General features: G+C 39.7%; 3 protein-coding genes across 4 annotated transcripts in view; 1 reads left to right on the top strand and 2 right to left on the bottom strand.

Moving 5' to 3' along the window:
* Positions 1-9679, top strand: part of kcnj5 (potassium inwardly rectifying channel subfamily J member 5) — an 11222-nt gene extending 1543 nt beyond the window's left edge. The window contains exons 2-3 of the mRNA XM_054625113.1: positions 821-1694; positions 9291-9679. Coding sequence (XP_054481088.1) covers positions 821-1694; positions 9291-9679 — 1263 coding nt within the window. The remainder of the gene's footprint in view (positions 1-820; positions 1695-9290) is intronic.
* A 26200-nt stretch (positions 9680-35879) lies between these two features.
* st3gal4 (ST3 beta-galactoside alpha-2,3-sialyltransferase 4) lies at positions 35880-58993 on the bottom strand. 2 transcript variants are annotated; one of them, XM_054624256.1, is made up of 12 exons: positions 58688-58993; positions 51195-51262; positions 49703-49774; positions 48212-48293; positions 47827-47916; positions 46380-46477; positions 46044-46107; positions 45524-45619; positions 43604-43793; positions 42959-43096; positions 36926-37078; positions 35880-36848 (listed from the first exon to the last, which is right to left on the bottom strand). In XM_054624256.1, exons 3-12 carry the CDS (start codon positions 49722-49724, stop codon positions 36759-36761), a joined length of 1023 nt encoding a protein of 340 aa, XP_054480231.1. In that variant the 5' UTR covers positions 49725-49774; positions 51195-51262; positions 58688-58993; the 3' UTR covers positions 35880-36758. The 2 variants fall into 2 exon arrangements, with proteins under 2 accessions (XP_054480231.1, XP_054480317.1); XM_054624342.1 differs by lacking the exon at positions 51195-51262.
* Positions 58994-64044: 5051 nt separating this feature from the next.
* On the bottom strand, positions 64045-65652 carry tirap (toll-interleukin 1 receptor (TIR) domain containing adaptor protein). Its single transcript, XM_054603652.1, has 3 exons — positions 65454-65652; positions 64647-65267; positions 64045-64333 (listed from the first exon to the last, which is right to left on the bottom strand). The coding sequence occupies exons 1-3, from the start codon at positions 65458-65460 to the stop codon at positions 64305-64307; spliced, it is 657 nt and encodes a 218-aa protein (XP_054459627.1). The 5' UTR covers positions 65461-65652; the 3' UTR covers positions 64045-64304.
* Between the last annotated feature and the right edge of the window lie 4380 nt (positions 65653-70032).

The following is a 70032-nucleotide window of genomic DNA, read 5'->3' as shown; positions in this document are numbered from 1 at the left end:
TGTGACGCCCTGTCTGTATGTTTGAATGTCTCCAAATAGAAAGACAAGCAACTGCCCCCTGCAGGACTACAATGCCAGCCTGCGTGGTGGTCTTGGTTTTTCATAACCCTAAATGTTCTAAAACATACAATATTAGAGACCTACATCTATGTGCATGAAAGCCGGTTTCCAGATAAGCACAATATGTGTGCCAAGGCATATGCCAATCTTTTTGAGGATGCCATAAGGGTGTATTGGGGGGGGGGGGGGGATCTATTCCTATCCAGGCCTGCCAATGTCCCATGGGGTGCTAGGGGGAGGGAACACAGGGGACGGGGAGGGAGGCAGGGCACAGCTGTGGAGCCAGATCGCCTCGCTGGAGCTGGGCCAACATAGACAAAGACCTGGGCGTCCTTGTGTTCTCGTTGTGTCCTTACTCTCTCTCTCTCTACCTCTATATGTGTGCATACACCGACACCTACAATGTCATTGTGGAGTAGCACAGAGCAGTGACTTTATAACGGTTAGTAATTTTATTTGCCGCCATGCCAGAAGCACAGAGCAGTGTGCTTTTGCAAAGGCTGAAAGAAAATCTCATTAAAAAGGGTTAACACCTACATCCCCTAGTACAAACTCAATATAGCTTTAGAGAAAATATTAATGAAAAGAAATCGGGAGAAACAATAAAGTAGGCTACAATAAAGTAAACCCATGTGGAAAAAACATAAATTGCTACTGTTCTCTCTCCCTCTTTCTTTCTGTCCCTATTTCTGCTTGCCTTCTTTTCCTCTCCTCCTTTCCCTTGCATCTCTCTCTCTCTCTCTCTCTATCGTTTCTCTAGGTGAAGAAGCTTCCTAAACACTTGCGGGAGGCTCAGATCTCGACTGAGCGAACCCACCTGATTTCCGACCCGGCCAAGAAGCCACGTCAACGATACGTGCAGAAGGACGGCAAGTGCAACGTTCATCATGGAAACGTGCAAGAGACCTACCGATACCTCAGTGACTTGTTCACTACGCTGGTGGACCTACGCTGGCGTCTTAGTCTCTTTATTTTCACCTTGGTCTATGTAGTAAACTGGCTTTTCTTTGGCTTTCTGTGGTGGCTGATAGCGCTCATCCGTGGGGATCTGGTGCATGCTGATGAGGAGGGCTGGACCCCCTGTGTGGAGAACCTCAACAGTTTTGTCTCAGCCTTCCTCTTCTCCATTGAAACAGAGACCACCATTGGGTACGGTTATCGTGTAATCACAGAGAAATGCCCTGAGGGTATCATTCTGCTTTTGGTGCAGGCCATCTTGGGTTCCATTGTTAACGCCATGATGGTGGGCTGCATGTTTGTCAAGATCTCACAGCCAAAGAACCGCGCCGAGACCCTCATGTTCTCGCACAAAGCTGTCATATCGGTGCGAGACAACAAGATGTGCCTGATGTTTCGGGTGGGAGACCTGAGGAACTCTCACATCGTGGAGGCGTCGATCCGAGCAAAGCTGATCCGCTCGCAGCAGACCAAGGAGGGGGAGTTCATCCCGCTCAACCAGACTGACATCAACATCGGCTTTGACACGGGAGACGACCGTCTTTTCCTGGTGTCGCCCCTGATCATCTCTCACGAGATCAACGAGAAGAGCCCCTTCTGGGAGATGACGCTGACGCAAATGGAGAAGGAGGAGTTCGAGATTGTGGTCATCCTTGAAGGCATGGTCGAGGCCACAGGTATGAAGCAGCGGGGGGTTGATAAGGGGAAGCGGGAAAGGTGGAATGGAAGGACACATGGATGATGTGTGGATTGATCGTGAGAGACAGAGATTGATGAAATGTTGGATGCAGGAAGTGCGCTGAGTGGGAGGGATGGGAAGATGGATAAATGGATGGAAAGAGAGAAGAGGTTTACATGGAAAAATGAATTGCTTTTCAGAGAGGAAGGGCAGTATCAAGTACCTGTAAATGCTGCAGATTGCAAAAGACAAAATGTAATGGGTGGAAAGACAGAGAGACTAACTCAAAAGATAATAAACTCTTTAAGTGAGACATAAATAATATTAATGAAGTCTTAATGGAGATCCTATTATTCCAACAATTTCTTAAAAGCTGACAAATGTTTCCTTCATTACTCATTCAACTGCAGTTGTTGTCTTCATCACCATACAATTTCTACATTTTTTTTATTATTTGTTTGTATCCTGCATTTCCACTTTTGCTACTTCAAGGTTATGTCTTTGATATTGTGTATTTCAAAATGAGTGAAGTGTAGCTACCCACACTGCTGGTTTGTGTTTTGGGTAAAGGCCAAGCAGCCCTGAAAAGTGCTCCAGGCTGGTTACATTTAGGAGGCAGACGTGACCCGGTATTTCTGTAAGTTCCACAAAGCTCCTATTTCCCAGACTGAGACAGTGTTCAAGGCCGCAAGAGAAAATGTAGTATCTTTAACTCAACAATGGTTTTCCTACAAAGACACAAAGTACGATTTTCAAAGCTAGTGTTTATCTTTTTTTTTATTTTACAACATGACGGACCACATAGCTTGCTGTGTATAACCTCTTCTAATGTGTTTACTATGGCGTATTAGCTAAATCAAGTATTGTTTATATGCCATAGTTACAATGTTATTTGCCTTTTTACAAAGACTTATAACAATAGACCCATTTTAAAAACAATGCATTATACATGTTACTAACCTACTTAATTGATAATCATCATAACTTGCATCAGTAAATGAGACAAACTGGTTGATTAGGAGCATTTTGTCTTGTGTACACAACAGTATTTTTTAAAAACATACAATGAACAAACCACTGAGCTCCCTAATGCGATCAGGCACCGCTTTGCATGCATCTAAACATTTCTGCTCTATTTCATTTTTGATATTTTTTATTTATTTCATTTTCTTTTTTCATCCTCCAAAGCACCAGTAGTCATCATGCTTCCTGTTCACGCTGCTGGGTACTTGACTCAGGCATTAGATCACCTTTCGCTTCACCGGCAGAGACCGTGGCATCATGCGAGGGGCTATGTCGTCACCGTCCTATGTCGTCACCGTCCTTGACCGCTAGACAACAGACCAATCCGACCATCCAGTAGTCCTCCCCCTACTTCCTTTCCCCTGTTAACCTTAAAGAGACTTGTTAAACAGGTCACAGAGTGTAAGCCGGGGTATTCTAGGATAGCTCAATGGACAGTATTTCTTTACCCTTTTTATTGCTTTTGCCATCTTAACATTAATGTTCTAATTTTGTCTTCAGCTTTAAGAAGCACATGTATAATAGATTGCACTTGACACACATGTTGAAGTCAGGATGGTACTAACAAAAAAGACAACACCCTAAACCAGTGGGGTTTAATTAAAGCATGTAATAAGTACTTTTCATTGATGATAATCGTTTCTTTTCAAAAATGTCCTCAGGTTACAAACATTAAAAAGCATGCCTGAGTTAACACCCCCACATCTTGTTTTAAAAGTGATGAGTCTGCTGTCAGTGTAGTTATGTATCAAAGAATAAGTGGCCAATGCTGTGATATACAAAACATATTTATCTTAATCTAATTCAACATGAAAGAATATTAATATTCTTAAATCTCCAGGAATAATGCCAGGGGACAGATCCAGTACAAACATCATGTAATATTTTTTTTCAAATTGGTGAATAAACATTTATTGCTCATATGAAGCAATAATTAATATCTCATAAACTCAATGAAATGGAGATTAAAATCAGCATCTTATGATGTTCATGAATGTATCATGCTTTATTTACCCTGGAGTAAAAACTCACTATTAATCAAAAAATATTTACCAAAACATGAGTAACCGAGTTTGGAAGTGACAGATGAGTGGGTGGTGAAATGGCATCATTTTCTCTATAATGGCCAGCCATCGCTTGCTTTCTCCGTTGAGACACATCTGTGGTTTTAAGCATAACTGTGAGTCAGGCTCTGTTAAACACTAACAGCATTGTTTCCCAGCAACTCCCACAGCATTTTGGAATAAAAAGTAAAACTAAATGATGACTTGCTAAAGAACTTTCTGCCATCATACTTGATAACACAGCTCAACTGCTCTAATGGAAATGCATAAATGGAGACAATATATTTAATAACATTCCCTCAGTTAATGAATGCAGAACAGATGTCATGGACAAATGTCACAACACTATAAAAGTATGCAGTCAAATCTCATATTCATATAAGTTTGATATATCATAATTATCCTCTTTATCATTAAACTATATGTATTAGAATGTGTATTTTTCTGAATATCAAAAGCCACCTAGTCTCTCATAGCCAGATTTATCTTCACAGCAATGTGTTAGCACTAAAGACAGGTCTGGCTCCACACATTATCATTCCGCAATTTGGAAAAAACGCTGTGGCTTGTTTGTATTTCTTTAAAGCTGTAGTCTGGAGGCTCTACCACCAGGGTGTGACAAGGTGTTCTACATAAAGTGATTAGAATGTGATTCGTGGGTTTCTACACCTGCCATTACAGTTGAAACCTGTATGCTCTGATGTAGGTCCTTTATACCGAAGCTATAACAAAAAGTGTCATCTGCATAGAACAAATACACCAAATTGTGCAGTAAAAAAATATTTGGGTGTAGATAAAAAGTGATTTTAAAAAGTAACATGCAAATTTTACAGAATGCAAAATATGTTTTTATTTTTTATTTTAAATGGATTCAATTTACCAACCCATCTGAACATTTTATTTTATAGGACAAATACAAGAATATCAAATAATGGAAAGCTTCAATCTATTAATAAAGTGCAGTTTGGTGCCCAGTGGTTTTGTATATGCTATTATAAGAAATACATTTTTGTCATCAGCAACCATCCCTTTTTTAAACATTTTAGTGTTTAAACAAATAGATTAAATAGTAAGGCATTTATTAGATGGGAACTAAATTGCATTCTGTGTTATTATAGCTGTCTACAAATAGCCGAAGGATCCCTAGACCCCTTGATGTTTATTCCCCCTGCCAATTTATTTTCCATATCTAATCTTTGTTGTAGACTTCTTCTATATAGTTAGTTAACTTACTTTTAAACACGTGATTATGCTGCAGTTTATTGTAACGTTTCTTGCACATGTTCTTTTGTGCCAGAGGCCCAGTCATATGCGTCAGTGTTGCCGACAACAAACCTTGTTTTCATTATTGAAGTGTCTCTGAAGATAGCAGATTTATGCCGCTTTGTCCCCTGTTCCCTTGCAAATTATTTATATAATAAATAATGCCTGCTCTATGCCATCATGTAAGTATGAAAATATTTAGCTTCAACAAAAGCAGTCGGGATGAAATTTCAGATACACTGTAGCTGCTGATTATCTGTTACCAATATATATTTATATACCAGGCCCAGCCAATGTCATACAGTTAGAGAGCCACATTTCCATAAGTTTAAATCCCCCAGTTCTGGAACTGCAGTTCAAGCATAGACTGTACTTGTACTTGGTAGCTGCTGTTTGCATGTTTGTGTAAGGTTTCATACTTTACAAATTAAACCTGCATGCGTACAGGCTTGGTCCAGATTTGCATTTTCAACAAAATACTGACAATAGTCCAGACTTTAATGTCATTTTGTGCCCTCTGGTCTTCCACATTGTCCTTGGAGTTTTAACCAGATTGAATCTTTTTCACATTTAGAAGAGCACATGCAAAAGACCTTGCCATATTAAAAATCATTAGCTTTATGTAACTGAGGTTCTTATTTTTTTTATTTTGGCCTAAACCACACTTCTAACAATTGAATGATGATATGTTACAGGCTAGATGTGTTCTAACACAAAATTGTCAACGACAAAATGTTTTGTATTTACACGGCAGACATAAATTATATTTGACATTTAGGCTCTGACCTTGTCACAGCCTGGATAAGTCAAGCTAAACTCAGCAGAGACTGGAGAGTGGCGATAAAGCCTTTTCCTCTAGGGGGAGGTCTAAAGGTGGATGCTGGTGGGATTTCAGAAGCCCATATCAAGTGCTTAATAGGAGGCAGCAGCAGTTACACCTGCAATGACATTCTGACATTCAAGCAAAGGTGTGACTAATAACATGAATGATGGCCATTTTCCATTTTGGTGTGCCAGTAAGCCAGTGTAACACCACAACCCAAAAACTGACACACCTAAATGGAAAGCCACCAGTATGGAGTTATTAAATACACCTCAATGTCTGTTGTGAGAAAGTCGTGCTGGTAACAGAGCGTGGACTTCATTGTTTCCTCTTCGCCACGCACACATTTATATTCAAAGATCATGTTTATTCTGTTTGCTAATTTGAGTGGAAAAGTGTTCTGCTCGCTCTGATTGCTAAGGTGACTGTCATGCTTAGCTCTGGCCTGGGTGATGCAAATATTTATATCAACAAAAGAGGAGCCCTGCAGAAAAGGTTCGGAATCCACTCTGCTAAGCTGTGTGTGTGTTCACATGATTTGGAAAGATAGTTTTTGCAATGCAAGAAGCTACTAAACTAGTACCCTTGTTTGCTTAATGTTTTTTGCCGAAGTTCTGGTGGAAAACCACGGTTGTTAGTTTAGTAATGAAAAAAAATAAAATAATGAAAATGTAAAATAAATACAGGACAAAACAGGCGTTTCTGTGTCTGCATGGCAGGATGTTTTGTTCATGTGCTGGTGTTCAGATGTGTAGTAAAATCGGTTGTCGTGAAAAGAATAATGTGAATTCTGTTAGATTTTTTATTTAAATGGCTGCTGCTCATCTGCGAACTCTCATGTCTTGAAGCACATGAACACATCACAGCACAAGTGTCTCCTACGCACAGTGCAGCCTGCAGCACACTTTTTCAACCAACTTTTTAACATAAAGCAGGTATTTTTTTTATAAGAGATGCAAGAGGGAAGGGCCAATTCACTTCTTTGGAGCCAAGCGCTTAGCAACACAGGAAAGCGGGACACATTACCATACATCCTTTGCTTCTGTTGGTAATGAAAAAAGGAAAGTCTGCAGTATTTTAATAGCTGTATACGAAAAATGTATGTGTTCATGTGGAGTTGTACATTTTGTTTTTGTATTTGGGATTTTCTGTCTCAGTCCTCCTTAATATGACATCCAGGAATAGTAAGTAAAAGCAACTAAATTGTGACAAAACCTTAATGTAATGAAATACTAATCGGACAAGATACTAATAGATCTCCACACCACAACTTTATGTATTTGGACTCCAAAGTAATAGCTAAACTAAGAATTTAAACACATCAAACATTATTCTGTCACCGTTAACAGACACTATAGAAAATCCTTCTCATACTGACTGAAAGACATTTTATTGTCTTTGATGATCCAGTCACAGAAATAACAAACATTTCACAAGTTAAATGTGGAAACTGGGCCACTCATATCCAGAGGGAATGCTGATGAAAAGGTGCATAAGCCCCACCTTCCACCGTGTCATTGTGACAACATGTCAGTTTGGCATCTACATCTATTTTAGAGCACATGCTTGATGTTATTGGTGATGTTATGCATTTACAGATAGACAGAACATTATGTAACTCAACAGCTGGTTGATCAAAGCATCTATGGGGAGACAGATGTTTCCTGTTTAAAGTGATACTCCACCCAAAATATGTCCTTCTCACCTCCCATAGGCCTGAAGGGTAGCTGTCCAAAATGTGTTGCAGGGTTAACTTAGGATCACTGTAAGAGCTATTAGCCTAAAAAGTCAAACAAGAGCATGGAAAATAACAATCATATGTCTCCTTAAGAAGCTGAAAGTTTCAAAGTTTTAATGAAGTTACTAGGTGAGAGTGGGAAGGACAGTGCCAGCTTGTGATTAGCTTAGCATGACATTGCCTAAATAAAATGCAATTTTGTAGTGTTTAGGAAAAATTCGCAATTTGCATGTTATCATTTATTTTCCTATTTGCTACCGTATGAATTAGCCTATTGTAATACTGCCAGTTTATCACACTTGCGTGCATACAGTGGTTGAGAATTAAGAAGAAATTTGGAAATTATCATTGGACCAAGGCAATGTCAATATATAGCCTCTTTCTCATTCCATACTCGTCACATATGAAAGCTTGGTCAGGACCAATTGGCGTCAGGATTAAAATTACGTAACCAGTAAATCACGTAGCCTACGTTACATAACATAAATTAAGAACATTACGAAAGGATTCCGATCAGAATCACAAAAGAAAGAATGAAAAGATATTTAGTATATGATAATAAAATTTAGTAATGGTTTATTGCAACCAATTACTCTTTTTTTGTATTTTCCCCCTCAAAAATAGGAGTACCAAGCTCCCCTGTCTGGCTCAGACTCCTCTGGTATAGGACTAGTTAGTTAGGTAGTATGTCGCACATGTAGCGTTGTCTGTCTACCTTTCTTCGGTACCTTTCACCTTTCTTCACATTTCAGGCAGGCAATTGTTAGCCCTTAAATAGCTGTGTGCACATGTTTCTCAAATATTTATTTTACATCTTGTTTATGCTAATGTGGAAACGTGAATCCACAAGAGAGAAGATAGTGGCTAGCTTGTTTGACGCTAATAAGGGTGCATATTGTTAAATCCTCCACTAAATCCTAAGATTCATACTTTACAGTAACAATGGGCCATTACGTCTGTGATTTATTGTGTGTTATGTAATTCTTGTTCAGTATTTATTTCTTAATGTTTGTTCCACAATAAGCCATTAGCTGCATGCAGGTCAGCTTTTCTTGCTAAATATTTTTCATTGTAGGAAAAGACAGATGTAATTAATAACAGTAATGATGACTGGGTTCGGATATTGTGCATGCTGCCCAACTACAAAGGGTTAGTCATACTTAATGGAACAGGGCCATCATCAATATTGATAACACATTTGACACCTACAAACCAACTTGTTTCCAAAAAAAGATATGTGCAATGTGTGGGAATTCATATCTGACACTACCAACACAGTTTATCAATAGGTTTAGTAAAAATGTACAGTGAAGTTGTGCCTTTAGCAAATGCATTACTAAAAGCCAAGTCTTTCCCTCTTTCAGTAACTGGAATACAAATGTGAAAATGTGTTTTACTGACTTGAAAGACACCTCTGAAAATAAATATTGACATTTAATTTACCACCCAACAGCTCATACCTTTTACTATTAGATATTTGGTGTTTCACACATTATTGCTTTCACAGCCATGATGGAAACACTGTGCAGGTCTTGACCCTTTCACAGTTGTTTACAGTTCTTGTATAACCATGAATCATTTGCAGACTCTCTCTATTTCTCCCTTCACCTCTTTCCATCTGTGTTTGTGTGTGTCTGTCTGTGTGTGCATGTGGACACATACATCTATTCACACCTGTGACAGGGATGACGTGTCAGGCCCGAAGTTCCTACCTGGACACGGAGGTGCTTTGGGGCTACCGCTTCACACCGGTTCTCTCCCTGGAAAAGGGCTTCTACGAGGTCGACTACAACAACTTCCACGAAGTCTATGAGACCAACACCCCCACCTGCAGCGCCAAGGAGCTAGCTGCTAAGCTGCGGGATGCGCCACTATTGCCTCAGCTTTCACTCCTCAGCCCTGACCCCAAATCCCATAGTACTTTTGACGCCCTAAACCGCCTGTCCGAACGGGACCCACTCAGCCCAGATGAGGACAAGGAGGAGAGAGATTCAGGGGGTGACAGAGGAGAGACCAATGGTTCAGCTGCTGCTCTGGAGGATCCGCCCCTTGCTGATGGACTGCCTGACTGATGTGACTGACGGACACATCAGCTAAAAACCCCTGGAGAGACTGGACATGAGGACAGGACAATATAATGCTTCATTTAGTCAACGGCCAGCTTGTTCCTTTGCAACGCTCGGAGATACAAGACATCCGTCTCCAGCCCCCGACTCATGCAATACTCCTCTACTAGAGTGTCAATCTATAGTATAGATTGGTTTTGTAGACACGTAAGTACGCATACACAGACACACACGTACAGTATCTATATCTACACTAAAAGGTCGGTGGTCGGATTGTCTTTTTATAATCGTAACGACCACTTACTGCTCTAACAGCTGTAAGTTGTATTATGTAAACTTGAGCTGAAACTGGTAGCCATGACAGAGTACCGTGGGCTTATTATGGATACCCCAGTATTTTCATTTAAGAGTGTGTTGATTCAGCTTCATTTGAACAGAATCACTCTCATAACACAGCTAACGTGTCTGACAGCAGCTTCTGAGTGATAATGGAACCTTGTTATTGACGTTTTGGGTTTTTTATGTGGGAGATTAATATTTCCTTTTTCTGTCAGTGTTATTATTCTATGTCAGAAACCCAATTCACCAAGGGGGAAATGCATAAGGCTTCTAGTTTGCATTGGCAAGAGAAAACAATCGAACATTTTCTTTGAAAGGCAATGTGTAATAGCAACTACTATCCAATTTTCCGTTATTTGGTCACACTTTCTTCATTCGTAAATACACTTATTGTGTGTCTGATAGTCTCCCCAAACCTACTGGGTGCTTTGACCCAAAATAAACCAGCTAGTACCTCATTTCATACTCATTTTCAGGGTTTTGAAATAAACAATAAGAACCAGGAAAATGCCGGTAAAAAGCTGTTTATCTTACTGAATGATTATTTTGAAACTGATTAAACATTTAATTCCCCTTTCCGCTGCATCAACTAAAACATTAATTCCATGCCCTTTTCTTGGGATGTAAAGCACAATTTCCCATGAGGTGACACACTGATCTGGTTGCCCACCTAGCAACCTGCTATAGGCTGATGCATGTCAGTCCTACTTAAAAGTGACTTTCAAATGTAGGTTCAAATATTTATATGAATGATTTATGTGAAATGTTGTTGATTTCTATACACATGAATATTTCAAATGTTCCACAGGCGAAATGAAATGTCCATTGTATCCTATGTTTGTTTTGTTTTTGTTTTAAATATTTAAAAGTTATCCAACCATGATGTTTTTCAGCAACATAAAAGTTGACTCTACTGAAGATAGAAGCAGGTTTTCTGTCTTATCTTACAAGTTGAATATCTGGCCAGCTCATCTCCTGCAATATTTATCCTCCGCGTTATTTTTTTATTTTCCTCTGAACTTCATCTATTGTGTTCACCTTATGATTTGAAGTCTTCTTTGTCTGCTTACACACTCTTGGTTCAGTTCGCTCTTTGGCCCTGTTCCACAAACCACCATTGGGTCTTTTGCTTTGTCGCTATAATAACTACTGTTTTGGAAGATGACACATGTGCTGTGAGGGCCATAGCGTACAGTGGTTCTTAACTTTTCTTTAAAAGGACACCTGTCAGAGCTTGCATGCATGAATCAACTCCTATGCGTCCCATTGCTGAGTAAGTTTAATTCAGTAAGAAACACAGGGTATTTTCTAGGCATGCAAATAATGAGATTTCTACAATATATTATTAGATAATGTATTAATATTCAATTATCATTTGTCAAAAGATAAATTCCTGATACTTTAAAATCTCCCACTCCCCAATTCAATGTTATTCTGTTTCTTTTCTCTTTTGTTTTAACAGATGCTTGTCCAATCAATGTATTTATTTTCACTGTGACATTTCAGCATCTTACTATGTATTCCATTTAAACGATATGTTTGCCATTAGCAAGAGATCATCTTTCATTGCTGGAATGTCATCTGTTGTCTGTGTGTTCTCATGGGAATAAACATAATATGGTCGAAAGAACAACATGTTCCTGTTAGATAATGTGCGCATGCATGAGCGATTGTGTCAGAGTGTGTGACTGTGTGATCATTTTGTACATTACTTTGCAACTGATGATTGGAGAGTTTAATTCACCACGTGTGACGCTGCACTGTATCAGCTGTACTGTGACAAAAAGACAGATTTATGGCCATGGCTCTGGGTAAAACAACTGAGAACGACGCACAAGCTACCTGAAAACTGGATTAGTTGCGTATCAAATCATGAAAGGGGGACTTAAGCGACCTTTAATTATCGGCACATAAAAATCTTGTCTTGAACTAAAGCTGGAGGCATAAACTGCTTCATGCATGCTGGAGAACAAATATAATGGATAACATCAAGAACTTTTGTCTTATCTGAATTAATTAATTAAAATGATACAGCAGCAAAGTGTGGATACATCTTAGTAGTAACATCAACCCTGTGTTGAACCCTGAAATAGTTCCTAAAGCCTACCAATAGTTGTCCCAGTCTATAAAGACAAATAACCAACAATTTCTCATGGATTGGATGATTGCGGCTGCTGGAGTCCTCAGGACCTTAACACCATCCCTGATTTTAGCTTTGTGTGTTGGAAGACTGCAATTACACACCAAGGCACACACCCGGGAAGACACAATCACGGAAAACAGCCGGCAGACTGATTAAGAAGGCTGACACAGCTATTAACTAGTGACAGAGAAAACGCTGCAGAAGTCACCGGGGTAATCTAATTTATCCAGCATCTACAGAGTACAACCAGTCATGAAATGAAACAAGTTGTTACATTTGGTGGGCAGAGTGACATAGAAATTCACTGAATCACAGCAATGTGCTGTCAAGGCTATTCTTGTCCGAGCTATTACATTTTGGGGCTCGATCGTCAGCAAGATGACAGTCCCTGATTCAAATCTGAATAATGTACGATGATGAATATAATGCGCCATTGAATGGTGCATTGAAATAGGTACCCATGGCAGGTGCATGTGGGTGAGAACGGGTGTGGGGGAGAGAGAAAGAGAGGGGGAGAGACATAATCAGTGATCAAAACCAACAGCAGCACACATGAACACACAATAACAGCAAAAAACAAACAACAAATTGCAAAATGATCCATTAAAGCTTTTGTTAAGTTAGACGTGCCCTTTTCATAATTAAAAGATTATGAATGGAGAAGAACAAAGGAAGATAAAAATGCTAAAGCTGATAAATGGCTCCACACCATTAGAGCTATTAGCTATTGTTATTTCTCTTTCCATGGCTAGCTAATAATCTTCCCTTCTCCTTTAAATAATGCATGCTTGTGACAAGGAAGGAAGCACATAGGCCATTAACAACTGTGTAGTCAGAATAAAACATCCTGCACAAGAAAGAGAATTACAGTCACAGTGAGTAGGAATTTTACTCTGGTGCAACAAGCTGGTGTAAGCTCTAACAAACTCCCACACAGAGGGAACAGAAACACACACAGACACATGCAACAGGGCATGGGTTATTTTCCAGTATTATCCACATTTTCCATGGATAGCCTGGTTATTTTTCTTTTTCCACCATCCAGAGTAAGAAAAATCTAGCTACCAAACCCCATTGTCCCTGCTTAAGCTCCTGTGACTCCCTGCTGCAATTATATCTTATTAGGCAGTCAAATATCCTCGTATAAACTCTAATGGTTCCCCTGTCTTCATTCCCTTACAGCTCCCACTGGCAAACGAAGGCTTTATGTGTGTGCTTTATGTCATTTGTTTCTTTTCTCTTTTTCAAAAGTTGCAAATGAACTCTCCGTGTGTAGGGTACATAAGCTGAAACCTCCTTTGCACACGTTTCTCCCAATAACACCGGGTGGGTTTCGTGGGAATCTTCCTCTGCGCAGTTAATCAGCACAAAGGCTGTAAGCCTCCAGGATCCAGCAGTGAACATGTTACAAAACCTTATGTAATACAGATTCACGCAGAGCAAGTGAACCAATCACAAGAAGGTGACGTAGTTGCGCCTGCTGTCTGTTCATGGTGAAAATTTGTTTGGGGCAGGTCAGTGAAACTGTGTGAAGCGGTTAATTTAGGGGACAATTTTTTTCTCAGAAATGGCAGACATTCGGCTAAAATAATGCTCCCCAAAAGAGCTACTCATCCATACACATTTTTTCCTAGAAAAGAAACATTGCATGCTGCCATATGTTAAACACAACATACATTTCTTAGACTGTCTTGTCATGACTGAATGCAGAAATTCCACAAATTGTGGCTAGAGGTATGAAATGAGAACACCATTAGCACTGCCAGTGGAGTCTGTTTGGTTCTGTATAAAAGGAGCTAGATAAAGATTTTTTTTTTTTTCAGTTTTTTGAATGGAGCAAGCAGACAGTTGTACAGACACTGAGGGAAAAGCCTTTGCCTTTTCCCAGCCAGGAGACAGAGGTCTGTCCTTTGATGTGTGTGGACCATGGCAGCCTTTGATGAGGATTTCTATGGGCCCAGAGTGGCTGTGGCTTCAAATTAAGCTGGCTGAGCTTCTCCTGCTGAGAAGCACGGGCAGGCAACACTGAGAGAACAAGAATATCGTCACAACTCCTACCTCTGTTTATTCATTTTTTGCACACTTTTGCTTCCCTATTTTTTTCCCCAGTCATTAACGTCTCCTGTCACATCAGCTGCCTGCCATTCCCCACATGCCCTGTAGCTGCCCTCAGTGTGTTCCCACCATTACCAGTCACCTGATCACCTCACTCCCCAGCACACCTGTTCCCCATTCCCTCATTAGCTCCCCTGCATATGTACCGGCCTTCTTTTCCCCCCAGTCATGAGCCAGATCGTTGAATGTGTGCAATCTAATGTTTCCGCCTTCGTTCCTGAGCGGTTCTTCTCACCTGTCTCTTTCCTGCGTTGTTTAATCTTGCTGACTGATTATCTGTTGCCAAACTCTGCCTTGGTCTTCAAGTAAAAGATTGATATCTTCTAAGTGCCTCCGAGTCCTGCTTTTGAGTCCACATCACTGTGTGCAGATCCATTACAATGGAGGAGAACTCTTAATTCAGTGCCCATGTTAAAACATAGGTTCAACATTTTTGGGAAATATTTCTATTTGCTTTAAGGGCCATCTAGCTGTGTTATGCTAAGCTACTTTTCCAAATGAAGAACTATTGAATTAACGGTGGTGAAAAGGTCACTCAAGACTGATTAATAAGGAAAAAATGATTCCCTTCATGTCAGAAAAAAAGTTTAATGCTCTGTGAAACCAGTAGAGCAAACGTGGTTTGATTAATTACCACTAACCGTTTAGCATCATAGTGAGCCATAACTTCTACATCAATACTGCAGTGAAACATGAACTGAATTTAGAGCTTCTGCATGTAAATAGCCGACTGTACTGTACTGGAGAGAGGTGTGTGTAATACACAGACACTTCAGAAGCTTACTGACTCATCATCATGGCACAGCAAAGACCAATGCAGCAAACACTGGATGCTGTGATAGACAAAATTGAAAGATGATGGAGGTTTGTTTGCCTTTTAGTGTTTTCTTTGCTTCTCATTTGCTTTATTAGACAAACATTGGGTGTTATGATCAATATCAAGGAGGAAGAAAGGTAGTAGGTCATCAAGTAGGTAATTGGGAAGAAGACATTTTCCCATTCTATAGCCTGACTAGATTTCTTTCAAATGTATGGAGTGGTATGGATTCAAATAAGTGACCCTTTGTTACCAGCTGCTTTTTTTTTTGTCACAAGAAATGCACCATCTTGGGACAATTGTTTCACTACTTCCCACTACTGGAATATTTTTACAGCCATTTGAAACATTTTCTCTGGCTCTTATCTAAATATTGCACTGTTAAATGTGGGGTAAAATAGTCTGGAACTGAAGGGTGCATTTGAACTCATTGTGGATTTAAGCCTTCTTGAGAACCTCTTGAATGCGTAGGAGAACGGGATTGAAGTCTGGGAGATGTAAGAGATCCCACATCAATGTTAGAGATAAATCAATAGTTCCACACAATGGCTCCAAATGAAGGCATCGGTTAGCTTTGTCTGGGAGCTCTGTTACCAAGAAGCACTTTGATTTTTAAGCCTCTGCAAAACCTGCTTTGTGTGCTGGCAGTAAGGTTTTATAGTAATATTTAAACTGCCTGCCATTAAGGAAAGATTCAACCTTGTTCTGTGTATTGTGTGGAATGCAAACAAAGAACAGACAATAAGGACAAATAAATGCCTTTAGACGCTTTAAGGGTTTATTGATTTGTTACCACCATGAGCCATCTGAATCAATACCCAAGTCAATGAAGCAGCCCTTCTTTTTCATGTGAAAATCATACAAATGAAATTATGGAGGGGTTATTTATGTTTTCATTACTCCCTGCAGTGAGGGTATAGTGTATCATTTTGTAGTTGCAGCAAAACAAACTAGGTTTATTGGCAGAAATCATCAAATCACATGGGATACAGTATAAGTGGTATCATCTGCATTTAATAGAGAAGATGTTGTGACAATTACATGAAATTATTTATTTTGCTGCATACTGCGCAGTTTACCAGTTTGTCTGTAAAAGGCAATTGTGGGAAAGCAAATTACCTCATGCAGAGATGAGTTTGTACTCTCTCTATATTTAAGCTTTCATTTCTCTCCCTCTCTCTCGATCCATCTCTCTTGCTCATTGAGTTGGTAACCCTCGTGACTCTTCCCCCTCCTACGCACTAAAACGATACTAGAACAGGAAAGAGCGCTGTCCAGTTCTCACCTACCTGTGTGTGATTACCGCAACACACACACACACACACACACACAAGCACGGATGTAACTTAAAAGCCAGCACCCACATCGTTGAAGTCGATAGTATCAATGTGAAATGTATCTGCCTTTGAGAGACATTGAACATACCAAAAGTATCAAAAGAGTATCTGTCACAGGGTCTAAAACAATGGATCAGAAGAAAGATACCTTCAATTCTTTGTCACACAGATAAAATTGCGGCTAAAAGTCTTCTCCTGTTCCTCTGATGATGGAGAAGATTGCGACAAAATCTTTACTTTCCCCACAAGCTCTAAAATATCACCTACTAGAGGCTTTTTCCTAAAGTCTTTGTTACAAAATACAGCACTCTACCAGCTGACAGAGTCTACCTCCAGCCAAATCCTTCTCTCTTGAAAGACATGCTCAGTTATTACTCACACCGCTAAATCACATGGCTCGTAGAGTACGAACGCTGCCTCGCTTCGACTTCTGTGGGCTGTTTGGGTTTTGAGAGAAATAATAAAAATATATATAGATGTGACTAAACTATTCTGTGTTGAATTGTTTCTGAATTGAAATATTTTCAACCTGGGCTATTTCTCTCCTGTGGGTCCTGCCATTTACATGCATCTGTGCGTGGCTTTGTGCTATAACTCCTCATGCATACGGCAGCCATCCTTTATGAGTCATCACATCAAGCATATACAGCACTACACATACATTTCTGCTGTTTTGTAAGCGTTCACAGCAGGCCATTCAGAGTGTGCCGCTGAGGAAAATTGCTCCCTACACATCGCTTCCTTTATGCAAACTAAGCCAATGAGTCTCAAAGACTCTTGAAGTCCCAGAAGCTTTATGCGTCTTCAACACATGCTTCCTTGTCACTGCTTGTCCTCCCTCCAGCCAAGCTAGCTGTTTTGCCTGTGACCTTTTAACAGATTCCCCTGGCGTCACCGCAGCCTGCAGTCATTTGCAGTGTGCTCCGTCACGAGCAGCATAGCAAACGTTTCCAAAAGGGTCATAAACTGTATGTCAAGCATCGGAGATAGTCCGTTTGATGGTTTTTATAAAGATTGTGCATGTTGTTGTCGTGATAAAAAAAAAACTCAAGGGTGAAGAATCAGTAATATCTTTCCCACATGCGCTGTGATTTGTTTGTTTGCCCTTCAGCATTGGATTAGGACTATATTTAGACAAATGAAGTATGCTAATGAGCACCTAGCTTCTGGAAGGCATATCTGACATCCTCCAACACACGCTCTGCCAAGTCCATAATCTTTACGCCAAATCCCTTTTTCTCCCAAGCTTCTATTTTTTTCTCCACTCTATTGTGATCCTGTTGTTAATGCCTACGGAGTTACATAACATAAGGTTTGTTCACATGGGTATTGGTGTAGAGGGTGAGGGGAGTTCTCATTTAGTTTATTATTTGCTGAAGTGTATCTTAATTTGACACGTAGCCCCCAGAGAAAGTAAACTCTTGCATAACTGTGATCTCTTAGATGAAGATAAGACATTTCACCCCTGTCTGAACGGTGCTGACCTGTCCTAATGAATCATACTCACGCTCACGTACCATTTATGCTGATTCGTTGTTTCAGATTAGGCGATTAAGTCATGTCCATTACATGTAAACCTCTCGTGGTTCACTGTTCACTCGGGAAGTTTCATCTCAGCAGCAGGGTTTTCTTGGTTCATCTAAAAATAATTAGCCTTATTTTCAGGGCAGTGTTCCATCGGAGAGTTGCTACTTAGCTATCTAGGCTAAGCGGTAAGTGCGAACAAGCCTTAAAAATATATATATATATATCTTCAGAATCATCCCTTAAAGCTTGAAATGATGAGGTGTTAGTTGAGGGAGGAAAGAAGAGAGAAGAGCTGTTCACTGTTTCTAATTAAAAGGAGCTTAGACTATACCTAAAATCAATGGAAGTTATTTTCAGTAGTAAGCTTTTAAACCTCTGACATCAATACTCTGTAAGCATTTGGATTAGACTGAAAAAAGGTGACATCTTTTCTGTTTAAAAGAGTATCTAAACGATTTAGTGATGCACTTTTCAGAAAAAAAGGATCAACACATTCCTTGAATTGAGCCCGATGGAGGTCCGAGGATTGTATTAATAAAGTGATGGAAAGTGTTCAGGATTCTTTTTTTTTTTTTTTTTTAAATATAACTTTTATGTGTAAATACAAAGTAGTTCTCCTTTAACTACCAAGCAGATAACACTGTTTAGCACAACTGAATAATGGTATTAATAATGGTATAATAATGTGTCCATACAAAACTGTAGTAGCATTAGAGGCAGGTTGAAATTATGTAAATGGTACCAGCAGCTTACATGCTACTTACAAGAGGGAAGTGCATTTATCCAGTTGCATCAAAGCTAATCACAATTTACGTGTTCCTTCTTTTTGAAACCTCCGGAATTCTTTAAAGCTCAATTACAAATCCATCAGCACTTCTTAAAAAGGGTGGTAAAAGGTCATCTCGTTGCACTTTGTTGTTGATCTGGATTGAGTGAAAAGAATAGCCTTGAAGTTACATTACATTACATTACAGTCATTTAGCAGACGCTTTTATCCAAAGCGACTTACAGGAAGTGTATTCAACATAGGTATTCAAGAGAACTACTAGTCACCAGAGTTGAATGCAAAGGTGTCAAGCCTTATCCAGCAAACGTCCTTTAGCCAAAGGCTTTTGATAAAAAAAAAGGTTATACTTGAGACACCTGAAGTCATGTGAAACAAATGGACATGTGAAAGAAAATAAAAAGACATTCTCACAATGACAGCTTGTCAAACATTTTGCATAAGTCCCCATGGTGCAGTTAACTATTTCCAAACTTCATGTTAGTTTGTCCACATGATGCTGAAAAATGCATGCACCTGTTGCACAATGGTATCTGCAAGACAATTTCTGGCTATCTATTCCTCACTGTGTTTCTCAGTTTTAGAACACAAAAAATACTGTTTCCCAGCTACACATTATGCTAAACTATAAGTGTCTGGTGCCTTTTGTTGCTGCACAAATGAGTGATCAGAGTTTTAGGATATTTTTGGATCCGGTAGTGATATCCCTGGTATTGATTCTTACTTTCCAATATAATCATACGGCAGTGCTTTGAAATGTATAATCCTGAACGTCAAATGAAATGGATGAAAAATGTAAAACGTCCTCATGAATCCTCAAGGGTCACTTCCTGGTGGCTCAGCAGATTAGGGCGTATGTGGGCCCATAAAGTCATGTAGGTCCAAGTTTTCACGTTTGCTGCATTTTGAAACCTCATCCTTCACATCTAACGTGCCCACACTTTACACCACCTAATCAAGCAAAAATCCCACAGTAGCAATCTCATGATGGCTCTCAAGAGATGATGAATAATGTTTAGTGAATCCTTCAGTCCACTGGTTTGCCATATATTAACGTGCGACTAACATTGTGCTGGTCTGTGAAATCAGCTTTTGGCTCTTAGGAAACCATGATAGTTCCCATCTTGATTGACAGCTTAACAATTGATGAGGCAAGGCGCAGTCTGAATCAAAGAATGTCTTCTAATGAATAGCAATGAATTTGGAGGTCTTGCTGTTGCGTATTAATGTCATTGCCTAACTGTTCTCATGATCACGATGGAGACTTTTATCTCAGATTTTGTGGGTTATGGAGCCTTTATGTACAGGCTTACTGAAGCTGAAGAAGAGAAAATGTTGTTTTTGAAAAGCTAAACGCTAACAAATATGGATGGAAGCTGGATATTTCCTTAGATAATTACATGCTGAACTATTTTCAACAAATTTTGACTCAAATTTGAATGTTGACGATATTAATGTGTGTGTCACATGGGTTTGCGTATGTGTAAGCACTTAGCTATGATTGTGATATGTGTGCGTCCACAATTATATGTTGATTTGTATATGAATTATCGTATGTTTACATCTTTCTAAAGTGGATTATTGGAAGATTAGCCAACAACCTTAAAGAGATCCAAATGAAAATTGAATGAATGAAGCTTTAAATTATTTGGTACAGCCCTAGAATTGTGTAACATTCACTCGGTTTACTATTTGTGGCTGACCATTGATCTGGGTTCTAAATGAATGTTGCTGTGGTATATTGTGATCACCTAGCTTTGTCTTGATTTATATTGTCTTATATTGATGGGTTTCATTTTGTGCTTACTGATAAGTCGGGCACTGCTTTTACTATTCGTCGCTGTCCATCGTCGGGGGGTTCTGAATTAATATTGCAGTGGTATATTGCAAAGGGAGGGAAGGGCTTTCAAAATGTCAGTAGCCCCAGGGCCTAAAGTAATAATAGGACACGTCTGACTATATTGCAGCCTATTATTTAGCTGACTGTTGTTGTCAGGCCTGTTTGCTGGTCTTTTAAATGTTTGTGGTAGGCTAATCAGGTGGTGTTATATTGGTAACTGTAGAGCAAAGAAACTACTGTGAAGTAAAATCCTGCTTGGGGCCTCTGAAAATATTGATACTATTTTCAAGCCGTTTAGCTGAGTTTAGCATAGCATAATGACTGGTAACAGCTACAAAATGTATCATATTTGACACTTATTGTATGGTTTGAACAAATTAGATATAACATGGTAATAAGAGGAGCTGGTATGCAGGTTTTGGTACCAAACTTCCAGTCTGTATGCAGAGCTATGCTATGCTAAGCTAAGCTAAGCTAACCGACTGCTGGTGATAGCTTCATATTTAGCGCACGGACAATGAGAGTGGTCTCATTCTTCTCATCCAACTCTCGGCAAGAAAGCTAAGAAGCGCTTTTCTCAAATAATTAAACTATTCTTTTAATTTAAGAAAGTCTATTGAAAACAAGTAGAGAAAACGGGATTGTAGCACAAATTACATTGTGATTTGTTTTTTATTGACTTGTCGCTCATCCTGATTCTGAGAGCGGCTCATTACTTTATCATTTTATTATTTTCTTTTTTAAAGTTAAATTTGAGACAGAAAACTTGTGTTTTTGGTGACTTCACATTTTTTGTTGTTGTAAGTGTGCGTCAGGGCAGTCAACCTTGGCTTTTTCTGAATTTGGGTTTGAGCCTGTCTGTGCATGGCTGCCTGTGTATGTGTGTCTGTGCTTGTATTTATGTGAGGACTCAGCTGTAAAAGGTCTTTAATTAGGATTGGATGGCTCCTTGTATTCTGGGTATTCTCAGCTATTACACAGGCAGACCTCCTGTGGGACAAGCTCTCCCTAAATTAAAAATTGAACACTGCTTTTCACTAGGATTTATTCAACCAATCCATTTTTTCATCAAAGAGCAGGGGGGGTCATATTTGCCTCTATATGTAGTGCATATGGGACCATATTGCGGTCACTCAACCAGAATTGTTTTTAATTAATCTCCAATAAAACACTATGTCTTGCAGTTAATTGTTTTAAGCCTCTACTCTCCATCAAGGTGGCATTTGGAATGATGACAAAGCAACAATGGCATCACACGACTTTTCAATTTGCAAAACACTATTGCGCCATCTGACAAATGCCCCTTGATGGCTCTTGTTAATGTCATTCTTAATCTGCTCATATCCCCGCTGGGTAGATGTCACGGGTGAAGGGGCTGTCAGCCATCTGCGCTATGACAGCATCATCAGGAAAATGTCATGTGACTTGATGAGCTAATGTGAGACCTGGGTGACAGTGTGTGACACTTTTTGTGTGACACTGTCAAAAGGATTTGAAAGGGATAATTAACACTTGCAGGAAACAAACAGTTTTTATTTACCGCTCCTGTTGTTCCTTTTATCTGTTGGTGGTTTCTCCTAATAGCAAGATTAAAGCATATTGTGGCAAAATTGTGAAAAGCATAATCCACAGTTAAAGCTTTAAACTTGCAATCCACATAAAATACATTCACAAACTACTTTGAGCAAATATATGATATCATAATAAAAAGCTTGTTCATATGTTTTTTGTTTTTTTCAAACTGTTTGATGCTGTAAGCGAGTAAATCTCGTTTCAAGCTGATCAGAGACCAGACCAGACACTTTCCTGCTGGCACAGACAGAATCATCACATAACTGTCTCGGCTCCTTCCAGTTAAAAAGGTAATACTCTCTATCAGCGCAGTCTGCTTCGCTCAGTGTGCCAGCTCTAAATGGTGAAACGCATGCCCACTCATAGCACTGGTGTGATCCGCCTTGCGAAGGCTTCATGGCCCAAGAAATACAATTTCTCTACCGATTCATTCAGATGCTTACTGCTTATCTATAAATGGTTCCATATTTTTAAAACGTGAGAGCTCCACGAACAAAAGATTTATATCCCAGAGTGACGCTAGTTTATATTATTGACTGCAATTTTTCTTCTGTTATCAGCATGACACTGTGCTCTTTAATATGCATCTTTTGGCAGCCAATTATCTTTGCAACCCTTTAAAAATATTCATACTCTAGGTATTAAACGGAAGAAAGTCTGATTTACTAACAAAACTAGAAATTATATAAGTACAGTAACATCAATCCAGCAAACATACAGTTTTGCCTGCATCTGGCATCTGTTTATCGCCCTGCGTTATGGTACAGTACATACAGTACAGTCAGCTTCTTCAGCATCATCCTAGATACTGCATCAAGATGGAGAGCATATCAAGCAAGACGGGCACTCTGCTACTTCTGGGTTTAGCTCTTCCCAACAAACACTTTATGTTCAGGGTTGACGATGCATTTGGTGTCTATGCGCTATATCATCTTAATTTATGTTCTCAAATGGATATACAGTGCAGAAATGAATCATGAAAACTTTTCTGTAAACGAGGGAGTATTATACTCCGTCCTTCTCATGGAAAATCCAGAAGTGAATGGAGAAAGTGATAGACATACTGTAAATAGTGTCTACTGACAGTCACAGGCAGTCTTGTGTGGTCCGCTCTGCACAGCATGTCACTGCCACTCCACCACTCTTTCTTTAGACCAGAGTAACTGTCTGTCTCCTCTATTCAACATGCTTTAATAATGGTAAATAATTGGTATATAAGGTAAAAAAAAGCTGCAGATTTTTCTTTAAATAGATAATTGAATGCTTGGTTCCCATCCAACCAGCCTACTACTGTAAGTGCTTGCTGAGTTGAATTGTAGCACAGAAAAGTCAAACCCCCAAATGACACTGTCATTATCTGAGCGGGAGCCCAAGAGCTTCAGCTCATTCACATTTTTAATTCTGTGATTCTTTTGACACCAGCATTCCCCTAACAAAGTCAACTGGCCAAAGAAAATGACAGCCTATCTATATTTTTCTAATAGCGGTCCTCCCATTCTAACTCTAATTAATGGATAAAGCAGCTACAGTTGACAGCAGCCCTTTGATGTCGGGCTATCAGAATGTAATGTGCCCCTGCGGCTGAGTTTTTATTAGCCAGTGTTTTGATCTATTGAGCTGAGCTGAGGTTAAGGGGCTACTTTGGCCCTCCGTCGCTGCAGGGACTCCGTCTAATGACGCTGATTTCACCCTCCACTCCATCCTAATCTCACACACATCAACTGTTGATGATCAACATATACAGTAGTTCTTAAATTTGATCCACCTCTTTAGTCTTTCCTGTTACATCCAGAGTCGGCCTCTCTCTCTCTCTGTAGTTCTGCTTCTCTCTAACAGCTGTCAATCACATTCATGGTAGCTTATATTGAGGACAAATATAATTATGGGACTGAAATTCTCCACCAATGCCATTTCTTCCCACAAGTTACAGTTTGCTTCCTCTGAGGATTTACTGTGCCTATATAAGACTGAAAAGTAATTGCAGGTTAGGAGCAGTGGACGTGCATTTTTTCGTCCTTAGAAGGAACAACAAAACCTTATTTTGAAATGTTTTGATTGTCTTACATACACAAGTATTCAATAATGTTGTCTGAATATTATGCACCAGACAAAATAAATAATGTCCTCTAGTCATTTACTGCTAAAGCATGAGATGTTCAAACATCCTGTCTCGAGATAATGGAATTTAAATACCTTTCTCATCCAAAAACCGTCTGCAATATTTCGTTTTACCCAAGTGTAAAATTGAAATTCATTTTTGCCTTCTGCAGTTACAGGCCCATTTCTCTCTGCCAAGTAAAGCTTGGTCAGGTGTACCTGTCGGAAAACTGTCTAAGAAAATACCTCATTGATCCTCTCAGCTCTATATATCTATTTTTTTTACAGCACTGAGTTTGGCAAGGTTGCTGTGAGAAACAGAACTAACGACAATGCTATAACACAGACTGTCAGACACCTGAGGCAGCTGCCAGGAGAAAAAGCAAAGGGATATGGTACCAAATCAACGGCGGAGGAAAAGGAAAGGCTTATTCGATGCAGCTAGAATGGGACAACATGGTCATTACTGCAAGCAATGCTCCTTTAATGAGCCAGATTCTGGGGCTGGTGCTGGGTTAGTATTAATGACTAAATGGAAGCTGGTGTGGACTGTGGGGGAGGTTTTTCATTATTTTGAAAAATGAGAATCTGTGTAACACATCCCGACTACAGCATTGTTATTCAGCATTGTTATTTTTGGAGGAGTTTATGGTGCTTGGATGAAATTTACAATTTTCACATTCACCATAATGTCGGATACCAGTGGCAATTACCACATCAGATGACCGTGTGATTTATGCATCACCAACACATGTGGTTGCACCATACAAATTAGCTCTTGCACAGAGCTTTGTTACATGCAACAGCTGCAATGGGGCACATTTTTACAGACACACCTTTTTCTAGCTTACCCTTTAAGGTCTTGGTTTTGTGTTTGGGTTATATTTGGGATCTGCTGCTGTGTATTGCTAGCAAAAAATATAATAAATAAATATTTTGTGTTGTGTCTATTTTTACCTTTGGTATGTACCAGAACTGCACAAGTAAGCCAGCATACTGGTTGAGAAATAGCCCAATGAAGATTAGGACTGTCACGTAAAAGAATAGAGATATGGGATAACATGCAATTGTTTGGAATTCATTCAAATGCAACCCACCTAGTCTAATCCTACAACATATTTCAAAATTGATTTAGTTGAGTTAATTCACTTTGCATCTGCTGATCTCAGTCAGTCATAGAACAAACAACTATAGATGTGCTGAAAGCACCGTGAGCTCACAGAAATATGTGAAATGACCACAAACTCTTAATAGCGCATCGCATGAGTGGCACGTAAGGTTTTCAATTTATGTGTGGCCAACAAAAAGTCATTTTAATGTTAGGTTTAGGCAACAAAAGCATGTAGGTTCACCATCATGGTTGGGCGTACAATAGGTAAACATATTCCACAAAATCTTGTCCAATTGCCTACATGCTCTTCATATGAATGCAGAATCTCTAAACACGAGCAACGCCTTTCACTTGAAACATTGTTATTGTAAAATTATTATTATTATAATTATAGATTAAAGGCCATTATTGTCATTCAGTAATTCTTTTTTTTTTATGTGCTACTCTTATTACACAACATGCATAACAATGATCAGATTTTTGTTCATTAACAGGAAAATAAAACACCAGGTGATTCAAGAGATGGGAAGGCTCACAGGAGAGTGATTTAGAAAATAGGCAGCCAGAGAGGGGTAAAAGAAACATTAAGAGTGGTTTGAAAAGATTTGATTTTTACATCTTATAGCCTTACCATGTTTTATGAATTTCACACAGAACTCAGTTCGGATCTCAGTTCTACTGATATGTATCCAGTAATCTTTGTATCATAATACACTACATAGCTTGGGAAAAAAAGTGCTTTCTTACAGCTTTAGGTTGTAATCTGTCCCCACCATCCTCCCATAGGAATGAGTCGCCTGGGTTATATAGCTCGTGGCTGGGCCTAGTTTTGCCAGAAGGTTATCAATATTTAAAAAATGGTTCTAAAATTAATCAGTTGCCGGTGAAAGTAGGCCAAGATAGAAGTGATGTAATGTTTCCTTGAAATGGTGAAGCCTTCAGGCAGCGTTTTGGACCAATTGAGGCTCTGGTTTAGGCAGGAACTAATAAGATAAAAACATGGATAACATTTTTTAAGGGCAGCAGAGCATACAAAGAGACACTTTTTCAGAGATATATTTTGATTAAGAGAGCAAGGCTGTACAACCATTATAATTTGAGCCGCAAAACAAAGTTCTGTTTCAACTAGGTTGAAAGCTTTCCAAGCTTTCCATTGACTTACACTCAAACAAATGGAACCAAGAAATGTCCTAATGCATTAAACTTCCCTTATCTGGTGTTATAAAGCAGGAAAAAAAACAACTCTGTCTGTTGCCTAAATGATCAACTATACAGCTGCATGTCAAGCTTTTTTTTACTCTATACGTTGCAAGGTTTGGGACTTCTGCATCCCAAGAGTCACACCATAGTCTATGTATACTATATGTGTCTTAGTGTGTGTGTGTGTGTGTGTGTGTGTGTGTGTGTGTGTGTGTGTGTGTGTGTGTGTGTGTGTGTGTGTGTGTGTGTGTGTGTGTGTGTGTGTGTGTGTGTGTGTGTGTGTGTGTGTGTGTGTGTGAGTGTGTTTGTGTGTGCATACGTCTTTGTCCAGGCTAATTAATTGGGACAGGAACCAAGGGAGAGAAGATCTCCAGCTGCTCTTCCCCGCCTCTGTACCCCTGGGTTAACTCACTCCTCAGAGACCAATACGCATATGCACACACACACACACACACACACACACACACACACACACACACACACACACACACACACACACACACAAACACACACACACACACACAGAAAGACACATACTCACACAAGAAATAGAGAAAAAGAAAGAGAGACAGAGTGTCACTGGGAGGGAAAGGGAACAAGAGGTTAAGACTGATGGAGTTTAGAAGAGGCAGAAGAGGCAAAAAACTCTGAATAGACCACTGAACTTGGTGTCAGAATCATATTAAGAAAATAGTCCCCAGGAGACTACAATAGCTTGGTACGGAATACAAAACTGCACCGACTGCCACTCCACACTTTAGACAGTGATCAATGACACTTTGGTTTTGGGGCTTTTTGCTGGCCAAGACAATCAACTGAAAGTAGTTGTAGCTCAATGGAGTGTCCCATTTTCCTGTACTGGTGGTGTGTGAGCTCAGCAACGTATTTGGGGAACTAAGTTTTTTACATTTTTAACAAATTCAAGTTAGATATTACATTTATTGACTGATCCTCTCAGTTGAGACAAACGATGTGTAGAAATGGACCAAATTTTGCTGCTCTTTATCTTTTATTTTACTTTTCTTGAAATTAGGTCGCACTCCCAGATGTTGCGCAGTGACATGCCTGATAGATGCTTCTTTCGGTTATGCTTTGGGAAACGTGGATCGAACAGTTGCTTAGTGTAAGAGAGTTATATATCTTAACAACTGACTGTAAAACTGACAGTGAGAAGAATGACACACCAGTGAAGAGGGTTGTAAACTAAAAGAGACTGAGACTGGTGACAAATGAACAGTAAAACTGACAGCTCTCACACAGACACCAGCTCCATCAGCTAACTGACAGCTGGTGCATTGACGAAATGGCTTCCAATCCAGGTAAAGAAACATTCCCTCTATGTGTAAAAAAACACATAGAGGGAATGTTTTTTTAGAAAAACTAATTGAGGTTTCCATTTGGGGATGTTTTTCCTTGCCCGTCTAACTTAGAGTCTGGGTACAACAGTGGATAGAATGTGGCACAGCACTTCGTTATTGAATTTAATAACCTGATAATAACAGAACCATCATTCTTAATACTATATTCTAGATCAGACGTAGAGATATTATCTGGCAAATTAATTTAAAAAATGTATCCTGTGTCTGTGTGGTGTCATTGAAGAATCCATCCTTGTCTGTCTGCACTACTTGGAGTCTTTTCCTTCTCTCTCTTCAAACTCACTTTTCTCCCTTTTCCTCTTCCCCGTGGAAAGGTGTAATCTTAAGTGTTGTTTGAACATCTTTAAATTCAATTTTCACTTCAGAAAAAGTGATAGAAAACTACTTTTGCCGCCCTCTGAAGCTCACCGCAGCCCACTTCCTGAACAGAGCTTGGTAGAGATTGTGGAAAAAAGTAGCAGGCAAGTTTTTATCACAGTCAAATGGTTAATTTGACTACCATTACCATGATAAAGGATGAAGTAGTATTTTTTACTTTAGATGAAACCAAGGCATCATTGATATAGTTGATTGGCATTTTCCTCTTCATTTCCGGGTATAATCTGTCTTGGCTTCAGCTTTAATCAAATGTTGTTTGGGTGGGTGACCCTTAAAAGGTTTAGGTGTCCCAGGATTTGAAGGCATCCCACCAGATGGGTCACAAAGATGCTTGGTGATGTCATACTCTGTCTTGGCTTCCCCCTACCACTGCTATGCTGATGATACCCAGCTATTCTTGTCATTTCAAACCATCCAACATGCATCACTGTTTGTGTGACCCATGTCTTGGAATGGATGTCAAGGCACCACCAAAACCATTGTCAACTCTGAGGTGATACCAACTGTCATTCTCAGCAAACGTCGAGGCAGTAGAGTAGAATGACCTGGCCCAGATACGCACTCAGGCATGTACACACTCAACTGCAGATAATGTAATAAGTGTGCATGATGTAATGAAGAAATGTGATATAAAATGATATTGTAGAACTCTGCCTGTAATAAAACTGGTGAGCTAAATTATGTTATAACTTCTAGCGGATCATTTTGGAAGATATTACATTTTATGCAAGAAGGACAGATGGATTTTTTTACTGTGATTGACTTGTAATTCTTTAATAACCAAGACACCAACACTAACTTAAAACTATTTTGAAGAAATCCGAAAATGTTTGTAGATGTGCAAAATTCAATTTCAGGAATTCATATCCATCAGGACAGTTTAGCTATAGACTAGTAGATCACATTGTAGTATTTTATTAATTCCCTGAATTGAGAAATATGTTTCTATACAAGAAACAAACTACAACACTGGTCCATAAATGAAAACACAAGTCCTCAGGATTCACTTGGGAAAGTCACCCTTCCGTCATGACCCAGAATCAAACCATAAGCAAAAGCTGTTTTGTAAACACGCAAAACATGATTTTTTATTGCTCTGTTTCTGATCATGGTTACACCGGGCAAAACACGTTGCATTACATTAGATATCTTTTAGATCGTATTAAACGTATTGAGGCCCAAGATTGAAGCCACCACGATATATAAAGCAATGCTAGCTTAAGGTTTTAATCAATTTAGTATATGCATCCCCCAGCTGTTTCTCACACAAATAAATACGTGAAGCGGAGACTATCTTACCCAGTTATTTTTCATCCCCACAAGGCAGCTTTAGCATAGGGCCCCCTTATCAAGGTCCTGTCCTTCATCTGCTTACTGCAGCACTTTTCCTCCCTCTTGAACAGGAAGAAATTAATTCAGGTGTCTCAGATTCTGTCTACTTTTAAATAATCTGTAGGGAGGTCGGATAAAGCAGGAGACTGAATTACTAAGTATGTGTATCCCTGACTCTCCTGAGCATATTGATGTTACCGGCTGGACCCCAACAGTTATTTAATTATGTTTGGCTCAAACTAGTTTCTGTCTACCATTCCTCTGATTCCTGTCTAAACATATTGGGGAATACTATATATGATCTACTTAAACTCAGATTATGGCTGTCAATTTAAAACAAAAGACCACATAGCTGCATTGACTTTGAGGGAGCGCTATAATTTCTTTATAACTGCCTCTGCCTTTTGTGGAGCGGCTAAATAAAAGGGGTTTAGGTTGACAGAAATCAGCATATAGGGCCAGTAGATGAGCTCCACTGCTTCTAATGACAGCATCATCCATCACTGTCATTTCAGTTCTCAGGGAGAAGAAGGCTAGAAGCACTCGCAAGTTATTCCCAGAGGGTAGAACCTGAGCATACACTATAGTGAGAGTCTTGATCAGCATGTGAATGTGGCAAAACTGAGACAGAAACATGGGAAACAAATACATAGAGGCAGTGGTTGTAATAAGAGCATTAAAAAGCGAATAACCTACAGAAATCTTTGTTGCTTAGCTGTTGGCACAGTAACTAAAAATAAAATAAGAAAAACAACTGTCAAACACCAAAAACAAGATAAAAGCTGTATACAAAATAGAAACTCCCATTATCGCAGCAGGGCTGACAAGTGGATTGTGCAGAGGAGCTCTTTTGCCCCACACAGAGTGTTCACTCATGAATATCATTTAGACAGGGAAGAAATCATTTTGAGGCATTATGAAACCATCCACTTCTGGCGTTATTTTTAACATTGTTTTTGTATGGTCATTACTGAAGCCTCTGTATTACAAGCAGACAGAGAGAGGGAGAAAGAGAGGATTGACCTCTTGGTGACGTGGGTGGGCATTACCACATCGAGAGGTGTTTGACAGGTACGAAAGGCTTCAGCTTACTCCAAAAAGTCGATTGGATATTGAAAAAGCGACGACATATTATTATGTAAGTGCACATTACAAGCAAAAAATATATATATCCCATAAGAGTGCTTAATTATACAAAACATCTCTGAGTCTTTTTCAGACAGAGAGACAGAGGGAGAAAAAAGATGCAGAATTATTTATTTTTTTTAACTCGAGTTTACAATATCAGCACGCATGCAGCCTTTTATTTATCTGTGTATAACAATAACAGTGGGATCCAACGCAACACGCAACCATCACTCTTCTCCGACCATTCGTCCGGATTTACAGTCAACAAGACCTGATGAGTGAAGTGCTCCCATGTGTCAGCAAACAATTTTATTGAAGAACAAATACTGTGTGAGTGCCAGAAACGAACAGGAAACATAAGGGGCTGTCTCTGTGGTGCCCGGCTAGTGTCACCACATCAGTCACATGTTAATGCTTAATACGTTTGAAATAGAAAACTAGAAACTAGTAAAAGAAAACATGAAGGAATGAGATGAATAAGGTTCAACTTCTTTGCTTATGGTGAGATCCTTTATGACAGCTTGTCTGATATCTGTGATGAGCTGTAATCAGCAGAAGCTTGATTGATACTAATGAGTGCAAATTACACAAAACCCACACACTGTGCAGTTGGAATGCACTACATACTCAATTGTATTTCATGGCATGAATATTATGTTAGTATGCATCTTGTAACTTGCGCACTACCTTATATTGTCAATCAAATCTGGTCAAAGTACCTACACCGTACTGATGAAGCAGATTAGAGTTTTGGAGTATCAAAATTAATTAGATAAATCATATCTTAAATGCTCTCTTTCTCCTGAATTGTTAGTTAATTTGTCATGAATATTTATGGTTATAGAGATATGGAGTTAAAACAATTTTTTTGTGGCTTTAAGAATAAAGTCTGATCATGTCATGAGTTGGATATTTGTTTGTTTTTTGTCTTTTATTGCTGTTCAGCGTTGGAGGAGTCATGAACCCCTTGCCTCCACCCAACACAAACACAAACACACTCTCTGTACAACCACAGTGTGAAGTTACCTGGTGCAGTGTTCAGGTCATGCACAATGTGTGAGGTCCTTTGCCATCTCCAGTGACACAAAACAAAATAAAATACTGGATCATATGTTGTAGAAGAACAGTAAACACGGGCCGCCTCGAGACATCCAGACCTCGAGGACAAGCAGACAGATGTACCAACAGACTCACTGATAGAGCGGTGCCAGGATTAAAAAACTCCATCGTCTTTTGTACAACAGAAGGAGAACATGATCTGCTCGTCCAAAAAATGGAGTGTCCATGTGTAGAGCGGGATAACCGCCTTATGTGGCTTAGCGATACGAAAAACCTGGAAATCCGCACATGGAGCCAGAACAAATCAGTGCATCCAAACACACACAAAACATACACGGCGTGATTTGTATTCTGTGCTGCATCTGGAGGTAATTCGGAAAGCGTTGCTCTGTTCTCTGACCTCCAACACCTATTCTACACATGACTGGTGCTCAGAAAATGTCATCTGTCGGTGTCCCATGCATGGTATATGTATCTTAATTGTTTCTTTTCTTTGAGAGACTATAAACATGGCTCAAACTATAACTTGTGGCTCAATTTGCACTCCAAATAGGTCCTGTTTACTCTACAGTGACATTTTGTTTCGTAATAGCATTTATTAAAAGAAATAGGAACAAAATCACCATAAAATCCGGTAAACCCAAATTTAAACCTCAGAAGCCCATCTTACTGAAACCAGTTCACAGCAAAACAGAAAAATACTGAGCTAACAGAAAACGCTCCTTTGGCTGCCTGTGAGGAAACAATAATGCCATGTTAGCCTTTAAATCAGCTGAGTTGGCTGACCTTTCGGGCTGTTCAACAGATACATGCAACTACTTAGCATAAAGTGGTGCGAATTAGACTTTTTCTATTTCTTTTTTTACCCCATTTTTCTTTTTTTACAGTCTGTTGCCATTTTTGACAGTTGTCACTTTCAATCACGGATGAAAATATGTGCATTACATGCTGCATTTTTCAGCCTCAAGGCTCTCCATATGGAGGAATGGATGTAAATCATATTTAACGTCACATCGAGGCAGTTCCCACATGACAGTCAGGGAAAAAGGGTTTATGAAGGAAAAAGCAGAACTAGCAAAACTATCAGGAGAAAAGCAGCTTATCTTTTTTACTCCCTCCCTCTTCTTATTTCCTACTCATTCTCCCGGTTCCCATGGTAGTGTTGTGTTTTCATGAGCACCTGACTCACGGCAGCTCTCTGGGCTGTGGGGGAGTTATCGGTGAGCCAAGCCAGATGCCCTCTCTCTAGGTAGCTGGCTGCTTACAGTACTGTACACATCGTAGAGCCACATTGTGTGTGTCTTCATTTTTTTAAACATTGATAAAAAAGGAGGCCTTGGGTATCTTCACTAGTTCGCTATGTACCTGCTATCATCAAGTCAATAGCTCAAGGTAGAAGGCCGACACCAGCAATGGCTCTCTGGCTTTTTTGGCTTGTGGCACCTTGAATAGGATGTTCAAGCTACTGATCGCCTTTGTGCAACACTCACCTGTGTTTTTTCACTTTTATTGCATTTTTCATCCTGTTATAAAATGAAATAGCAACGTGTATTAGACATGCGGTTGCAGAGTGTGCGACATCCTCGTGTGATATATCAGATGATCATGACTTCTAAGTAGAAAAACAACTGCTTTAAAGTAAGATGCTGCACTGCCGGATGAGTGCACTGTGCAGAGAGCAGATGGTGTAATGAGATATACTGTAATAACAATCGCACTGTCAGAGCTTCTGCCTGCATGAGACTGCACTTACACAGTGGCAAGGCAATCATCATGGGCCATGTATTTTTCTATGAAAGCGCTGCTTTGTAAAATTACAACCAATGCATTCATGGTCGTAGTGTGGGGTCTGCCTGGAAGTTCAAAGCAATGCATTTCAAATGAATCTGGTTGTTTAGTGCGGCCACAGGCTCATTTGGTCAGGATGACATGCATGAATGGGCTCGTAGGGCTCAGTTGGTACATCACAGTGTGATCAGTGCAGGTTGGGAGAGGTTGGGAGAGCGAACACAGCACATCAAGCGTGACGTGGGTTATTTCTTCAACACTTCCGTTGTGTTGTTGGGGTACCAAATGCATAAGTACAGCTAATTTACATGCAATGACCAGTTACAAATTTGGAAAAGAAGATACAGGTGGGGTCACGAACACACATTTGGCAAATGAAAATGTGTGGCTTTGTTTGGTGGGGTGAGTGTCCAGGACATATGCACAGCGGCTTGGTCGATGCTTTATCCGTTCATACGGTTCTATCTCCAGGACATGTCGGGCTCCTTTCAGGATAAAGGTTAGCCAACAGCTCTTCCTAGTACAGTTTCCTACTACCTGGGTTGGCTGGGGCTCCCTGCTTCTCAGTTGTGGTGGCCTACATTATGAGGTATTCTGTGAGCTATGGAAGTAAACTTTAGTCAGTCAGGATCAACAGTTATGTTACGGCAGGCCGTGCATTCATCGGGCTCCAACCACTGTACCCATAAAGAGGGCTGAGCCTGTGTAAAATAGAGAATAAAGGTCACAGTATTGTAACCCTAGTTCTAAATGTAAAGGCAGAGCCCTCTACAAAGGGGTCCGCTCACTGAAGAAGATGTAGGACGGCTTAGCGTCTGGGTGTGCTGCCTGCGTGTCATATTCAAGTAGGCACATCCTGATTGGCCAGCTACGCTTGCGCAAATTTTTTTTGGGCAAATCGGGATTCATTACGGAGAGTATTACAGATAGAGTTCAGTATATGCTATTATAGAACTAGGGTTATAATACCATAACCTTCGTTTTTTAAGTAGAAATATGTGAAGCTTGTGTGCTTTCTTAAATATGTCTGAATGCATGAAGAGGGGGTGAAAAAGGATGGTTTTACAGTATTATTACAGAGACAATACCCCCTCCACATATAATGGTGAGGTCTCAGAACTGAAATGATGAGCTTGAGACGGGCTGAGAGGGATGTTTTGTTCGTCAGATTGGCTTTCAGCAGCAAGAAAATCAGTGAGCACCAACAATTGACAATTCTAGAGTGCTGCATACGAGGGTAGGCGTATGATTGTGGTCTGGGGTCGCAAACAGGATTGCTCGCCGTATCAGCAATATGCAGGCAAAACACACAGATTTAGGCAGAGCAGAACACAGCTGAGCTAATGTACAATACCAGAATAAGTATACGGTAGCAAAAAACCCTCTTCATAGCAATGAGTTCTGCTAGAAGCAGACACCGGGACAGTTCATCCGTCTTTCATCTTCATGCAGTCTGACCTTGAAGAGAAGGTCTACATCACTATTCAAAGGTACAACACTGCATTCAGCTTTACCTTGGTGAAAAAACACATTCACAACAGAACATCAGGAATGTGGTACTATATATAAGCTCTTACTATTAATATTATTAGAACTAGTAGTAGTAGTTGTAGTAGTGGAAGGAGGAGGAGAAGTAGGAGTAGTAGGAGTAAATATACAGCATTTCCTCTCTATATCCCTATGTTTGAATGCACAAGAAAGTCTGCTGCTGATGCTGTTCCACCATATGAGTGAGCCTAGGTCATACATGCCAAGGGCACAACTCCATTCATGTCAACACTAATAGAAGGCCGTGTGCACAGAGAGTAGAAACCATCATTAACATCTGTCGTTAGCGGCAGTTGTATGTTAGTCATTCTCAATTATAAGCATTATGCAATTTTCTGGTCTTCCAGATGTTCATAGTGTACAAGTGTTCCCTAACACATGTGCTAGTGCTAGCTTTGCTGTTACCATTACCCCAGGCACTTTAAGATGGGCTGCTGCATGACTGCACCATGTGCAGTGCAGTACATTACCTACTGTATAATGTGCAGGCAGTAGAGGCTCTCTGCCATCTAGTGGTGTATATAGTGTTATTAAAAAGAATGGTAAAACGAATATAATAATAAAAACTGCAGCTCAGTGCAGGAACACTCAGGTCAATTAATGCATGTCTAGTGATTTCCATAAAGTGTTAAATTATCCATGTGAACATAAAGAAATTGACAAGAAATGTGGATTACATCAAATGAGAATCGAATGCCATTCATTTGGATTTCCTTTTAATTCAAAATTTATTTTATTCTGTACATTAAAAAATATCCAGTGGTACCATTTACTGGTTTTGTTTATGAAAAGAAAAAGAAAATTATAATTATGATGAAATTAAATAAATAAAAAATCCCAAAACAACCGTAACCAAAACTGACAAATGGGCAAAATACAAGTTGTATTTCCAGTCGAAGCAAAAGTAAAGAATCCAATCCTGTGCAAATTAGGTTTGTGATCTATTCATTTTCCTTTCATTTAATCCAAAATGTACATTGACAGTGAATTTCACAAAAAATCTCCATAGATTCTCATAGAGGTGACACACCTCACTAACATAAAACACATTCTTACTTGATAAATCTGAAAATGAATCTTAAACCAGGTTGAGTGAGGAATGATCCAGTTTCATTAATTATGCAGCTCAATGATATGCATGAATCTCAACATAACAAAACATTTAAGCTGTGAAATGCTTGATCCCTATGATGTGGAAGCCCACACTATCACTTGGCCTTCTGATTTAATCAGACGTTACTTCGCTTATCAAAAACAAGACAACTGGGTTGTCACATGAATAGTGTCCTGCAAACTTGCTTTAAAAGCCGTGATTCAAATGCTATGCAAACTGCTGAGCCACATTACCAAAGGTTAGAAAACAAATTGAAAGGAAAGACATTTAAAAAGCAGTTAAATCATCTTTTTTTTTTGTCTTTAAATTTGACAGTATGTAAGGCGCCAGGGAGATAAACATTCTTCAGAGCCAGACCTGTGACCCTCACCACATGGTGATCGAATGCACCAGTATTGTATCCCACTGCAGAAGGCACATTAAGATGTCATTTGGATTTCTTGGTATTACTGTAAACCAAACTGGAAAGTGTGTGTATCATAAATGTGGGTGCAGGTACAAAATAGCCCCAGAATCCTCCAGTCTTTTTAAGGTGCCAGCTTCATGATTGATGTCATGGTAAGAATTCTGAAAACAGAAAGAAACACAGTATGTCAAAACAGAGACTACTATTGGAGGTACTAGAGATGACTGGCGCTACCCACCTTCATAGACTTCATGGTGGTATATCCGTAGTAATGGATAGGGTGCCTTTGGCTGTTTGTGTTGGGGTATCCAAAACCAGCAATGTGGACCACATCACAGTAGTTGAGAGCAACAAACACAGCGAGGATGCCCGTTGTAGGGTGCACTGGAATCTGAAACAAACAAAACAATTTTAATTAAATAAAATTTATTTTGTATAGCTCAAATTCACAAATCACAAATTTGCCTCAGATGGATTAATGCAAGCACTGTGGTATGGTATGAAAAGAAACATCCTAACAAATGTAAAAAATAAGAAAGAAAGTAACACAAAAACTTTAATATTGGCATTTTTCTACAAACCAAAATATGTTCCATCAGAGGCACATTATAATTGTCATCATATAGATCACACATAACATTGAAAACCACAGGTGTTTGTGACTGAATATGGTGTGTTATGCACTTAATATGACCTTTGCTAGACAAATAACAGAGGATATGAAATGAGCAATTTATGTAAAAAATATCAAAATGCTAATTGCGCCTTTGCTGTAGTGAAAGCTAGAAATGAGTAATTTGTACATGCAGGAATACCGTGACTCAACTGCAGCCTCTCAATTCAACCACTAGATGGAGATAGAGGGCAACAGAAGCTGACCTTAACTTGCAGTTCGACACATACCTTTTCCATGTGGATAATATTATCAAATGACCTCAGCATTATTTTTTGCGAACATGTTTCGGTGAGGTGTAGCTCTTGTTCCGACAGGGGATGAATGCACTTATTCTCTTAGTTGCTTTGAAATGAAGCATCTGCCAAAATGACTGTTATGTATTGTAAAACATCAACTGCCAGTGAATCAAAGTGGGATTAAACTTGCCCTGTAGAGCTATTCAAAGTATTCACATTTCATTTATAAAAAAGATAATCCTCATATTGTCTCACAGCTTCATTTTTAAGAAACAAGGTGACTAACATAAACACAACAAATGCATTGCGAACAGCTCCCTAAATCTCTTTGTTGCATGAAAGAAGAGTTAATATAACACAAGATCTCACCCTGCGTCATTTCCAGCAGCTTACTCACTATCTTAGAACAGACTCTTCTGAAGAAAAGCACTATTGATGCCAAGAACAAGTAACAACTTCATGCTTATTTCCCACACAATGTCTTTGGGCAAAATACTTACTAAAAATATATTCCAATTTTCTATTATTTTTTGAAAATCTAAGAGGGAACTTGGCTCAGAGGCAATGTGCTTACTGGAATCTTTTTTTGAACTGGATATAAAAGTATCAATTCAAGAAATAAACAAGAAAGAAGAAAAATAATTCTGGTACATTCTGTTGCTTTTTACTGACAGTTTTATTGTTTGGGGGTCAGTTTGATGAGAGGGATTTTGTGTGGCTGGTATTTAGCTTTTTAGGCTCTATACACACCAAATATAGTATATGTGTCTTTCTGCTTGATCTATAAAAATCTTACTTTCCAAGGCATGGATATTAATAGAACATATTTTTTAAAAATCCATATTAATAAATAAATTGTATTTGTAAACATCAAAATAATGAATATAATAACAAGTAAACAGGGCTCTCCCACAACACCAAACCACCTACAACCACTCTATAACAAGAATAATCTGCAAAGAAAACAACTCATTTTTGCTTCCCTGTGGCCGAGGGGTTTAAGACACTAACCATGAACCGCAACATCCATAGTTCAAATCTGGCTGGTTGTTGCGTACTGTTTCCTGGCATTCATTCCCTGCCTTTCCTGTCACCGCTCTACTGTCCACAATCTAACAATGGTGTAACAGGCCTCCAAAAAACAAAGAAGTCATCTTGGTTACAGGAACAAAACCTTTTTACAGGCCTTACTACAATTTATCAGACATAATTATTTCAAAAAGCTGAAGTCAAGATTCTCACCAAAACAAAATAAATCGAGTGCACAAATCAAACCAAATGAATCCATTCGTTGGCTGCCTGTATGCAATAAAACTGGTTTAAAGGAACTTTAAATCAATGCAAGTTCCTGCTGCTGAAAGTTTAATGTCACAGACACATCGACACACTCTGATACATTGTTGCATGCAGTATTTCCTACATATTAAAGGTATTCACCTCTCTACAATACAGCCTTTTTTGATAACGATCAACAGAAAATCTCGTCATTGACAAAGTAATGACCCCTTCAAGTCAGCATCTAGTAGAAGAACTTTAGACACCAACTACTGCCTTGAGTTGATGTGGAGAGGTCTGCACATCTGGATATAAATGTTGTCCTCATTCATGAACGCAGATGAACTCTAGTCAATGTTTTATGTTACAACTAATTGCTGGAGCAAACCAGTGTTGTTAAAGCGATCCAATGTCGTTAAAGCAATAAACATGTACGGTCCAAGAGGAGGGGTGGATGTGCATTATTGGTACAATAAAGAAAAGCTGATATCACTGGTAATGAACATAATAAAATGCTATCTTTCAAAGACACAGGTCAGTATAGGAGATATAAAAAAGAAAGAAGAAGAGATAACATGAAAAAAGATAACCACCTCCAGCCCTGATGGCATTAGGCTCCACCCTAACCCACAGTCTAAAAAAAGATTTTATTAAAATCAAAGGGCATCCTGTGAAAAAAAGTTGTGATCTGCCTTTGCTGAAAGCATAAAAAAATAAAAGGGAAATCAACTGACACCACAGAGATCTTCGAAAAAAATAAAAACAAATTTGAAATTGTATTAGTTGAGACTTGTTTTGCCCCTGGCTGGCTTTTACTGTGCACAGAGATTCCCCTGTGTTCTTTACCGTTTCCTATATAACTCTGTCAGTGAGTATCCATGTTCACAGAGGCAAGAAGCAGAATCACTTCCACATGACCTAGAGATAGAAGAAACTCTCTCTTTCCATCCCTCTCCAAAATGTGCACACTTTCCCCAACAGCCTATTCATAACTCCCGTCTCTGCAGCTTTCCGTGTTTTCATCAAGTTTCCTCTGTGAGAGCCCTGCGAGGACATTTATTTTCCAAATGCCAGTGTTTATGATGGCCACATTTCTTCTAGCCAACGTTTACTGATTACCTAAACCCTTGATTTTTACCAAAACTAGATGTCCTTTTACTATAGATTCAGATAAGCTGATGTGTATACATTATTAAAATGTTGGTATCATCTCTTTGATTTTTGGACACTATCCATGTTACCCAGATGCAAAAAAAAAAAAATGGGCCACTGATACTGTCAGTATAACAGAACAGCAGAATCTCCATACTGTTTCTGTTAAAAGGAATATTTTGAGACTTTGGGAACATTCACTTGCATTCTTGCTGAGTTAGATGAGAAGATTAATACCTCTAATATCGTTTGATATAAAGCTACAACCAGCAGCCAGTTAGCTTAGATCAGCATAACAACCCGGAAACAGGCAGTTTCCTGGCTCTGTCAACAAAAAATCTCTTCAGCATTTCTTTTGACTTTCTTAATCCATTGCTGGTTGCCTGACAACCTTACAGTCACTGTTGTTGGGTGCATTTCTAACCTTTGGAAGGTGCCACGCTAACTGTTTCCAGTCTGAATGCTAAGCTAAGCTAACCATCTGCTGGCTGTTGTTTAATATTTAGCGGATAGATATGGGGTCTTTTTCTCATCAAATTCTCACGAAGACAGAAACGTATATGAAGTATAATAACTCTGTGTGTGTTTGTTTGGAAGATAAAAAATAAACGTCCCCAGCGTTGGATCCAAGCAAATAGACCTTTGATCTTACAAGACCTTCATCAGAGCACAGAGCCTAGAAGTTTGTTCCCATAGAGGTGTGGACAGCTCAGATGTAAGTGTGAGAAAATATCGCTTAGAGAGTGTGTGTGGGCGTGTGTGTGTGTGTGTGTGTGTGTGTGTGTGTGTGTGTGTGTGTGTGTGTGTGTGTGTGTGTGTGTGTGTATTTGGAGGGTTTCCGGCTAAAGTGTACTTGTGTGAAATTTAACCCACGTTTAAAAAAATGTAGGTTTAACCGCACTGATACAGAAAATGATATCACTACAATGGCCTCGATAAGAAACTGAAACACAGCCTCTTTCCTCTTTTCAAACATTAAAAAAGATCAATTCGCTTTTGCACTGAGCACAACTTTCTTCAATTCAGACACTGACGAGCGACCCGCAATGGGACACAGCTGACATTCTGTGTGTATTAGCCTCATGTGGTCGCCAGCACTCGGGTTGAACACCAGAGCTCTGCAGCGGCCTGGCGCATAGTTTGGACGCAGGCCCATGGAGCCTTGGTGAGAGGGGAGGAAAGGGAGGGGCTGCATACTGTCACCGCTGCAAGCCTGACCTACAAGCGCTGAACACAGGCTTGTGTTTGGGGAGACGGGTGTGAACATAAGAGTTGTGTGTGTGTGTGTGTGTGTGTGTGTGTGTGTGTGTGTGTGTGTGTGTGTGTGTGTGTGTGTGTGTGTGTGTGTGTGTGTGTGTGCCTGTAATTCAAAAAAAGGAAAGGAAGGAAAGGGGGTTGAGAAGTGGCTGCATGTGTGAGAGTATGAGGTTGGGCCTGAGTGTGTTTTGAGGGGGGGTCCTTGTCTATCTGGCAGGGTCATTAGCGGAGGGAGGTATCTGCAAGGAGGAGGTCTGCTACAGCCAGGACTCCTGCTGGTATTTGGCAGATGAGGAATACGCAAGGACGGGTGAGAGGAAAGAGACGAGGCGGAGACAAGCTAGAGAGACGAGTGAGAGAAAAATAGGTTTCACTTTAACTGCATTTTGAAGAACAAATGTATATCTCTGCAGCCCTGAATAAAGCCCAGATCAGCTTCACGTTTGAATACCGCTAAAGCAAACAAACAACCCAGTTCTCCCTCCTGTTACATCCCCCAATCTTTCTCCTCCTCTCTCTCCCTGCCTACCATCCTCTCCCCCTGGGCCCTTTCCATACCGTCTCTGCAGATGGTGCAGAGCTCATGTCGGGCCCCCCCCCCCCCCCCCGAGGACCGCTGCCGTCCCACTGCTCACCCTTCTCATGCACCAGCCAGATGTGTGTGTATTGCAGTCCAAAAGGCTAACCTCCCAGTATAAGGTTTCTGTATTTGACAAAAAGGGCTCAGGAGAGGCAAACTAGCGGAACCAAAACAAAACTTGGCACGGGCCAATGTCGTACACGATCCCTACCAAACACACTACAAGCCCCACTTGGCAGATGGGATGCAATGGGCCAATAAAAAAACGTTGGATGAGAAATGGTTCAAGTCAGATCTCACGCTATTGACAAATCCGTTCACCTCAGCCAAAAACTAGGAGTTCAATTTGTGAAACACAAACAGATAAAAGAAAAAAAATGATTGTGTCATGTTTCATCAATGCACAATCACTGCTCCCTCAGTCACAGTTACATGAGTTAGTATATGACTATGTTTACTCTTTTGCTTGTTATGTTTTGATAAAGTTACATGGTCTGTCCATATTTGTTTCATTGAGACAAAAGTCACAAAACATGCTCGAGGATGATCGACTGAACTGTCAACTGATTATGTTTTACTGCGTAAACATAAAATAATCCTCTTTGCAGAAACAGAACACTGGGATCTGTCCTTTTTTTCTATAAACAGAGCATTTGGTTGAAATCTATACAATATGTCGGCTTTCCTTCAAAAGCCAATTATTTTCCGAGGGATTCGCTGTGCAGACGAGAAGACACCAGGAGCTTATCTTGTAATGAGATGCCAGAATGCCTGTTTTGCAGTAATTGGATCCACAAAATTGCTGTTGACCCAGCTACATTTCAAGAGAAATGTCTCTTCCAGTAAACAGTTTATCACAGCGCTCAAGAGATATCATTCGAGGAGCTGTGGCTAATCAGTGGATGCTCCATCCAGCCTTGTTAACATTCATGTGGGGAGTAGTGAAGGGCAAGGGGGGATAGAACGGAGGTATGGGAGAGAGGGAACAAACAACAGAGAGGGCTCTAGTGGGAAAATTCATTAGAGGTTGACAGAAAAGGTCATGACTAATCAGATGCAAAACAGGGGAGAAGCATTGCAACCTGTAACACTTACCTGTTTGCTCCCGGGGTTCAGAGGGATCTGGAGCAGTCTGTCTGCAGTCTGGTGCAGAAAGTGGGGGTCCAGCACTCTGACTTTGCTCACGTCACCCAACCAGATTTGGGGAGGGGGCTTCCAAAATCCTTTCCTGACCTTAAAAGCACACATCAACAAAAGATAAAAAAGATAAGACACAGGATGTTGGGAAATTGAAATATAAAAAAAGGACAGAAAGAGAGGAAGAGATTGCTATTTTTAGTTTGTCACACAGAGTTCATTTGCACAAACAGAGATGCAATTGAGCCTATGACTCCCTCATGTCTGGAGGCAACCAAATGGATGTACAAATTAGCAAGTAATGACCCTGCAACTATTAGCAAAAAGAGGCCGGAGGTGCCCGGAGCAACAGGGTGAAGGATGTCTGCGATGGAAACTACATTTAACTCTGAAGGGCCCTGGCATCACTGAAGTCGAACCTCTTAAGTATTTGTTCCTGATATGGATGGCTGGCAAGGGGCTGGAAAAATAAGCTAAAAGGAGAGCGTTTATGTGAGCCAGAGAGGGAGATACAGAAAGTGTGACGGAGTGAGATGGAAAGTGTGTGTGTGTGTGTGTGTGTTTGTGTGAGAGAGAGAGTGCATTCTCACACATATCCTGTACCCTCTTCTCGTTATAGAGGATCTCTTTGAGCCAGCGGAGATCTTGCAGCTTGAAAGGCACCAGGACCATAAGGGTGCCAGGCTCGTTGTGCAGTCCAGGGTTGTAAGAGGCCGACTCGGGGTAGAAGAGCCTCATGGTGGTCTTGTTCCCCACGTCCTCCTCATAGCCCCTCACTGGGGCGTCGTTCAACCTGAGGCAGGGACACGATACTATATTCAGGGACAAGAATTTTCAGCTTTGTTTTATTTCCAAAAAATTGGAAAACATATTTTGTGAGGGCCCATTCACTGACCCATTTTAGGGGCCCATCCACTTCTGTGGGGGGGCCTGACTCCAGCTTAACAATGTATATTCGGGTAAGCAATGTGAGCTACATCAAGCATTCTGAACAAACTTTAATTCTATGTAAACTATAAAGTCCAACCAAAAGTATATACATAAATTGAGAGCCTAACTGAAACCACAACTTTCAATTTCTGAAGTAAGTAAACCTCATTCTTAACCCTATTGACATTTGTAATAAAATAAAACTACAAAAAATAATCATAATATATATAATATAATATCATTTAATATACAATAAATATTAAAAAAAAAACAATCTTGGAACAGAGCCTTTCTAAACAGTATGACAGTATGTCCTGTGGTAGACTCTATATGATTTAACCGTTTTCATTTACATGGGAGCTGTAAAAAGAGGGGCTGGTGAAATGAATGCTCAATAACAGATAGTAGATGAGTTACAGGAGCTAGTGGACCAGTGGCTAGACTGTGATGTCAGGAGTATGTTATTGCAGAGATAAGTATGTCTCAGTGGATTGTGATGCGAAGGCGGCCTGTTGTTGTAGGAAGTGTACCGTTAAATCCACCAGGATATTTTCATGTTTTTCATTTCCTGCTAAATATCTCACTTATCAAAAACATTCCCCAAATAAATAGGACAACTAACTCACACTAGAGTGTCCAGGGCTTAAAACAAATCTTCTAAAAAAAAAAAACCCATCCTAACCCATTCCTTGATTAAATAATTATCACAATTGCAAAGACTGAGACCTTGTTTGGTTAAATGCTTACTCTGCACTTTGGAAACCTAAGTCTCGGCAGGCTTTACCAGAATCTAGCGATGTTTCTATTACAGAACAGGCCCCGGTGACGTCAAACTCTCAGGCATGCATTGAATACTGAGTGTCAATAACCTCACTCTACTTGGCCATGGAACGATTAGCTTTAAGAGAGGGAGAGATGTGAGTGAGGGGAGGAGGAAGGGGGGGGAGAAAAATGCATTGTGACCAGGCCAAATTCTGGCTGTTTGAAAAGAGGCTTATAAAAACTCAGAATGCATGTGTTCATTCCAAGGCTGTAAAGTCAGATTTGCAGAGTGCCTTTGTCCCTGAGTAGACGAAATGCTTTCTGTTCTCCTTTTAAAAGCATTAAAGAAAAGTTTGCTAATTGCTGAGAGGAAGGCTCTATGTCAGGGTCAGGAAGTCAGGCGGTCACACAGTCGGATACTGTCCATCAATAGTCAGCCGCCAAGTGAATTTATAACCTGCTCTCAGTGGGGGGGGAAACCACCCAATATCCTTTTTAAGGTTATTAGGAAAGATCCGTCTGTTTCTGATTAATCAGTTCGAACAATCCTGAAATATGCTGGTAGTTATGCAAAGGTCTTGTGTTTAAACATGTGATTATTGTTGCTGATGGGTCACAATTTGCAAGATATGAAAATGAAGTACAGTCACCTCCCAAAAAAGCATAACTTGGAGTGGAATCAAAAAGCAGCATAACGAAACTTTTATATCCTGATTTGTTCCTCTTCTTCATGAACAGCAGCATGCACAAACAGTTAAAGGTCATAATAGTAAACTGAATGTCATAGCACTAACAACAATACTTTCATGAGGTGTTCTCCTTCGTGCTTACCGGATGACCACGTCATATTTGTTGATGATGCTTCCCAAGGAGCTGTTTTTAATGGCAAATCCATTGCCTATGACTACGCAGGTTCTGCATTCAAGGCTGTGGAGAAAAAAAAACAACACATGCAGTGTTTTCAAGATTTGTTTTACAAAATGTTTGGAGAGACATAAGTGGCAACACATTCATCACTTGAGCAATAGGCTGCTTTCTTGACCATAATGAGGGACAGTCATGTGGCCATAAGTACCCATAATCACAGTGATTAAGTCATGCAGGAAAGAAAACGTAATGCAGGACGTGTACCACGGCTGGAAAACACTGTCAACCCATAACAATGTTTTGAAAAATATTCCCGCTATACCGTCAGTTATTAGATATATGTTGGCATAAATCCTGGACTTATATTATTCTTATAATTATGACTGTACCACACTATGACTTAAAACAGAAGAAAGCTGGGTTCATAAAACATTGAACACTGAAGCATTATGAGCCAGATGTGCAGAAGTGTGTTCACACTTACTTTTCGATGTTCGCTGGCACCTGATAATTTGCAATTTCAGCAAGAACTTTCAGTAGCAGCAGTTCTGGGAGTAGAAGTGAAAAAGGGAACTGTTGAGATGGTGTGATTGTGAGAAAACTTTGAACATAGATAGAACACAAAGAAGACTGCTGCGTAGTGCTTTAGCTGTGTTATGAGCTAAATATACACATTCAAAGACATCCTCTTTTATCAAAGCCTGACTGAGACTTTATGGCAGCAAAGCATCACTGTCAGGCAGGGTAATGAATTCATGTGTGAGACATGTGCTGAGTAAACTGAGCAGACAGATCAGAGGATAATGTGGAGTCAGCATACCACTGCCCTTAATGCCATAAGGTAATGCCAGCTTTGACAGATGCTCCCGCCAGAAGAAATCCTCCAGTTTCAGAAAGAGCTGCGTCTGTCTGCTAATGCTGCATGAAAAAAAAAGGTCAGAGCAGGAGTTACAACATAACACTGCCGTGCACAGAGCTTCACTGTTTAGATGACTTATATTACAGGAGGGTTTGTGGCTGAGGGAGAGAGGGGAGGATATGAATGAAGGAGTCAGACAGTGAGGATGGAGAAAACTACTCTAAACTTTTTTGGCTACAACAACTATCAAAACCACACAATGGACAACACAAAATGTGCTGCCAAACAGTACAGCGTTCATATTGGCACATGGAAAAGCTTGTATTAACTTTTCCCAAATGTTCTGGTATCTATTAAGCAGGTAAACCAGACCATTGTAAGTAAACCGGCCATTTACATGATGTCATTCAATAGCAATTCCCCTCATTAAAACCCTCTGTTGGCATTTATCTGCTGAGGAGAGGGAAATAAAACACTAGCATCCAGCGTGCCTGTGGAGAGAGACAGTTGAGGCAGGTTGTAGTACAGTATGTGAAACAGTCGCTTTGCTGTGTTGGCTGGATTCGGCCCCCAGCTGTTTATGACCTACTGTCTTTGACAGTGAGTCTCTCAGACATTTACTACCCTCGTGTGCCAGCTAGCTCTTCGCAGGAGATCAGGATAAATCTCCGGGGAGGGGTCTAATTAGTGAAATGTCACTCTGATTGCCTGGAAGGCCTCCCTGTGACTGTAATGACTGATGTGACGGACAACCAGCTAGCGACTTTATGTGAGAATGCAAAACATCCTCCTTAACAGAGGTAAACACAGGGATTATGAAGCTGGACTGTTTAAAAGGTCAAAGGGCGGGAAGTGCAAGGTCTGCTGAGCTGAAGAAATAAACAAAAGACCGTGGAGGAGTTTCGGACAAACAGAGGGAGACCATATCACTATTTTGTAACTGAACCGAGCCTGAAAAAAGACCAACAGTAAACACACAGCTGAATAAACTGATAATAGGGCAAGAGACAATAAATGGGAGGGGCTCAGAGCTGTGGAACAATGATGACTTAACATAGCAGAACCTGAGGAGGACAAACAAGCTATTCTCTGGCTTCAAACAATGCAACTTTATCGAGAGATCATTCTTAGCCAACACTGGTTTTATTTCAACCATTTCATCAACACATTCCACTTGAGTTGCTAACACTTGCCTGATTAAGATGGAAAAATAATTTTTCATTATAAGTCCTGTTCTTTCTCACTGAAATATGCTTTTCCTTCATGACTGGTAAAGACCAATCCTAACAGTTCCGAGAAGCCTGGCACCTTATGTTGAAATAAAAAAAATACTGGCACACCTTCCCCCCTTAATAAGCAATCCACTCCCTCCAGTTTGTAAAAAAAACACAGACATGCCATTACTCACTTAAAGTTAAGGCTCTCCCACTTCTTCTGGGTTAGCCAGCCACCACACAGCGACTTGCTACTGTTCGGAGACTTGCTGGTGCCTCCGTAGCTGAAAGACAGACAATCACCACAACTGGCATGAAAGTTACTGCTGAATTTATAAAAAAAAACAGCGAACCAGTAACTGAGTCCAGAACAAGAATGGGTATGTGTGTGGGCTTAAATTAACCAGCAGCTCAAACCTGCCAGATGATCAGAATGTGGGTTGTCCTCTTAACTTTTACTTACTCAGTGCAACACAGGCGTCATGAGCTAACTTTTAACCAGAAATGGACATTTCTGCAATTGTGTGCCCTCAATATTAAGTGGAACGGAGAAATAAATAAATGGTTATGTGTAATTACCTCTGAAGTATGGCATAGGAGCAGTAGTATGTGACAAAGGAGATGAAGAAGAGGAGGATTGGGAGAAGCCTAAGGCACCATGCTGGAAATCAAAGAATAAAAAACAGAGGCAAACGTACACCGATTAAAAAAAATGGATTACCAAGTGTCACATACAACAAATGCTGGCTTCAAATAACAAATGAAAGTAATAAATCTATATAAATATTTAGATTAAAATGATTAATAACATGCTATATATTATATTACATTATATTATATTATTTTATATTATATTATATTATATTATATTATATTATATTATATTATATTATATTATATTATATTATAAATATATTTTGGAGTTGGCATCCCATTCAACACAGGTGCTCTATCAGAATTAGATTGGGTACTGAAAAGTGAAACTGAAAAAAACCACAACTTCCTATTTAGAGATACATGCACAGGTCGACAGGAAACACTCCACCCAGGTTGGTCTCAATTTGATAGCAGAGAGTGAAACACACTGGTATATGTTTTGTAATGTATGTATTCTGCACACTATATGAGGTTTCTGTCCTTGGACAATGGAACACAAAGTATGAAGCTACAGCCAGCTGCTGCTTAGCTTAGTTTAGCTTAGCTTAGCACAAAGATGGGGAAAAGGGGAAAACAGATCATTTCGCTCAAGAGTCCAGAGATAACACTGTTTAATCTGAACAAAAACCGAAGTGTAAATACAACAAAGTTGCAGGATTACAAGAGGTTGTGTGTTGGGCTGGGCAGAGTGTCCTCCTGGAGTCTCTGCTGGTTGCCTAGAAACCTCATGAACTGTAATTAAGACTGAGACAGACCATATTTCAAACACTCTATGGAACAACAAAATAAAGCAGCCTTCAATGCCACTGCAGCTCTTTTGTTGGAAATAAATCCCTGCAAAGGGTCTTTGTCTGTGGAATGAAGTCAAGGGCCCTCCTTTGAATCAAATGAAAAACAGACAGCTTTGGGTTTTCCCACCATAATTTAACATCTGAAGTAAACAAGACTTTTTTGAGAAGTGACTATTTATTGTTTGGCTACAGGCACAGCAGCAACGCTGTTGGTGCAAACTGTCGAGGGGATAGTTATCATTGTGCAATACAGTTTGTTGATGTGCAGTGCCACACTTATGGTTCGGGATAATTTCAAACCTGAAGCCTCACTGTCAATAATCTTAACATTCTGCTGATTTTAAAGGCAAAAAAAACAAAAGTAACTTGTGGCACTGAGCACAGGTTAGCCAACGAATGTAAAATATGCAATAGTGTTTGTAATGTTAAAGATCTTAACATTTATCTGTGACAAAGTGCATTTTTGTCAATAATCCTCTTATCATTGCATGTGATAATAACAGACCAGATTAGTGCTTTGTCAAATATCAAGAGAGGTAAAGTCCCATTCAAGTAATCAGAAAAAAAAGCTACATCTGATTAAAAAATATAAAATAAAATACGCAACAGCGAAAGAGCTTACTTTTAGTTGCCTTCTGGAACATCTTCACGTGCTCCTTGGTCCTCTCATGTCTACACAGTGCATGAGGTTATCCTGAGTGTAGAGTACAAAGAGGAAGAAGACTGAATTGATTACTACCTCCTTTTAAGAGATAGACATCTGACACCCTCAAATAAGAATCATTGGCAAGACTCAGATGACGATGTGGTTAACAAAGGTGGCACAGAAAAGATAAGGAGAGAAGAACTGAAACTGAGAAACTGAGAAAAACTGAGAAACTGAGAAACTGAGAAACGGAGAAACTGAGAAACGGAGAAACGGAGAAACTAAGAGAGAGAGCGAGAGAAGGGCAGCAGATGAAGGCTGATCAGTCTAAGAGGATCATGCTTGACTGATAGACACTGGTTCCCTGAACTGAGGGATATTTGAAATCCCACAGCAGCACAGTGTGCTTGGTTGCTTCGGAGAGAGAGACAGAGTTCAAACCAGATTAAAAGGCATGTAACATTACACATATCTGACTAAGATCAGAGCCATCCACACACCCAAATGGTGGTACAGAAGTAATCCCTGACACTGCTTCAGGGCAAGCCCATCGCTGAAAATCAATGGTTAACTGAAGGTGTGCATGTGTGCGTGTGGACTTGCTACATTGCACCAACGGTAACGGTAATGGTATCCGCTGTAAATCTGCCAGTAAATCATACACGCCCAAACTTGAAGGCAGCGATGGAGCAGAAACCATGTGAACGATAAGCACCACCACAAGGACGCCCTGCTGATTTTAGATTCTGCAAAATGCACTCCAGCCCCTCCTTGAAAAAACATCCTCATTTAACAACATACGATACTGCTGCCTCCACAATAAGGACGTGGATTCTTAAGAAATACTGTTTGTTGAGTCAGATACACGGCTGGACTCTTCTGGTTTCTATCGTCATTTCCAAAACAATAAATGACGAACCACTTTAGCATGTGTAGAGGAGCAAACTTCAAATGCATCGGGGTTTTTGTTTTTTTTGGCAAACAAGCGAGATGTTCTTTTTTCTCTTCTTCTCTCTTGTGCTGGTGTTGACTTCAATGAACAGGATCCAACTGTTCTGTGCCTGCGTGGTAGAGCTGAATTGTAATGCCTAAGTCTTGCTCATTAACTGATTAACCATAAGTATATTGACATAAATTTAATCAACAATAATTTGAAGTCATTTATTTAGTAAATATGCGAGGGAGATATTGCTCATCCAGGCTTCTCAGATGTGAAAACATGGTGCTTCTCTAACTCTAAATTGGGGAAAAAAAGAAAAAGAAATACACACGAAAAGACTAATTAAAAAACTGATGCTAGAAAATCAGTAATCAGTAGTTCCAATTAGTACAGATTCTCCTGACACACTTCATGATCCTCAAGTGCCTAATTATTACAAACTGACGAATAAGTTTCCAAACAGAGCTGTGCAGACACAAATCAAATATCAACAAGAAAACACATAATATTAACCAAGGGACATCTTACCTTTTCCCTCTTTCATTTCCAATGATAATATCCTCAGTGGTGCAGATGTAATGAGCCTGGGCTCCTCCCTGTCGTTAAAAAAAACCCACAAAATAATATGTAAGCAACAGGAGAAGATCTGCCCAACCCATTTGTTGTTCTTTGTTTTCAACTTCCCTTTGCCCTTGATTAGACAACTAAAATAAAATGCTTTGATAACTTTTCGTTATTTAATTACACACAATGTTAAATAATATAGTCTGAAACACAGAAATGTGGACTGATCTTCTTCTTGTCTTCACTTTAGCACGCAGATCATTTTAATATTATTATTATTATTATTATTATTATTAATTGAAAGACATGAGACTATAACAATTTCGATAATTTGTGAATAAATTGCAGCCTTGCATAACATCCGGTACAAAATACTACCTATCACCACCAGCGTCTGCACCCCCATCCCTCGTGAACATGAGGGAGTTACAACAACTGGACACACTGTAGCTCACAGGATTGTTGAGCACAGGAGGCACAGGACCTCCTCACAGACACCACAGGCAACATAACAGCAGCATGAAACCTGTGTTACAGTCTGTGATACAGTGTGTGTGTGTGTGTGTGTGTGTGGGGGGGGCTGTCTGGGAGAGCGAAGGAGGTCAAGCGCTGCGCTGTGCGAGGGTCTTGTGGCACGCCAAGCGTTTGACTGACGCTTGCAAAAAAAAAGGTCCTCAAGATGTAAAGGGACCAACAGAGTGAGATTTAGTCCTGTCAGAAATGCCCTTCACCACAGAACGTACTTGAAGCATTGCTGCAAGCCTAAACATGGGTCGCCAAAGACATGCAGGCAGACCACTTAAAGAGCTTAATCACACACTGTAGTGATTAAAGATGAGTCAGGCAGCATTAAGGAAGTAATTCCAGCAAAAGGCACTGCATGGGAAAATGTTGGGATTTATTGGTTCCTTTTCCTCCCCAAATTCTTAAGGGAGGTGAGTGCTGACAAGGCTAAGACTACGTGTACTTAGCATTAGCATTAAACATATGCTAATGTAGTCATTAATCAAGCTCATTATTACAGATTAACGTTCATGTGGTATTAACATGAGCTCTGTTTTTTTGTGTTTTGCTAGCTTTGAATTGAGAATCATTACTACATTCACATTAATCAATATCACCAATTAAAGTAATTGGTGATCTATGCTTCCCATAAAGCAAAGAATACAGTTAAAAAGGATCCTCATCACATACAAAGCCCTCCACAAACTAGCCCCTTTGTATTTTTTGGACCTCCTGCACTCCCCACTTTCAAAACTGCCCTTAAAACTCACCTATTTCCATATGCTCAAAACCTGTGATGCTAGTTATGTATGTTTTTACTTTGTTTTTTAGTGTTATAATGTCACTTATGTGCTTTATTTATATTGTTATTGCTTCCATTGTTTCTGTTTTACCGTGTAGTGGCTTTGAGAACCTTTTAAAGCGCTTTATAAATAATTAAGTATTAAGTATTATTATTATTCATATTATTTTATAAAATCCTGTATTCATTTTGAGTTATTGTGAGACATCACCATGGCGACATGTTCTTGCACCATTAAAGCTCGCTGAACAAAAAAAAAAAAAAGAAGAGCCGAACAGATTTACAGTGAGATTTAATGGGTCAATTCTAAATGGGTAAAGTCTGTGACGCGGATAATAATGATGACCTTTTTCTCTAAACCCCTTTTACCAACCAGCTGATTCCTCTCAACCGCAGACACACTCTCGGAAGAAAGTCACATGTGCGTTCTGCTCACAATAGAAAATCGCCTCTAAAAACACATAATCCTAGATTTTAATCCAGTCAGAAGAGCTAAATCCGGAGCCCATTTGTAACACTTTGACGGCTTCTTTGAAGAAAAGCTTTCAAAAAAATCGCAGGCTATAATCAACCCTTATTGCTTCCTAAAAGGGAATCCTCAGGGAGCCATTGAATGTACAGTAGATGAGGCCATGATGACTCCTGGCAGTTTTTTCAGGGGGGTTTTGTGGCCTAAATGGTGAAGGCAATTTTGATCCAAACCATTGGTATCTGCACCCCCAAGGGGTACTTCTGCAGTTACCAGGGGGTACATTGAAAGACTGCAGTAGTCAGCCTAAAAACTACTTAGTAAGCAAGCAGGGAAGTCTAAACATTTAGCTAACAGTATGCTAATATGGATAAATGGTTGTGACAATTAGCTAAAATAAGTTAATAAGCAGTTTAAATGGTAAGGCAAATGTATATAGTTGAAATAATAAGGTTTTAATACATAGTTGAAACAGTTAACAGCTAAGGCAAATGCCCAGTTGACCAAACCAACTTTTATAAAATCGAGAGCATTCAGTTTGAAGTTAGATCTAATAAACACATTTGTACCACAATTGGCAGAGGAACTTGTGTTCATCTGACAGGACGAATAATATAGTACTCATGGTGAGCTGGTGCTTTTATTTCTACATACTTGATGCTGCTTCGATGGGGAAACACCTAGTTTCACAATAAGAATGCCACATAAGCTATACACACACATTTTGCTTTGTTGCAACACTACATGTTAACTCCCACTAATGAATCTTGTTGTCAAGTCTCCCTAATGATTGCAACAGGGAACTGTTCTTTGTGTTTAAATTAAATGATTTGCATTTTGGAAAAGAAATTGGAGAAATTAGGTGAAATATAACTATAAATATCAATTTGGTTTTAAAATCACAGTAAATCCTGTAGCCTTTGCGCTGTAGTTGTAACTTGTTTGTTTTGCACACTTTCAAGCTGGCACACGCTCTTTTGTGACTCAGCAAGGTCGTCCTGCCCCCTTCGTTGGAAGTCAACATGTTCTTCATTAGTACAATGGAAGAGAATATTTGCTCTGTTGTATTTTGGCAGCAGCTGCCCATTTCCGGTTGGTCACCGCAGACTGTTCGCACTCTGACATATTGACCCAAGGTTACATATCTTTGAGCTGAAGGAGGAAGGCATCTCATTAGTGAATAATGATTAACTAATATATATATAATATATAAATTTCTTTGTTAAAATGGAAGTTAGTGACTAAACAGAGTAAAGAGGCTGTTTGATGTAGTGGGAGCTCTGACAGCGAGCCATTTAGTGTTGACCTTGGGTTGGTGTGTTTGGGATGTCTAATCTGGGCCAAAAAAAGGGTCCAAAATATGAGAAGTGGAAGTGAACAAACTAATTAAAGTCTTATTGCCTTGTAAAAGCATTTTTATTTGCTATTTATTATCTCACACTGATGGACTATGATACATTGTGTTGTTTCATGTAGTGTATTTATTGTCATGTAGTTCTTTTGACTACCTGCCCACAAACAACAGATACAAATTAGCTTCTAGCTGACTCTGAGGCAATTAGTTTTACATTGTGTGCTGTCCCTGCACAAATTAAAAACAAAATGAAATAAATAAATAATTCAATGGAATATCACCTTCAAAAAGCAATGTCTCCATTCCCTTATCATTGTCCTTTCCTTTCAACTAATGCTTTTAAGCAGAGGGTACCAGTAGATGCCATTCTTGGTCATATATTTTAAGCTGGATTAACCCATTTGGAGGCCTTAAGGCAATAAAAGAGCTGTTGGTCCTAATAACACCCCCCATCACCACCTATTTACACATTGTTTATGTCTCTTGTGCCCTCCGAGTAGAAAAGTCAACAAATGTATTCATCACATTACTCAACTTATATAATAAAGGTTTTAATCAGGATCTTCCAACAAGACTCAAGATTAGGTGATAATATATAGGATCAGGTTAAAGGCCCTTGTTATTTTGTGTGTTTATTCACAAATTTTAAATTATTGAAATGAGGCTGGTAATCCCACTTTACATATATTCTGTGCTCTTAATCGGCCAAATCTGATTTGACTCAATACTGACTAGAAAAGCCTTCAGAGAGTGCAGACCTCGGACCAAGGCTGTTTCCATTAGTGAAAAATAATGTGTGTATCTGCTCCAGTGATTCGGATCCACTCCAAATTGTAGTGGGTTCTTCCTTGGCCCATGCTACACCCTGCATGTTTCATTAAAACTCCTAGCCACTAAGATGTGTTTTAATTTGATACATCCATAAACACCCCATCAAGGACTCATGGAGGCTTGTGCCCTCACTGCAGTGACCAGCGCACCAGAGCATGATTAAATTTGACTGAGATGAACGTTTTGAGGGCATATGTGTGTTCATCAGATTTAAAAAGATAGATTGATTGATTCAGGCAGGATTGAATCATAGCTGCAGTAGGGCATATCATGGTGATTCAGCTGATTTGTAGCAAGTTGCCATGTGCTTCAAATCTCAAAGACCCATGAAATGCAACATCTGTGCAAAAAAAAAGATCTCTATGTTGCCGCTGCTACAGTAACTCAATATAACTGCCTAGAAATTGAGTAATAGCCTAAATTCTGTCTTTCAGTGATGAAAGACTGCATGTTTTGTAAGTGTGTACCACAATGAACTATGGGTAATATGGATTTAATGCCCCCTTTAAGCCCCTTAAGGACAAACTATATCAGTAATTTCCAAATCGTCCGAAGTGGTCAAACAGAATTGCAGAGTTCCTTCCATGTCCATAAAGTGTTTAACATGTTTATATGTTTTCAATCCCACATGCATGAAACAGTTATCAAACATTTGTCTCTTCAAAATTGCTGGTTTATCTATTCAAGACATTTTTTATTTTTGCACAGCAAAAAAAAATATTATTGAAGCTGACGTTGAGCAACTCAGAGTCTGAGCAGAGTAAAGAGGAGAGGAGGAAGAAAGGATCAACTTCAGAATAAAAGTTTGTGAAATCAAATTAGGTGTCCACATATTAAATTAGTTATATTCTTATATTTTATTTTATAGTATATGTTTGATGTTTTTTATATGATTTTCTTTAAAGCAAAGTACAGTCACATACAGACCTCATGCCTGCCTGAACAGGTTCAAGATCAAGATCTGATTTCCACTCTGCCATTTATGCAGATTGTGTTTACAGTGTGACCTGAATTGCCTTATCCAGCTGTTAAGATCAAAGGTACAGGGCAAGCCAGGAACAAGGATCTATCTCATCAAAGGGCTTAACTGGAAGGTTGAAGTGCAGTATAAAGCCACGAGGCTGAATTATAGGACTCCTCCTATGACTTTATATGCTCTTTGTAATTGCAGTTATTATGCAAGCTAATAGCTCTTAAACTTGAACTCTCAGGCCATGTCCACATTAACCCGTTTTCACTCGTTTTCAAATGAAAACGGGGTTTTAAGATCTCCGTCCACACATGCGTTTCAGCATCGTTTTCGAAATGATGTGCGTCCAGACTTGCTCCCCTGAAAACGAACATCACGTGACTGTTCACGTACACTGGGCATGCACGTGCCGGTGTAAACAGGAAGTACATTGGTTGCTTGGTTACAGATAATACGATTACACTACTCTTGATACTCGTCGTGCTTGATACTTAAGAACTTCCTCTAAAATCTTCCTCCATGAACTCAAACAGACACATGTCGTGGAAGTTTTTAGAAGTTTTATTTTTCAAGCTTAGTTACAACACTGCAGGTCTAACCCTATCTCTCCCACACAGACAGCACATGTACTTTAAATGGACAGTCATTAAACGAAGTTTACTAGATTACGGGTCCATACATCTGGTCAACACTAGTCCCTCAGTCTGTTCTGTAGGGCTGCCCATAACAGGTGATTCCAGTTGAAGACAAAGACAGCTAACCCCCTCCGGGTTGCCATTACTTTTACTTTACTTTAAGTCATTTCTTTTATCCATAACAGGTATATTACATATCATTCACCCATTCACACATGATGACACTACCACAAGGTGCCACCATCAGACTCTAACTAACATTCAAGTAACATCCAGTCCACACCGATGGCATTCCAGTTGAAGACAAAGACAGCTAATTCCCCTCACACACCAGGTGCAAGGTGCCACCATGGGTCACCTGTGCTCCCTTGCCCAAGGGTCCTAAGTCTGATTGGAGAACTACCTTTTGAACATCTATGTACAAACATTTGTAACAAATACCACGTTATCCATGTTGAATTAACCTGGTAGTCGATCGGTATCAAGGCTGTTGCTGTTGTTCTCTTACGGAAAGGGGTCACATGGTAAGGGGGTGACGAATCAGGGAATGACACGTCATAACTGCTAAGAACCAATCAAATAGCGAACGCCGGTGCCTACGTCATCGTTTTCGGACTTCTTCGTTTTCGGTGCCCTAAAACGCGGTGTAGTGTGGACGCTCGGTGCAAACGCAGAAAAAGATATGCGGATTCATTTGAAAACGGGTTAGTGTGGACTCAGATACCCGACATAATTGCATATTGCATCACTTATATAAGGTTGAGATTTAAAAATATGCGTTTTATGATCAAGGTTGTCATATAAAGATAAGATGAAGAGGTTTTCATTGTCATTGTAGTGATACAGCGAAATTCCGTTTGGTAGCCAGCCAGCAGCGAGATATACAAGATAAAAATACACAAAAGGAATGAAAACTGAAAACTTTACTATGTACATATATATATATATATATATATATATATATATATATATATATATATATATTGTTCTTGTTGCTGCGAAGCTAAATTACAGTGGTTCTTTTTTAAATGAATGCGGAAACTTTGCAAGCGTTCAAATGCATTTGCCTCAAATGTATAAATGTTTTGAAGGCAGGTGTGTATTCGACTACAGGCAGACTGCTACCAACTGACTGATTCAAGGACGAGTGTTTCCCAGCAGTCACTGCTGCAGAGAACATGATCTCTCAGCCAGTTTCCAAGTTACCATGATGTCTATACAAAGCACAATCACATGCAACACCATAGTTACAAATAAAAAAAATACGAAAAAAAATAAATGATGAAAGCAAACGACCAGAAATAAGATAAACATGTGTACATGTGGGGTTTTGCAGCAATAAGCAACGCACAGGATTGATGCATGAAAAACTATTAATATTCCTTGAGGACTCTGTTACCATGATACTAATGCAACACCGCCAATGCAATTCCCTAAAGCCTCTATGCCATCACCATTGGCCAAAAAAATTAAAAAATATTGTTTCAATATTACTCTGTGTATCCTGTAGCCTAATTATAAGAATGAGAGCAGGGAGATGAAAACCAGGAGGCTCACGGTTTGGACTGTAAGTTAAATTCCACTTCAAGTCATATTTAATGCAACTAATCACATGAATCATAATAACATGTGGTTGAATAAATGCAATAACATATGGTATTATCCTTCCCAAAACATGATGCAGCCAAGTCTACTACTCCAGTCCAGAGTTTCAATCAATCTCTCCATCCAAAAAAAAATGACACAAACATACAGATCAACAAAATCTCGTGATTGCCAAATCAAATGTGATATATCTTGTGATCCAATGAGCCATGTTACAAATAAAAAGAAAATAAAAAAAATCCATGCACACATAGGCTGCCTATCAGCTCTGAAGGGTTTTTACTTACCAGCAACGCTGCCCGACGGATGAGCTCTAATCCGCGCAGCGAGCCTGCTGTAACGGTACAATGTTGCAACCAAGTTCACGGTGCTTTTGGTGACACGCACTGCCTGGAAAACGACAAATATGATGACGATGTGATGTAAGCTTCAAAGTTCATCTCTCTCAACAAGCAGCGTGCACGCAGACCATAGGCGGGGTGTATATATATATAGTGATATATATATATATAGCGTTTTATTGGAGCACTCTCCCTTTTCTGTTACAGCGCGTTCCTTTTCCGCTCAACGCTGCGGCGACGCATGCGCAATGCGGGAGAGAGCGCACCGGAGAGAACAAGATCCAAATAGCACGCCTTTGGAAATGTGCAAGTCCAAACCTGACTAAGTGCTGGCGTTGAACTTAGAGAGCGGGCAGGTCATCGAAAACCATCCCATGTGATATCTCCAGGTTCTTGTGATTATTTGCCACATGCATCTTCAATCCGCTCCAGACTAGACTTTTATGGGAGAACATCTGGAAATACTTTTTTTTTTTTTAAACCTCTGAATGTTACAGAAACACAGACACAAGCAGTGAGGAAGAAGTAGGTTAGTCACCTCTGTTACAAGTGAGAGTCCTGCATTCAAAATGTTGAAAAGTATAAGATTTATTTATTTTCAAAAACATTACATTAATGTTACAGAAACACAGACACAAGCAGTGAGGAAGAAGTAGGTTAGTTGTTTCTGTTAACAATTGTATTGCAAAGTCCCCAGCTATTCAAAACTTTTACACTGAAAAGTAGACTCATTGTTATCAAGTAGATCCTCAACTCCTGCGGTTCTTTTTTTTGTCTTTATCAAACTACACTTTGACTATTTCACAAAGTGCTTTGAGAGGATGGCTCAATTCTGAATAATCCAAATTGTGCTATTGTATTATAATTATTGATGCATTAATGTCAACATCACTGTAATGTTACATATTAATGTATAAAAACCAAATTAACCATCATGATGTATTTGTTGATGATGATGTTTTGTATTCAGAATCAGAATCTGCAAAGTAAGACACAGTGAAATACAAGGGTGAAAATGGAATTGCTCAATAGCAGCACAAGTGCCCTTTAGTTGTACTTTAGCGCAGTAGCCTATTGAGTTCTTAGTTCCTGTCACAAGATTAATTTCCCTGCAAGTCTCTGTTCCCTTTTGGGAACCTCTATTAAATATTAAAGAGGAATTGATTTTGTTATATATATGTATATATTGATGCTAGTTGCTCATGTTGACTATGAGTGAACTTGGAAGAAAACATTTGATGCTTTTTTTTTTAACAATTGTATTGAAACTCCCCCCAGCTAGTTGGGCAATCTTTACTTTTACACTGAAAATCTGTTGCTCATTGTTATCAAGCTTTATCCTCAACTCCTGCGGTTCTTTTTTTTTGTCTTTATAAGGCTACATCTGTGTCAATAAGGAAGTGAGAAGTATCATGTTGTTCAATAACTCCTGAGAATATGCAGGCCCTTTATCATACCAAAGAACCAACACCACAGTCAGAACTGGTTGAATGGGGTGTTTAGTGTGCATCTTAAGCATTGGAAAGGCATTACAGAGGCTGTTTTGAGCAGAGCCTTCGTCTGCACACGAAGAGACAGCTTGATGAGAATTATGTCTTTTTTTGCCCACAGGGATGCAGCAATTCTAAGTGCGCTTCGTCCACAATGATTGATAGAGGCAGATCCAGACACATCCAAATACCAGGGCAGCATAAATGTAGGCTGCCTGTGGGGCTGAAACTGACATGCAGAGGTTAATGATTGTTTCCATGTCAGTGAACTTCTGCTAATTTTGATGGTTTGCTCAATCTCTCCTCAGTGGAACTGTATATTTCTCCCAGAGGCACCGACATCTGGAGAGGCTTGTTGGTGTTGGCTGTGATATTGTAAATCTCTGTTTGTAAAGGAGATAACAGACTAAAACTCAGGGACTGAGCTTCTCAGGCTGTTTAGAGAGGATATATTAAATCCAATTTATTTACCATAATCATGCCTTTTATTAATAGTCCATGTCAAATCTTATTTTTGAGAATTTAAACATTTGATGAATAAGTAAGTTTCTTTCCAGGTACCTGGGACTATTCCCTTTCTTTCCAAACTGATGATGTTTTATTTTAGAACATAAATCTTTAATTCGATTGTGAATAACCACTGTCTCCTCTAATGTATCTGTTGGCAACCAAATTGTTTTGCACAAAGGTAAACTTAAAGATAACACTAGGCAAATGTTTGCTGGCTCCAGACCTGGGACAATGTCAGGGTTCTGTAAATAGTCTGAAAGAGCTTGCGTGCATCCCTCTTTTACAAGCCTACGTATTTTCACTGCAGCATTTAATTTACATCTAGTTATGGTGGCCATAAATCACATTTGACTCAGCATACAACGGGTGCTTTTCAGTCTGTCTGCACCAAATGCAGAAAATAGTGAAGAAAAAACCTCTCACGCAGACATGCCAGATGGACTTTTCTGTATTACAGATGACATTTTTTTGTATGCTTAGTGTAAGCATACAAGCATTTCACATTATTTGCCAAAAGATCCTAAACAGGTCTTCTGCCGAAAACATGGAGACATCAGAGTCTTGTATTTTTAAATATCTCTGTTCAGTTTATTTCAGATCAAACCTTTACTTGTAATACAAAAGGATGTTTCCCCCCCCAAAAAGACACCATTAAAGCATTAAAAAACACACACAACATCAGGACAATAGAATACTTTTTTGCAGCTTTTTTTTATGAAACCTTATTGTTTTGTGGGAAAGTAGGAGTTAGACATTGTTTTACCCGACTGCATCTACAACAAATAGTGCTGCTGTGTTAGAAAACTTTGTTAAAAGCCCATCTTACATTTCGTATGTAAAACCACTGTGCCCTTGCATTTGACTTGCAGAATCTTCGAGTCTCATTGCACTCTATGGCCTACGTTCACTAGAAACCTAATGGAACGTTTGGATCTCCTGCTCTCCTTTAATTAACCCAGCTGGTGTTTCAATGTAGCACGGCGAGCTGAATTTACTCACCACAGATAGAAACATGCAGGTCGGTACTACCACGCCCAGTGGAGACCACCATGCTGGCTAACAGCTGAGTGCTTTCCCATACTGTTGGTGGTCAAAAGCACATCAGCTTGCCATCCCCGTGGCCTGAACTCTCTCCTCTCTTTCATTTCTTGCTTTATGCTGGAAGCGCTGGGATGCTGACACATAGCATGCTCCAGCAGCTTTAGTCTTAGTCCAGAGTTTAAAAGTCCGTGGAGGTTTTAGTCATATTTAGTCAACTTTGTCCTAGTTTTAGTCCGTTTTAAGCCGATTTACACACATTTTAGACTTGCCTCAGCGATAGAAAACATGTTAGTAAAAGAGAACACTCGACAAGTCACGGCACAAGACACGAGCCTTTCAGCCAAACTTCTGTAGACCAAAGTGATTTAAGGCTACCATTTACATAAATTTGGAAAGAAAATATTTGCAAAATCTTGCATGCAACTTAAGCGAAGACAGCTGACTACTGTCCAGGAGACAGATGATGGATCCATTTGTAACCATCAGGACCTGCCTGATTATTATAATATGCTTGCTTGAGCATAGAAAGCAGCTTTAGCACACCAAATTAAACAAGCATGTCTTAAGCAAGAGGCAAGTAAATTTAGCGTGCTGGGATACTGACTTTGAAGTTTGGCTGAACCTCCACATGCAAACAATGTCACAATGTTACATCAACAACAACATAACACCAGTGTTTTTTGAAGACAGCTAACTTAAAAGGATAGTCTGACATTTTGGGAAATACACTTGTTTGTTTTCTTGCTGAATGTAATGTGAAGATCTACAGTAACAAAATCAACATGCCTGCATCTCTGACGCCCACTAATTAACACGCTATATGGCATTTGTTTAATCCGCACAAAAGGTGAAGTTTAAAAATGACAATTTGCCATTTAGTGTTAGCCAAACAACTGAGAAGTTCATCTATTTCTGTAGTATTCTTCCCAGCTATTTTTCAGCTGCAGGGCTTCTCTCCCGACAATGACTAGCCTTCATCATGTGTCATCTGGAAGGGGAGTTGTTATGACAACAACAAAAAAAAAAGCCTCATAGAACATCTGTGCCTTTCAGAGATGCAACTAAATTTTAATGTTACAATGTTGGCTTGCCACAAAAGAGGCGATTAGCAAGGCTCTTTTATTGTGGTGTTAAATGTCTGTCGTGGTTTTGGAAGGTAGGGAAGTGGGAGAAAAAGAACATGTAGCACTTTTAGGAAGCAGATGGTGTCAACTGCGTTTAAAAAAAAAAAAAAGATCAAGAATCACAAACGCCATGCTCCAGTTAACTCAATAAATAACTGATATTCTATCTCCAATGGGCCAAATGCCAACTAAGCAAAGCAATGCCAGTGCGCTTGATTAACCAGGGAAGGTGCCAAGGACATTTAATCTATCCGAGAATCAAGTTTTTGTGTGGAAAGAGGGAAAAAAGGCTGTTCCTTCCAGTTCTTCAACATGTTCAGACTTTATTCCAATTAGCTGAGCTAAAACCAGTCAGGCATATTGTGACTTGGAATATTAGGTTAGCCAGAGCCCTACACAAGAGATGGTTTGCGGACAGTAGAAGGAAACATAAAGTTGTTACTTTTCTCAGTAGGAATCACACGTTAGTCATGGATGTGTTCTTCCCTTTTTTTATTCTCTTTTTTCTCACACACACACACACACACACACACACACACACACACACACACACACACACACACACACACACACACACACACACACACACACACACACACACACACACACAAGAGCCACATTGTTATTGAGATCATTTTGGTTTCTGGTAACAGCTTGAAATTACCTGAGAGATATCACACTATCAAGACTGGCATCTCCTCACTTGCACTCGCAATTGGAAAGAAGTGGAAATCACACCACCTAGTGGTAAACACTATGCTTCACAATAGTGTCATCCTTTTACAGCCCTCTGTCATTTTTTAACTGTTTTAAAAAGGAGGTGCTCGTGCATATATGGCATTCTTAATGCCCTTTGGCTGCAATTGGCCTGAATTATGTGTAACAAGCTGAGACTACAAAGAGAAGTTCTCATGACAGGTTCTCATAAACAGTAGTTATTGCAAACTGCTGTTTGTTCAGGTGTTGCACCAACTCTACTCTACATCTGACACAGGACATTAGCCTCAGTGCTGCTTTGAATCAACAGCTTCCTGTTCACGCATGCATGAATATCCACACACACACACACACACACACACACACACACACACACACACACACACACACACACACACACACACACACACACACACACACACACACACAATGCTGGTAACGTACATAAAAAGAGACAAAGCTGTAGCTTAACATTCCTTTAAGACCCTTCAACACAGTCTTTCATTACCGATGATGATGATGATGATCATGAACACCATTGAAGCTTTCATCTCTCTTCTCTATTACTTCCAGTGGTATGGAAGTCAGAGTGGGGTTGTACTTTGACATTAGCTTGTCTTTTTGGGAGCTTTCTTCTCCACTTAGTCCATCGCTAGAGTTGTCCATATTTCAATCAAGTGTCTACTCACTTTTAGCCAGGTCTTTAAGAACTGGAAAAGAAAACAAGAAGAGATTATTAAGGGTGGCTTGCCCTCCAAAAACGTTGGACTCATTTCAAGTAGAGTTTACAAGAACCACAATGCTTTACTTATTTTTATTTTTTTCTACATTGTAGATACATCCAAACTATGAAGGAACACATATGGAATTATGTGGTAAACAAACAAATGCTCAACAAACCAGAATATGTTTTATATTTTAGATTCTTCAAAGTAGTTGAATGAGAAGGTGTGTCCAAACTTTTGACTGGTACTGTATGTTTATGAAATTGTCCCAAAGAACATAATATTTTCCATAACTCACACTTGAGCACAGTGTTGTTCACAAGAGTATAACCCCGTTCAGGATTCCTGCCCAGGTCAATGTAGTAATAGAATCTCAGTTCCTTAGGATATTGAGAGTTGGACATGTTCTGAACCAGGGGGATAATCCGATTGGACATAGGCCCCTCTGCCAGAACCTGGTGCATCATGTACTTGCACCAGTCATCCTGCAGGAAGTCAGGAGTGATCAGCAGAGCTCTTAAGTGGCTGTCCTGCACTGCCTCACATAACTCTGTGGAAATTGCACCTCCTGGACAGGTGTCCCTCTGCTTTAGAAAGCACCTCAGGCTCCGGGGTGATGCCTCCAGGAAAGAGACCAGGCGTAAAGCTTCTTCAATGTCACCGTGCACCGGGCTGTGGCACACGAACACGTCATACTTTCTGCTCCATCGCAGCATTGACCTCGGAGCAGACTGTGGCTGTTGTGGTTTTGTAGGGGTTGTCAACAGGGATGATGATGACGAAGAGGAGCATGATGATTTAGATGAGGGTGAAGTTGAAAGACTGCTGGCAGAAGACACTGACTTTTCTGCCACCATTGTTTCTTGTTCACGTCGTGATGATGAAGATACTCTTGAATTCCAAAGTTTCTGGATCCAACCTGGAGGGGGAAAAACCAAACTTTGAATATTTCTGACTTGATTGTAGCCTACATATTGATATCTTTGAACCCTTCCTAGCCCAATCGTAAATCCTAAAGGCCATGAAAGCACGAACAATCATACTTATTGCACAGTCAGTTTCAGTATTCAAATGCATAACAATAGGTTTTCAGAAATGAACTTACCAGGCATGTTGTTTACCTCATCATGTCTGTTCAACGCCTGCTAAATCCTTCCTGTAAAGAAAGGTTAATGATTGCATCTCTTCAAAGGATCTTATCTGTCCCATATACAGAAATTCTAAGACAGTGGCTGAACAAAGAACTGTTGCAACAGTGTGACACAATCCGATGATAGCAACAGAATGTAACAGAGAAGGGAAAACTGTGTCGAGTGTAACCGACATCGCCAGAAAAAAAAGGAAGTTGGTTTTCTGTCACATTTGAAATGCAAAGCGTCTCGAACTTCATGCTTCACCGAGCAGCTAGGTGTTAACGGCATGTTCATGGACAAAATAACTAATTTCAATGACTGAGTCATTCAATGAAACTTGATGCTGTCACTGGTTATTGTCTACAATTACCAGGTTATTCCTTTCAGTAGTTTGTAAATAGATACAAATTCTGTCATACAAACATAACTTATTTTTGAAAGTACAAGACAATTGTGGTAATGAAAAATACATCATAAACAAAGCTGGAAATTGTCTGCCATAATATGTGTGAGATAAGATAAGATAGGCTTAAATTATCTCATGAAGGGGAAAATTAAGGGGAAAGTATGTAAAAAAATATATTTGATTTGTCTACAACTCTAGAAAGGGCACTGCATCTACTCAGCAGTCACTTCTCACTTTTAAAAGCAATTAAATGTATGGTCACATCACATGCCAGCCCAGTATAGTGTCCACAAAACCACTTTAACATTTTCACATAAGGGGAAGTAATTCTATAAAACTGCTTTGTTGTTGGGCTATTTAACTAGTTGGTGGTTCATGGTTGGTTGGCATAGTTGTAGACATGCTTTCACTTTCACATTTTCCGTCAATATCAATAAAAAAAAAGTCACAAAGTGTTGCCTTAGACGCAAAACAAGAATAAAACTGGTAAGAGATGGCAATTTATTTCTGTGGTGGAGGAGTTATCAGATCTTGTACTTTAGTGAAAGTAGCAATTTTACACCATTACAATATTCCTGTAAAGTAGAGGTATAGGTTAATATCAAAAGTACATGTAATCAGGGGCGCCGCTAGGGATTTTGGGCCCCATGAAAAGAATCTTTACAGGGCCCCCAACACAGCGGCAAAATTTTTTGATGCTATTTTACATACAATTATGCATTTTAATGGTATTTTTGACTATCATTACCATATTTGTGAAAGAAGAACAGCATGACAGTTGACATGTACAGTAGGGGAAGAACTGAGCACTCTGAATACAATGGAATTCATTTTGAGTCATTTATTTGCTGCACCACTGATTCTTAAATTGGAAATAAACTCTTCCATGAAAAAATAGCAATTATAATCAGTGGAGAGAAAAAAATCTCAGCAAAAACAAAAACGCCATCAGAATACAAAATGGCCATATATGATTTCTCATCATTTAAGTAGAACTTAATATATGAAAGAATGGCAAATATATATATAATATAACGTTGCCGACTGAGTCAAGCTTCCTTTTGCAACCTTTCAATCACTGGTCCTTGCTCAACTCTTCTCACCAAAAGCCCAACGCCGAGCCTTCTCATGTGCAAAATCACTTATCAGGTCTTTGAAGTCCAGCTTTCTAGCCAACTGACTCTCAATTGACAGCATGGCAGGACTGCAAAGTCTTTCCTGAGACATTGTGGACCTCAAATAGTTTTTTATCATTTTTAGTTTACTGAACGCTCTCTCACCACCAGCAACAGTAACTGGCAGGGTGCAAAATATGATATGATATATGTTAGTTAATAACTTAGTGTCATTATTTTTTCTGTATTATAATTTCATCATCATTAGGGGCCTCTCTGGGCCCCCCTCCATCATGGGCCCCTAGAATCCGTCTCCTTTACCCCCCCTTTTCGGCGCCCCTGCATGTAATGCAGAAAATATCTATGCATCAGGAGTTATAAATGTATCATATTGTGATCATGTTAAATCCTAATGTGTATAGTAACTACTAGCCTCAGTTGTCTGATAAATGTCGCAGCCAAAAGATACATTTCCCTCTGAAATATAGCTAACTGTAGAAGAAATTTTTTAAAAAGTAGCAGAAAATGGAAATACCAGCACAAAGTTAAAAGAAATCAAAGTTGTACTTTAAATACATGAGTAATTGTCCTTATTACATTTACTTATTACACCGATTCAATCCAAATAATATAATTAAATCCAAATAGGTTTAAATTCTACCCTCATGTTTAACAATGCAAGAAAAAAATGCCGGAAGATAGTATCACTTCAATATAAATGACATTTTTGCTATTTATAAAGGCAGTATCAGATTAGCGTTATGTGAGGTTGATTGTGACAAGGGGGAAGGAATGTGTCATATGTGCTGGAGAACAAAGGGAAAGCAATGCAGAAAGTTGAGTCAGTTACAAAAAATCAACATACAACAGGAAAGACCATGCAGATTATGCATCGGCGTCATAAAGTCAACTCCCACTAACACTGTTCTATTTGAAGCAGGAAAGGCCCCGCTAGAGTCAAGGATGGAAAAGCTTTTACCCGTTTACTGGCTTAGGCTGAAATGAGGTGGTAGGGGAAAAAACATACAAAGGATGTGGGTGGAAGAGATCAGATCTCATATAGTGAGTGTGTGCTCGGATTCAGCAGCTGCCATAGAAGTATACAGTAATAAAATATAATACTTTAAAATGTACTCGTTAAACTGTACATATGTTTGATAGAACTACACAGAGGTGGTGTAAAAGTCCAGTTAATTTGGGTGTCTGCACAGGAAGGGCTGAAAGGTGATGATAAGAGCTGATAAGAGCTGTATAAAGAGCCTTAAAAAAATGACATGACTGAACCAATACCACTCGGCAGAGGACACAGTAACGAAGTGATTACAAAGAAATGAATAGAGGGGTGGGATGAAAACAAAAACGGAAGGCGGTATAACAAAATACAAAAATCATGTATAGCAAAGTACTGTCAAGAAAGGGAACAAGAGGGGGTGGGGGGGATCCATCACAGCAAGACTAAGATTGGATCTAAGATTGGATCGCACAGGTTTAAATGTGCTGAGAAAAGGAACAGTGTGGTAAATGTGGAGTTAAAGAAATATATATATATATGAGTTGAGTTTGGATTTTTGTGGTAAGTCTCAGCTCTTCTTTGACTATTTCTGCAAGCTTTGTAAAAGGTAAATAATACATCACTTTGTCATTTTAATCTTATATTCTGTTTTAAGGGTGACTTTGTAACATCTGTATAGGGATTTAAGATAAAAAATAGCCTCTTGGCAAACTCTGGTGCATTAACAGAAATGTTTTATTAATATGCACTGTCCCTACCAAATAAACCAATTAAATATATATATACACAGTACCAGTCAAAAGTTTGGACACACCTTCTCATTCAACTACTTCTAAAATATAAAACATATTCTGGTTTGTTGAGCATTTGTTTGTTTACCACATAATTCCATATGTGTTCCTTCATAGTTTGGATGTCTTCAATATTAATCTACAATGTAGAAAAAAATAAAAATAATAAGAAAAACCATTGAATAAGAAGGAGTGTCCTACCTTTTGACTGGTACTGTATAAATATAACATATTATATTATATTAACAGACTGGACAGGAATGAGGAAGTGTGAGCTTCCACATCCTATTTCTGTCTGTTCCTCTGTCCGGTGGTCGCGTAGAGAGTGTGTCACTCCCAGGTGCCGTGACCCCACTAATCTCATCTATCCCACTCTCTCAGCCCATGGTGAGCAGGTGGTGTCAGGGGGGCTTTGGAATTGCCAGTCGGCAGTTCCGAAAGCTGAGTTCATCTCAGGCTACGCATCCTTGCTCTCCCTCAACTCTCTTGCTCTAACTGAGACCTGGATCACACCAGAAAACACCACCACACCCGCAGCTCTGTCAGATGTGTACTCCTTCTCTCACACTCCCAGAGCTGCGAGGCGAGGTGGTGGCACTGGCCTGCTAATTTCCTCAAAATGGAAATACTCTCTTGTCTCTGTTCCACAGTTCTCCCCTTCCTTTTTCGAATTTCATGCTGTTACTGTCACTTATCCAGTCAAGCTCACCATTGCTGTTGTGTACCGCCCACCAGGCCCCCTTGGTGAGTTCCTGGAGGAGCTCATCAACAAGTCGGGAGAGTCAGAGTCCCCCTTCTGAAAAAACCATCACTTGACCCCTCTGATGTCAAGAACTTCAGACCGGTTTCTCTTCTATCCTTTCTATCCAAAACACTTGAACGTGCTGTCTTTAAACAACTGTCTTCCTACCTCCACCAGAACAACCTCTTGGACCCCCACCAGTCCGGGTTCAAGGTGGGTCACTCGTCAGAGACGGCCCTCCTTGCGGTGACAGAGTCGCTTCACGCCGCGAGAATGAACTCTCTCTCCTCTGTCCTGATTCTCCTGGACCTGTCAGTGGCGTTTGACACGGTGAACCACCAGATCCTCCTCTCCACCCTCGAGGGGATGGGCGTCTCAGGCTCTGCACTCTCCCTGCTTGCATCCTACCTGACAGGCCGATCCTACCAGGTGACATGGAGGGGGCCGTGTCGGAACCACGCATGCTGACTACGGGGGTTCCACAA

Source organism: Anoplopoma fimbria, chromosome 1 (genome assembly GCF_027596085.1).
Source record: "Anoplopoma fimbria isolate UVic2021 breed Golden Eagle Sablefish chromosome 1, Afim_UVic_2022, whole genome shotgun sequence".
In the NCBI taxonomy this organism is placed as follows: Eukaryota; Metazoa; Chordata; class Actinopteri; order Perciformes; family Anoplopomatidae; genus Anoplopoma; species Anoplopoma fimbria.
Note: the sequence above shows the minus strand (reverse complement) of the source record. Positions and strands in the feature narration are given on the sequence as shown.

Coding starts and splice junctions, on each gene's coding strand:
- st3gal4 (XM_054624256.1), bottom strand. CDS start 49,724: ATGTTCCAGAAGGCAACTAAAA. Junction 48,294..49,702: donor GTTCCAGAAGGCAACTAAAA/GTAAGCTCTTTC, acceptor TTTGATTTCCAG/CATGGTGCCTTAGGCTTCTC. Junction 46,108..46,379: donor TTATGGCATTAAGGGCAGTG/GTATGCTGACTC, acceptor TTCTACTCCCAG/AACTGCTGCTACTGAAAGTT.
- tirap (XM_054603652.1), bottom strand. Junction 64,334..64,646: donor GAACAACACTGTGCTCAAGT/GTGAGTTATGGA, acceptor TTTCTTTTCCAG/TTCTTAAAGACCTGGCTAAA.